The 72089-nt window shown below is 33.2% G+C and overlaps 4 protein-coding genes across 4 annotated transcripts; 1 reads left to right on the top strand and 3 right to left on the bottom strand.

Moving 5' to 3' along the window:
* The first annotated feature begins 15768 nt into the window (after window positions 1-15768).
* Window positions 15769-23586, top strand: LOC139865647 (ribonuclease TUDOR 1-like). The gene is made up of 17 exons (XM_071853726.1): window positions 15769-15947; window positions 16423-16582; window positions 16672-16746; window positions 16859-16972; window positions 17086-17181; window positions 17653-17859; window positions 18368-18583; window positions 18686-18793; window positions 18875-19042; window positions 19155-19352; window positions 19758-20117; window positions 20208-20438; window positions 20830-21018; window positions 21099-21176; window positions 21261-21455; window positions 22146-22520; window positions 23059-23586. Exons 2-17 carry the CDS (start codon window positions 16433-16435, stop codon window positions 23248-23250), a joined length of 2952 nt encoding a protein of 983 aa, XP_071709827.1. The 5' UTR covers window positions 15769-15947; window positions 16423-16432; the 3' UTR covers window positions 23251-23586.
* Window positions 23587-24476: 890 nt separating this feature from the next.
* Window positions 24477-26912, bottom strand: LOC139867922 (calnexin homolog). The gene is made up of 7 exons (XM_071856266.1): window positions 26817-26912; window positions 26653-26722; window positions 25734-26425; window positions 25072-25506; window positions 24909-24980; window positions 24674-24790; window positions 24477-24557 (listed from the first exon to the last, which is right to left on the bottom strand). Exons 1-7 carry the CDS (start codon window positions 26910-26912, stop codon window positions 24477-24479), a joined length of 1563 nt encoding a protein of 520 aa, XP_071712367.1.
* A 2296-nt stretch (window positions 26913-29208) lies between these two features.
* LOC139867923 (probable receptor-like protein kinase At2g23200) lies at window positions 29209-30012 on the bottom strand. Its single transcript, XM_071856267.1, has 2 exons — window positions 29338-30012; window positions 29209-29226 (listed from the first exon to the last, which is right to left on the bottom strand). The coding sequence occupies exons 1-2, from the start codon at window positions 30010-30012 to the stop codon at window positions 29209-29211; spliced, it is 693 nt and encodes a 230-aa protein (XP_071712368.1).
* Window positions 30013-48665: 18653 nt separating this feature from the next.
* Window positions 48666-49749, bottom strand: LOC139867924 (receptor-like protein kinase HERK 1). Its single transcript, XM_071856268.1, has 2 exons — window positions 48941-49749; window positions 48666-48678 (listed from the first exon to the last, which is right to left on the bottom strand). Exons 1-2 carry the CDS (start codon window positions 49747-49749, stop codon window positions 48666-48668), a joined length of 822 nt encoding a protein of 273 aa, XP_071712369.1.
* Window positions 49750-72089: the final 22340 nt, after the last annotated feature.

Genomic DNA, 72089 nt, shown 5'->3' on the forward strand with positions numbered 1-72089 from the left:
ATACATAGAGATAAAAATCATTCATATGGTGAACACCTGGTAACCGACATTAACAAGATGCATATATAAGAATATCCCCATCATTCCGGGACACCCTTCGGATATGATATAAATTTCAAAGTACTAAAGCATCCGGTACTTTGGATGGGGTTTGTTAGGCCCAATAGATCTATCTTTAAGATTCGCGTCAATTAGGGTGTCTGCTCCCTAATTCTTAGATTACCAGACTTAATAAAAATGGGCATATTCGATTTCGATAATTCAACCATAGAATGTAGTTTCACGTACTTGTGTCTATTTTGTAAATCATTTATAAAACCTGCATGTATTCTCATCCCAAAAATATTAGATTTTAAAAGTGGGACTATAACTCACTTTCACAGATTTTTACTTCGTCGGGAAGTAAGACTTGGCCACTGGTTGATTCACGAACCTATAACAATATATACATATATATCAAAGTATGTTCAAAATATATTTACAACACTTTTAATATATTTTGATGTTTTAAGCTTATTAACTCAGCTATCCTCGTTAGTAACCTACAACTAGTTGTCCACAGTTAGATGTACAGAAATAAATCGATAAATATTATCTTGAATCAATCCACGACCCAGTGTATACGTATCTCAGTATTGATCACAACTCAAACTATATATATTTTGGAATCAACCTCAACCCTGTATAGCTAACTCCAACATTCACATATAGAGTGTCTATGGTTGTTCCGAAATATATATAGATGTGTCGACATGATAGGTCGAAACATTGTATACGTGTCTATGGTATCTCAAGATTACATAATATACAATACAAGTTGATTAAGTTATGGTTGGAATAGATTTGTTACCAATTTTCACGTAGCTAAAATGAGAAAAATTATCCAATCTTGTTTTATCCATAACTTCTTCATTTTAAATCCGTTTTGAGTGAATCAAATTGCTATGGTTTCATATTGAACTCTATTTTATGAATCTAAATAGAAAAAGTATAGGTTTATAGTCATAAAAATAAGTTACAAGTCATTTTTGTAAAGGTAGTCATTTCAGTCGAAAGAACGACGTCTAGATGACCATTTTAGAAAACATACTTCCACTTTGAGTTTAACCATAATTTTTGGATATAGTTTCATGTTCATAATAACAATAATTTTCTCAGAATAACAACTTTTAAATCAAAGTTTATCATAGTTTTTAATTAACTAACCCAAAACAGCCCGCGGTGTTACAACGACGGCGTAAATCCGGTTTTACGGTGTTTTTCGTGTTTCCAGGTTTTAAATCATTAAGTTAGCATATCATATAGATATAGAACATGTGTTTAGTTGATTTTAAAAGTCAAGTTAGAAGGATTAACTTTTGTTTGCGAACAAGTTTAGAATTAACTAAACTATGTTCTAGTGATTACAAGTTTAAACCTTCGAATAAGATAGCTTTATATATATGAATCGAATGATGTTATGAACATCATTACTACCTTAAGTTCCTTGGATAAACCTACTGGAAAATAGAAAAATGGATCTAGCTTCAACGGATCCTTGGATGGCTCGAAGTTCTTGAAGCAGAATCATGACACGAAAACAAGTTCAAGTAAGATCATCACTTGAAATAAGATTGTTATAGTTATAGAAATTGAACCAAAGTTTGAATATGATTATTACCTTGTATTAGAATTATAACCTACTGTAAGAAACAAAGATTTCTTGAGGTTGGATGATCACCTTACAAGATTGGAAGTGAGCTAGCAAACTTGAAAGTATTCTTGATTTTATGTAACTAGAACTTGTAGAATATATGAAGAACACTTAGAACTTGAAGATAGAACTTGAGAGAGATCAATTAGATGAAGAAAATTGAAGAATGAAAGTGTTTGTAGGTGTTTTTGGTCGTTGGTGTATGGATTAGATATAAAGGATATGTAATTTTGTTTTCATGTAAATAAGTCATGAATGATTACTCATATTTTTGTAATTTTATGAGATATTTCATGCTAGTTGCCAAATGATGGTTCCCACATGTGTTAGGTGACTCACATGGGCTGCTAAGAGCTGATCATTGGAGTGTATATACCAATAGTACATACATCTAAAAGCTGTGTATTGTACGAGTACGAATACGGGTGCATACGAGTAGAATTGTTGATGAAACTGAACGAGAATGTAATTGTAAGCATTTTTGTTAAGTAGAAGTATTTTGATAAGTGTATTGAAGTCTTTCAAAAGTGTATAAATACATATTAAAACACTACATGTATATACATTTTAACTGAGTCGTTAAGTCATCGTTAGTCGTTACATGTAAGTGTTGTTTTGAAACCTTTAGGTTAACGATCTTGTTAAATGTTGTTAACCCAATGTTTATAATATCAAATGAGATTTTAAATTATTATATTATCATGATATTATCATGTATGAATATCTCTTAATATGATATATATACATTAAATGTCTTTACAACGATAATCGTTACATATATGTCTCGTTTAAAAATCATTAAGTTAGTAGTCTTGTTTTTACATATGTAGTTCATTGTTAATATACTTAATGATATGTTTACTTATCATAGTATCATGTTAACTATATATATATCCATATATATGTCATCATATAGTTTTTACAAGTTTTAACGTTCGTGAATCACCGGTCAACTTGGGTGGTCAATTGTCTATATGAAACATATTTCAATTAATCAAGTCTTAACAAGTTTGATTGCTTAACATGTTGGAAACATTTAATCATGTAAATATCAATCTCAATTAATATATATAAACATGGAAAATTTCGGGTCACTACATGGAGGCGTATGTCAGATTATAATGTTTTTGGGCGGGCAGGAACACACTCCTACTTACATATTCACAGAGCCGAGCTTCATATAATTCATAGATTTCTAGCTAACTCGATTAGACAGAGAGGTCACAACAAGGAGAAAATGACCTTACATGATTTATTCTACCTTAAGTGTATTCGAGACCCAAGAGGCTTTGTTAATATCCCCTACGGTGTTGGTTTTTATTTGTCTAAGATAGTGGAAGGAATACAGGAAGGGGGAATAATAGGAGGAGGTATTTTTGTTACTCTCATTGGAGAGTATTTGGGTGTAGATAGGGATCAGGGGGGTCCACTTATGGTATGTAGGGAACAGGATGATACCTTAGGATTGAAGGTCTATCAGGGTACTAAGGTATTGAAGAGCAGACTCAATCAGGCAGTACCATATGTTGGTCATCATCCACAGGTAGAGAGAGGTTCAGATAAGGAAATGGAGGAAGCGGATGACATTAGGGATGTCATTAGGGAGGCTATGACTGATGTCTACCAGCGTATAGATGAGGTAGAAATGACAAATGAGGATAGATTTAGTCGGTTAGAGCAGTGGCAAGCATTCTAGGCAACGACAGCATGATAGATGGGACTATCATCAGTGTCAGATCATGAGTCGGCTATCACCTCAGGATCACTACGTACCGACCCGACCCGCTTACTATCCTCCACACCAGCCCAAGATGAGACCATCATTTACTCTCTACGACCCTAACCAGGCCTATCAGTACACCTATCACCAACCAGGCCTATCCAGATTGATATAGTTCCCGTTGGTGATTTCTTTGATTTTTATCTTTTTATTATTTCTATTTATTTATGTTTAAACATATAATATTGTGATACTTTTATTGTAATGTTTAATATTTTTATTATGTTATACTAATATTTCATATTTGATTTGAAAGTGGGATGTTAAGTCCCATTTCAAATTACCATGCATGTTTATATTTGTATGTATGTATATTGTCAATTGTATACAACAGGGTAAAACAACGCATTTTCAAAGACTGACATTAAGTTCAGCAAAAGCTACTAATTTTGACGACAAAACGAAAAACAAATGTGATGTAACAACACGACGGAATGAACAAATGATGTGCACTATTTATCATTCAACAAACAAACGCCAATATGTTTGGAAACTTTGGTAAAATTTAATCATTTTTCTACGCTAATCGCCCTCAATAATTTAAATTGTTACTGATTTCTTGCAAATGAGGGCATTGCAAGATCTTAAGTGTGGGAAGGGATTAAATTCTTTCGGATTTTTAAAATTTTAACTTACACACTTGGTTACCATTAAAAATACTAGTAACGCAGTAGTTGTATTAGAATCTAGTGCTCTCTGATAATAAAGAACAGTCCTAGTCTTATATACTGACTACCCAATTCTAGTAAAAATTTTCAAAATTTTCAAATAAATGAATTCAAAATCATGTTTATACATATTTATGAACGGTAAAACTAGGTGTTAACACCGAAATTATTGTTACCTCGGAAAAGACATAAATTGAGAAACAACCAAAAATGTTAGAATTCATTTAAAATGGAATAGAGGACAATAAAAAGGCAAAGAAAGGAAAATAAAAGCCAAGTGTGGAAAAATTTACCAAGTTATTTAAAACATATATCACATATTTTTGTACAAATAACTGGAGATACTTTTGTTTTGGACAAGTTTATCAGTTTTACCCAATTTCTTATAATATATTTAAAAGAAAGATGGATCTACACGATGAATCAATTCCATCATTAAAAGGAAGTAAAGTCTTCCAAAAAAGACACACGCTTCTTGATTTAGGTCAGGAAGTTGTCGTCCGGACCAGTTGTAGAGTCTACGAAAAACCTTGAAAAGTTTTCTCGAAAATCAGCTGGAAATCCACGGACCTCAGCATCAAACAGGGTCGCCAAGTGGTCAGACTTATCCTAACCATGAGAGGATCTGTCTCGTAAAATAGAGAGGGCGCCGTGCAAATTAGCTTGATAAGACTAATGAATCAGACCTCCAGAAAGGATAATCTCCTTAAAGATTAAAAATAAGCTTTTAAGACTGATATTACTCAATCCTTGAGATTGACCTTAAAGATTGATAATTCAAACTCATGGAATTCAATGATATCTAAACTCGAGCTTGAACGAGAAAATATTTTGATCAAATTACAAACCGATTTGTTTTCTGAAAACCCTATTTTCAATGTGTTCATTACCATTGAACATAAAATCCTAGGAATTCACCTGGAATTCATTAGGTCACCTGAACCAAATCGGGTGTCAACCGTAAGAACGGTGGTTGCATAGCATGGTCGAAGACAGGACCTTATGCCAGACCGAAAAATTATAGGGTGAGCTTTACTATTGCTCCTACAAAGGATAGTAATTGCATCCGACACGATATATACCATAATTAAAAGCATGTCACGGGACATTGCCTTAACAGTTGCTTGTTCAACGCTTTCCTTTACAACCGGACGGTAGCTTATCAAAAGGTAATATATGGAGCAAGTATACTGGACGTGTTGCTTTCTCAATACAAGGTTAGCAAGTGGGTGACACAAAACCATAAGTTTTGAGCCAAAATTTTCAAATCTGAAACCCACAAAAACAATTTTGCAAACACCGGTGAAGGGTTATTCCGGAAAACTTATCTAGGGTAAAAGCTAGATTTAATTTTCAAAAGATCAAATGTTTTCATAAAGATCCAATTTCCTAAAGGATCTAAATTTTTATAGTCATGTGGGACTGTAAACCATATCGTTACTACCATTGTTCATACCGCCGTATAGAAATCACTGATGTACAAAGTGTGAAGAATAAAGAAGTGATTCTAGTATTTTTATTTCAAGACTATATTGCTTGAGGACAAGCAACGCTCAAGTGTGGGAATATTTGATAATGCTAAAAATGAACATATATTTCATAGCATTATCCCTCAAGAAAGACAAGCTTTTAGTTGCAATTGTTCTATTTACAAGTGATATTCGTTTGTATAATAAAAAGTGAAGACAAAAGACAGATTCGACCAATTAAAGACGCAAACGACCAAAAAGCTCAAAAGTACAAAGTACAATCAAAGTGGTTCAAATTATTGATGAGAAACGTCTCAAAATTAGAAGAGTACAAGCCGCAAAACGCAAAATACAGGATATTAAATTGTACGAAAGAACGTTCGAAAATCCGGAACCGGGACCAGAGTCAACTCTCAACGCTCGACGCAACAGACTAAAAATTACAAGTCAACTATGCACATGAATATAATATAATATATAATTAATTCTTAAAATTATATATATATATATATATATATTATATATTATATTATTATATAAAACCGTCGGCAAGAAGAAAACAACCAAAGTTGAGCTGTCCCAGGGGGCCATGCGATCGCATGGCCTGGCAGTTATAAACCCATGCGATCGCATGGTGAACAGAATCAAGTGACATCCTATAAATTTCGCAGTTTTTGATCAAATGTTTACATCTTTTTCTTTCTTCATTCTCTCAGGTATATATATATATATATATATATATATATATATATATATATATATATATATATATATATATATATATATATATAATTTTAATTTTAATTTTAATTTTAATTTTAATTTTAATTTTAATTTTAATAATAAGGGTATGTTAGCGAATGTTGTAAGGGTGTAAGTCGAAATTCTGTCCGTGTAACGCTACGCTATTATTAATCATTGTAAGTTATGTTCAACATTTTTAAATTAATGTCTCGTAGCTAAGTTATTATTATGCTTATTTAAGCCGAAGTAATTGTGATGTTGGGCTAAAATATTAAAGATTGTGTAATTGGGTTTTGTACCATAATTGGGGTTTGGACAAAAGAACGACACTTGTGGAAATTAGACTACGAGCTATTAATGGGCTTTATATTTGTTTAATTAAATGATAGTTCGTTAATTTAATATAAAGATTTACAATTGGACGTACCTATAAATAACCATATACACTCGATCGGACACGATGGGCGGGATATTTATAAGTACTAACAATCGTTCATTTAACTGGACACGAGAATGGATTAATAGTCAATGGACTTATTAAAACAGGGGTGAATTATATACAAGGACACTTGGTGTAATTATAGTTTAAGTCCCCAATTAGTTGGAATATTTGACTTCGAATATAAGGATAATTTGACGAGGACACTCGCACTTTATATTTATGACTGATGGACTGTTATGGACAAAAACCAGACGGACATATTGAATAATTCAGGACAAAGGACAATTAACTCATGGGAATAAACTAAAATTAACACGTCAAACATCGTGATTACGGAAGTTTAAATAAGCATAATTCCTTTATTTCATATTTAATTGCACTTTTAATTATCGCACTTTAATTTATTGTCATTTTAATTATCGTATTTTTTTTAATTATCGCAATTTTATTTATCGTCATTTTATTTATCACACTTTAATTATTATTATTTACTTTATGCTTTAAATTAAGTCTTTTATATATTTAAAATTTTACATTAGGTTTTAACTGCGACTTAAGTTTTAAAATCGATAAACCGGTCATTAATCGGTAAAAACCCCCTTTTATAATAACAATACTACTTATATTTATATTTATACAAATATAATTTTAAAAAAATATAGCGTTTAACTTGGCGAGTTCCCTGTGGACGAACCGGACTTACTAAAAACTACACTACTGTACGATTAGGTACACTGCCTATAAGTGTTGTAGCAAGGTTTAGGTATATCCACTCTATAAATAAATAAATAACTTGTGTAAAATTGTATCGTATTTAATAGTATTTTGTAGTAAAAATATAAATATTTCGTATACACCTCGCATAACATCAATAATACAATATAAGTTAGTTAAGTTATGATTTGTATAAATTTGTTACAAATTTCACGTAGCTACAACAAGCAAAATTATCCAATCTTGTTTTACCCATAACTTCTTCGTTTTAAGTCCGTTTTGAGTGATTCAAGTTGCTATGGTTTCATATTGAACTTAAGTTTATAAATCTAAACAGAAAAAGTATAAGTTTATAGTTGGAAATACATGTTACAAGTCATTTTTGTAAAGGTAGTCATTTCAGTCGAAAGAACGACGTGTAGATGACCATTTTGGAAAACATACTTCCACTTTGAGTTTAACCATGATTTTTGGATATAGTTTCATGTTCATAAGAAAAATAATTTTCCCAGAAGAATAACTTTTAAATCAAAGTTTATCATAGTTTTTAATTATCAAACCCAAAACAGCCCGCGGTGTTCCTACAACTGCGTATGTCCAATTTTACAGTGTTTTTCGTGTTTCCAGGTTTTAAATCATTAAGTTAGCATATCATATAGATATAGAACATGTGTTTAGTCGATTTTAAAAGTCAAGTTAGAAGGATTAACTTTATTTGCGAACAAGTTTAGAATTAACTAAACTATGTTCTAGTGATTACATGTTCAAATCTTCGAATAAGATAGTTTTATATATATGAATCGAATGATGTTATGAAAATCATTACTACCTCAAGTTTAGTAGGTAAATCTACTGGAAGTGAAAAAAATTGATCTAGCTTCAAAGGATTCTTGGATGGCTTGAAAGTTCTTGAAGTAGAATCATGACACGAAAACAAGTTCAAGTAAGATTATCACTCGAAATAAGATTGTTATAGTTATAAAAATTGAACCAAAGTTTGAATATAAATATTACCTTGAATAAGAAAGATAACCTACTGTAAGTAACAAAGGTTTCTTGATCTTAGATGATTACTTGGAATGGATTAGAAAGCTTGGAAGTAACTAGTAAACTTGAAAGGATTTTTGAAGTGTTCTTCCTATGATGATTATAGCTTGATTCTTGAAGTAATTTTTGATGAAGATGATGATTAGTTTACTGGAAAAATTCGTTCATAAGTGTGTGTAGGTGTTGAGAGAGAATTAGAAAGAGAATTAGAAGTGAAATGGATTGATTGGTGAGTGGTGAATGATGAGTGGTGAGTGGGGTTAAAAGGAGTTATAGTTAGTTGACTAGTTCATGGTAGAAGTTAAATTTGATTAGTCATGCATGACATAATTAAGAGTGGAATCCCATGCTAGTTCCTATTGGTATATACTCATAGTAAGTACGTCTAGAAGCTGTGTATAATACGGATACGAATACTGAATGACTACGAGTAGAATTGTTGATGAAAATGAATGGAAATGTAATTGTAAGCATTTTTGCTAAGTAGAATTACTTTGATATGTGTCTTGAAGTCTTTCAAAAGTGTATGAATACATATTAAAACACTATATGTATATACATTTTAACTGAGTCGTTAAGTCATCGTTAGTCGTTACATGTAAGTGTTGTTTTGAAACCTTCAAGTTAACGATCTTGTTGAATGTTGTTAACCCATTATTTATTATATCTAATGAGATGTTAAATTATTACATTATAATGATATTATGATGTATGAATATATCTTATTATGATATATATACATTAAAATGTCGTTACAACGATAATCGTTACATATATATCTCGTTTCGAAATCCTTAAGTTAGTAGTCTTGTTTTTACATATGTAGTTCATTGTTAATACACTTAATGATATGTTTACTTATTATTTATCATGTTTAAACATAGTGTATCAATATCTTAATATAATTCATATGTATTTAGTAAGACGTTATTATAACGATAATCGTTATATATATCGTTTCAAGTTTCTTAATTCAATAAACTCATTTTTATGTATATCACTCATTGTTAATATACTTAGTGAGATACTTACTTATCATAATCTCATGTTAACCATATATATGTCTATATATATAACATCATGTAGTTTTTACGAATTTATAACGTTCGTGAATCGCCGGTCAGTTTGGGTGGTCAAATGTCTATATGAAACCTATTTTCAATTAATCAAGTCTTAACAAGTTTGATTGCTTAACATGTTGGAAACACTTAATCATGTAAATATCAATTTTATTTAATATATATAAACATGGAAAAGTTCGGGTCACTACAATATATATATAAAAGAAAAAGTTATTCTTGATTGTGGTTGAAAGTTATTTATGGATGTTTGTATCTATATATCTATATTATCTTATATATTTCTAAACTTCTGTATTATTTTCTAATTATTCACATGGTTCCTATTATTTCTAAACTTCCCTAATATTTTCTAATTCAATAAACTTACAGTGACTTCTTTTTACAACAATGGATGCTCACTTAAATATTCTTATGCAAATTTGTCATTATCATCTATTATTTTATTTTATTAACATTTCTAATTGTAGCAATAATGCAATCATTTTCATTTTAAACACATTTCTTTTATTTATTTATTTATGTGGATGTATCTTAATAATATAATCCGTTACGACTATTGCACAACTTACTAAACAAAATACACCAAAATTTTTGAACGGTTTATTTTTTTGTTCGCCGCGAGTTAGGTTCCACCGCCATCACCATTCAACTCGAAATAATTTTACGAACTAAACGCAATAAATTGTATTCGACATGGAGCTTCGATGCATTACCAACGGAGCATTTCTTTTTAGAATAAATATGGAAGTAATTTGAATTAACAGTTTAAGTTCTTAAAATATTTACGAACATACAAATATAACTATTATAATATTAATTATAAATGACGACTCCCCCGAATACCCTTATATTGCTGAAATGACTAACAACCTTTTTAAAATTAAACTCGCGAGTTATATTTTTATTCAAAAAATAATTGTACATAATAATTGTAAAATATATTACCCAAGTCCAACGCAAGGGCTCTGAAATCAACACTACGGGCTCTTAAACTCATATGAATAATTAAAGCGATATTAATGCTGAGAAAAAAAATTGTAGACGTTAAGTTACTAACATAACTTTTAAAATTTGTCAACAACACGGGCTCTTAAACTTAAAAGAATTTTTAAAAAACACAACAAGCCATTAAATAATTATTATATATTTTTTATTTTTTTAATATCGCTATTTACATACCAATATAAACTGCAAATTACATGTTGTTGCACGGTTTTTTACACACCCGTGCAACGCACGGGCTCAAAAACTTAGTGTATATATATATATATATATATATATATATATATATATATATATATATATATATATATATATATATATATATATATATATATATATATATATATGAGAGATCAAGGAATAAACATTAAATTAGGGATAAGGGCACATCCGCCGTCCCCGGTGTTAAATTTCCATAACGCTGAAAAAACGACCGACTGGTGCTCTAACTTGCAAATAACCAATTTACGACATGCATTGAATATTTGTATAGGCTATCCTTAAGGTTTTATGACATGCATTGAATATTTGTATCATTCTATAATCACTCCGCTAACTTGTAAATAACCAATTTACTAAGTTTCTAGTATAAATTATCATGTACAAATCTTTAAGGCTATCATTTAAAAAACTCCTTAAAAAAGTCACTTCCGACGCATTTTTAGTCTTAATTTTTCTACTTTATAAATTTCATACTCCGTACGATCTAATTTTATTTATCTATGGTAATGGTAATTGAATTGAAGTACACTTCTAAAAATTGTTAATTTTCTATATTATCATCTTACCAATTGAGCGTTTGTTGCTAACACGAACAATCTACCATTTTTTATTATTAAAGTGTTCTTTAATTTTTATATTAAACTATTTTCATTTATAATCATGACTGTTTAAGTTACACACCATGACATATATACTGGCAAAAGAGCTAACATGCAGATAGATAGAACCAACGGACGGACGTTAACACGTTTCATCAGTTGTTGCTGCACTAGCACATACAATCCACGTGTTACGAGATAGAAATATAGTCATGGTAATAATATTTATTTAACGGGCAATTGACCAAAATTCCCAATCTCTCAAATAACTATAAGAATTCGCCCTCAAATTTTTTTCTGTCAAAAGGTCCTCACAAGTCGAAGCCCTCAAATGTTTTATTATTACGATTAAATGATATTGTATAAAATATACATTTTGATTTGTGATTCGTTAACGTTGCCATATTTCTCACAAATTATAATTATAGTACCAAACTACCACTAACATATATGTCTAACATAACCAAAAGATGTCATATCAGTATCATGTTTTAGTTGTAGTTGGGATAATACTTCATGTAAACCGTGCAACTTGATCTCAACATTAGCTAATACACTGTACACGTCCAAAACAAATATGTCTCGTTGAATGAATGTATACAAATTTTGACCCAAATTTTTTGAAGATATTGACGTATTAATCCGAAGATATGGTAAGAAATACGTCTATTTGAATTCATCACTAACGTGTCTGTTGCAAAACAAACGTGGCCCAAAAAACTCGTATAATTTCGGTACTGATACCAAACTCGGTAAATACCGGTACCATACTGCTAAGTACCGCTTTTCGAAAATGAATACATTCAAAATCAAATACCGTACCATATAGCTTTGGTACGGTACAAATACGGAACTGGGAGTTCAGTACTAATGCTCATGCCCAGTTCTAATACAAAACATCCTTATAAAATAATTTAATTAAAAATCAATATGCAAAAAAGTCACATTTATGGCATCCGGGTGACTCGTGGTGACATAGATCACATGGCTCATAGGTTGGGGTGCATTGCGGGGTCCTTACCGTTCACCTACCTAGGAATGCCGATTGGTGAAAAACTACACAAAAAAGATGCTTGGAATCCCGTGAACGATAAGTTTACCAAACGTTTGTCGGATTGGAAAGCAAGAATGATGTCATTCGGTGGTTGATTAACACTCCTCAAAGCGGTACTTAATAGTCTCCCTCTTTACTACTTCTCGTTGTTTCGAGCTCCTTCTTGCATCATCAACCAACTCGAAGGTATGAGACGTAATTTTTTTGGAGCGGGTCGGGGAATAATACCAAACTTTCTTGGGTAAAATGGACACCATTCTTCTACCTTACAATGAGGGCGGGTTGAACATTGGGAGTCTAAAGGCAAAAAATTGGGCACTACTCATCAAATGGTGGTGGCGTTTTTATACCGAATGTGATTCTCTTTGGACTAAAACAATCAAAAGCATTTATGGGCGGGACGGAGGGTTGGGCTCTAATCGTGATAATGGCTATGTAAAACAGAACACAGCTTGGAAGAACATCATCAAAGTGGGAAACGACCTTCTAAAACACGGCATCAACGTGGCTGACCTCTTCGAAAGACAGATTGGAGATGGTGGCGACATCAACTTCTAGACAGAACAGTGGACACCCTTCGACATTTTTAAGGACACCTTCCCGCGTCTGTTTCGTCTTGAAAAGCAACCTGCGGTCAAAGTCAGAAACAGAGTCTCTATAGTCGACAACTCATGGAATTTTAATTGGGAATGGACACGAGATCTCACGGGCAGATTACACGGGGAACTAAATAACATGACATACTCCATCAAAAAGGTTTCGATTTCTGGAAATGGATCATGTAAGTGGAAGTTTTCGGGCGATAAAAGTGGCTCGTTTGTTACAAAATCGATGGCTAAAATAATTGACGATAAATTAATCTTGAGGGAGACTACTACTTCGGTTACCATCAGGAACAACCTTGTCCCGCAAAAAATTGGGATTTTCGTGTGGAGATTATTGAGGAAAAGAATTGCGGTAAAAGAAGAACTCGATCGGAGGGGGATCGATTTAGACTAGTTATTATGTCCCATATGTAATGACGCGGTCGAGTCGGTTGATCACGCCATTTTTTCATGCAAATCCGCTCAAGAAGTTTGGATTGGCATCCTAAAATGGTGGAATCTTCCTCTCCAATCGGGTATCACGATTGATGAAATGATCAAAGGTTCGAATTCAATTGTTTCGGCTCCAAGATTCAAGAAGATATGGCAAGCGGTGGTTTGGACTACATGCTACTTATTATGGAAGAATAGGAATCTTAAAGTATTTCAAAATGACGCTTGGGCTACATCTAAGATCGTTAATGAAGTTCAAGTGAAATCATTTGAGTGGATTAAGAATCGTTCGAGAAAACTCTCTTCATCGTGGCACCAATGGATTAGTAGTCCGTCATCCCCTAACGTGTTGGATGTACTTCTTGACCCGGGTTAAATTTTGCTTCGTTGTATTTTGTTATGGTTTCCAAAAGTCGTGTCGTGTATTTTGTTCTCTCATGTAATTTGCTTTGTAAATTTCGTGTCCGGTGTTGGTAACCAAATCGGCTACTACACCTCTATGTAAATTATTTCATATATATATATATATATATATATATATATATATATATATATATATATATATATATATATATATATTTACTTGCCTTTCAAAAAAAAAAAAAAAATTTTAATTAAAATAGATATACACAATGTAAAGGATATTTTATAAAGAAAAGTAACTCAGCATAGGTGAATGTTTATTGGACATAAGGTCCAACTGGAACTAACAGTCTATTTATTTTTCAATAAATGATTTGTTTCTATATAGCTTTTAATTCAATATGTAAATATGAATATGATGTTTATTTATCACTTAATCTGAAATTTGATATTTTTTTCTGGAAACATAGAATCAAATACCCTCTCCATTAAAAGACAAATAAAAACATGAGTTAATACAAGAAAAAATAAAAAGCCATAAAACATCCTCATAGATCCATCTTGGAAGCCAACTACAATGGTAGTCAGAATCAGTTAGCACAAAATATATATTATTCTCTTATTTTTTACTAAAATTTTTATCATACATGTATAAAATAGAAGTATAATATAACTTTATCTTATTATTCTTAAGTGTTCGTTAAAATCTGATGTATACGTTTAAACAGTGGCGAAGCTAGGATTTTAAACGGTTGGGGTCAGAAAAATTGTAACGAGATACGTCAAGTTATAAAAACTTAGCTGGAAACGATATAAAGTCTAAAAAACTAAATTACCTTCATTTTGTCAATCCTACATACAAATTTTTGTTCATATAATGGACCAAATTTTGTCAAGTCCACTTACATACATGTGTATTAATGAACACACAAAACTAGAATACACGCCGAATTACATTTTCACATACAATACATACTCTGTACATTATTTTACATATATATGCAATGACTTTTTAGTGAAATGAGTGGGGTCAATTGACCCCATCGATTTATATGTGGCTCCGCCACTGCGTGTAAAAGTTATTTTGTAAAGAAAGGTAACTCAACATATATACGTGGTGAATGTTTATTCGACATCAGATCCTGGAACTAAAGCATCCTCATAGATCCATATATGAAAGGCCAACTACAATGGTAGTCGGAATCAGTCAGCGCAAAATAGGTAGTATTCTCTTACTTTCTACCAATATTTTTATTTATCTTACATATATAAAATAGGAGTATAATACAACTTTATCTTATTATTCTTAACTGTTTATTAAAACATGATGTCAATGTGTAAAGTTATTTTGTAAAGAACAATAACTCAGCATATATACGTGGTGAATGTTTATTGGACATCAGAGCCAACTGGAACTAAAGCATCCAACACAAAATATGTACTCGTATCATTATTATTTTTTTCATCAATATCTTTATCTTACATATATAAAATTTATATAGGAGTATAATATATTCTGTAACTTTATAACTTTATCTCATTATCTTGAATCTTGAGATGTTTATTAAAACATGATGCTAATGTGTAAAAGTTATTTTGTAAAGAAAGGTAAGTCACCATAGGTAGTTAATGTTTATTGGACATCATATTCAAATGGAACTAAAGCATCTTCATATATCCATATTTGGGAGGCCAACTACAATACTAGTTAGAATCACTTAGCGCAAAACTTATGGCATTTTAAGTAACTTTCCTAAAATAGAGGGGCACAACTTGTATATCAAATTTATCTCATGTTACTATATATACCGCCGATCTTATTCTGTGTAACAAATTTTCCTCCGCCCGCCGAACCATACATAAATACATACATACATATTCAGTGGTTTCAATCTCAAATTACAGTCGATTTCGATTAAATTCAGCTTAATTATGTGTGGATTTTGGTGATTCTACGCCATAAAGTTTGATACTGACATTAATTTTGGTCGATTTTGATTTGATCTGATTTGATCGATCTACACCTATCAGGTTTTAGCTATTTTACCATTTGGATCTGATTTAATTGTTGTTTTTGATCTAATTGTAATGAATCTGTGTGTTTACATGCGATGGATAACGTTGATTTGATAGATCGGGGTGATTTGATTAATTTTGTTTGATGAATTGTTGCTCTTAGATTGCGATGTATAAATGCACGTGTTTGTGAATTATTAATTTGATTTTACTTGATATGATATTGAATCCGTGAATTTGTTAGATTATTTGATGTCGATCTGAAAATTAGTTTCAATTCATGTGTTATTTGGTAATTAATTAGATTGGTTTAATTTGATGAGTGTATTGTATGTTAAATGTCGATAAAATGAAACAAAAATTTAAAAAATAATCATCTTTAAAGCCTTAAATTGATTGATAGGTGAATAATTGTTATCTCGCAGTTAATTTATAATTGTGTTGTTTTGTAATGTGATTTTATTGATGGTTTATGTTTATGAATATGCAGATTAGTAAAGATGGCACAACCAGCTAATAAATCAGGATGGTTGAGGGGGAAAGTAAAGGCTGTTTCATCTGGTGACACCTTGGTAATTATGGGAGTCACCAAAGCTGAAATTCCACCTGAAAAAACTGTCGTTTTGGCACATCTTTCGGCTCCTAGATTAGTATGTTCGCAACTCTTTAGATTTGTTTCATGATGAATTACATTTGCAGAATTAATTTATGGTGCAGAATTTTGTTACTTTATATGTAGGCGCGTAGAGGTGGTCAGGATGAACCATTTGCATGGGATAGCAGAGAGTATTTAAGGAAGTTGTGCATTGGAAAGGTTTGTAATAATATAGATTACCTAAGTTTCTGTTATTTCATTTTGGTTTATTATGTCGTTTGGTGTGATAAATCTTAATACTTTTAGCTAATTTAATTTATTTGATTTTTAGGATGTCGTGTTTCGAACGGAATATACCATCCCAAATTTCTCTCGAGAGTTTTGCAGTGTTTTTATCGGTTCTACCAATGTTGGGAATGAGGTTGTCACTCATGGTTGGGCGAAGGTAATTCCAAAATATTTTGTAGCACTTTTTGATTGTGCCACAATTTTGAAATGTGAAAAAGTTTTATTTGATTATGGTTTAATTAAATACAAATCATGCATTGGTATTTATAGGTTAAGGAAGGTAAAGGAGAGACAACTCCCGAGCATAACGAGTTGCTACGCCTTGAAGAACAAGCCAAACAACAGGGTGTTGGATTATGGAACAGGGTTAGTTTTTGTTACTCAAACCAATCTTTACTGATTATTTGTTTTTGAGAAATAATAAAATCAAAATAATGCCAACTATTGTATTTAATATCGAACATACCATACTATTGATAGACATGGATATTGATTATAATTATTGGATTTACGTGCTAGTAAACGCCGTGATGAACTTTTCAAGCACATGATTTTATACGTTGGTTGTTGTATTTAATTCTATTCATCTTAAATTTTACAACAAAAATTTACAGTCTTTTACTTTTGGGGATATGCAACTCTGTTTTCTAACAGAGTTTTAAATAGATTTTATTTACACTGCCTTTTTTTTACACCATGCACAACCAAAAATGAAGAGAAGTAAAGATTACTAATGTTTAATAGGCAATTTCAACTCTTTTCTGTTGGTGGTAAGTTTTCTTTATGTAATTTTTAATTTTTTTTTTTTTTTGTGTGTGTGTGTGTGTTTATTTTTAGACTCCGGGTTCTGTTGAGGCAGCTATTAGGGATCTTCCGCCATCTGCTGTTGGTGATCCAAGCAATTTGGATGCTATGAGTCTTTTAGCTGCAAACAAGGGTAAATCGATGCAAGCGATTGTCGAACAAGTTCGTGACGGGAGCTCACTTCGTGTTTATTTGCTTCCTGAGTTTCAGTTTGTCCAAGTATATGTTGCTGGAATCGCGGTTAGCATTCTTACTTTATTATGATTTTTTTGGAGTTTCTACATGTGATACGTTATAGAGGTGTTCGATATTTGGTTTAAAATCGTTTAATATATATAAAAATCCAACCAAATGAAAACTGAAAAAAATTAACCGAATTTTATATTTGGTTTTCGGTTCGGTTTACAAATCTGAATTTGTTTTTTGGTTTTACTATTTTGAATTCGGTTAATCAACTAATAATATATTAGATGATTAACATACATAGACAAACAACCGATTTCAAATCTAATAGTCGAATTAAAAATTAGTTTCTAATGGTTAGTTTTGTTGAAAAAATGTTAATTTTTTTTTTCTTTTCGGTTTGACCCTTTTGTTTGGTTTCGGTTTCTTATTGGTTTTAAATTTTGCTCCCAAAATTTTCGAAACCGAACAAACTGAACCGGTTAAACTGAGGATAGCGAACCGATGAACACCTCTAATACGTTGTTGTTTGGACAAACCAAATAACATTTTTTATTCTAATTAGGCACCTTCGATGGGACGAAGGACCACACAAGAACCTACTCAACCAATCGAAGTACCATCTGACGAAACTAACGGTGAAACTAACGGAGAGTCTCGTGGACAGTTAACAACAGCCCAAAGAGTTTTAGCCTCATCAACAACTTTCAATGAAGTTTCCCCTGATGCATTTGGGAGGGAAGCTAAACATTTTACCGAGATTCGTGTGTTAAACAGAGATGTAAGAACACGTTACTTTTTATATATCTAATAAAACAATATTTTTTTTGTGCTATCTATGTACTCCTGATGTAGAGATAGTAACTAATGAAATAATCTACAGGTCCGTATTGTTCTTGAGGGTGTTGACAAGTATAGCAATTTGATTTGTTCTGTGTATTACTCGGATGGTGAATCTGCCAAAGATCTGGCGATGGAGCTTATTGAAAATGTATGTTACATTCTTTCTTTTTGAACTTTGTTCTTGATAGTTAATGTATTCCAATCAATTACGTCTCTTTTTTCTGTGTAGGGATATGCAAAATACGTTGAGTGGAGTGCAATAATGATGGAAGAGGAAGCCAGGAGGAAGTTGAAGGCTGCAGAACTTGAAGCAAAGAAGACTAAGTTGAGGCTCTGGACAAACTATGTTCCTCCAGCTACCAATTCAAAGGCGATATCAGACAATTTCACTGGAAAGGTCTTTTTTTTTCTTAACCTTTTATACATATTTTCTGTTATGTTTTGTTTTTTTTTTTTAAATCTAGTAAATTTAGTAATTTACCTAAAACTAATTTCAAAATTTTGTTCAGGTTGTTGAAGTTGTTAGTGGGGACTGTGTCATTGTTGCTGATGATTCTCTGCCATTTGGTAGTCCAGCGGCTGAAAGACGAGTCAATTTGTCAAGTATCAGGTGTCCGAAACTGGGAAACCCGAGAAGAGAGGAGAAACCCGCTCCTTATGCCCGTGAAGCTCGGGAATTTTTGAGAACAAGATTAATTGGCCGCCAAGTAAGTAGATTTTGATGTTGGCATTATGTGTGAATGGTTCAAAACAGGCTTCGAATAAAGCATGACATTATTTCTTATGATTAAATTAGGTTGAGTTTAACTTTAACCACTGTTATGTCAATTTTATATTTTCTAATAAATTAAATGTTAAACTAATTTTTCAACAACAATTGTAACACACTAATGATCTAAATCTTTTGATAAAATGGTTTAGGTGGTTCCACCTATCGACCAATTTGATATTTTCTCCTTATATCTTAGTTATTTGATTTGACACTCCTTTTTGACGATAAAAAACCTAACTTGACTAATTTCTACGTACTTGATATGAATTTACCAATTCTATCCAAATCTATAATTTGGAACACAAAGTTGGTTAATTTTTAAATTATTCTTTGAACTTAGGTTCAAGTCTCAATGGAATACTCAAGGAAGGTTCCCGTTGACGGATCTGCTGCTCCAGCTGGACCAACAGACTCAAGGGTAATGGGTTTCGGGTCGGTATTCCTGTTGTCCCAAGTGAAAGAAAACGAAGATGTTTCCGCAACCGTTCCCGTTACAGCTGGCACTCAGCAACCAGGTGTTAACGTTGCTGAGCTCATCATTGCTCGTGGGTTCGGTACCGTCATTAGACATAGAGACTTTGAGGAAAGATCATACTACTACGAGAATCTTCTTGCAGCTGAAGCTCGTGCTACTGCTGGTAGAAAAGGAATTCATTCTGCAAAAGATCCTCCAAGTATGCATGTCACCGATCTATTAGCAGTAAGAACTCTGAATTAAGCTAATGATTTTTGTTTGACCAATATTTTTTAAAGTAATTTGTTGATTTTTTTTTGTTTGTAATATCTTCAGACATCAGCCAAGAATACCAAAGATTTTCTTCCGTTTTTGCAACGTAACAGGAGGATGACAGCTGTTGTTGAATATGTTCTTAGTGGTCATAGGTATAAGCTATTTGTGCCGAAAGAAACGTGTAGTATTGCTTTCTCGGTTTCCGGTGTCAGATGCCCTGGACGTGATGAGCCGTACTCTAATGAAGCAATTTCGTTTATGAGGCGGAAGATAATGCAGAGGGATGTAGAGGTACTTTTTATTTCACCCCTATAAACACTTATCTTTATATTTATTTACACGTTAAAAGGTGGCAACATGGGTAGGTCCCTTGGGTTTGGGCAACATCAAAATTCTTAATTTTTCTGTGTGGGTTGGTTAGCCCGAGACACTTGCTGTGTAGAGTTACAATTTTTTCTCTTAAAATTTTATTATTTCATTGATAATGTAGTATTTTAATAAAATTAGTTATGAGTTCTATACATTAAAAGTGAACTTTGTGTGACTTCCAACTGTTTGGTTCTTTATTTTGTTAGGTCTATTTCATATTATACACCCCGAAAATCCATTTCTATGATTTTTTGTATTTCCGTATCGTATCTTAATTTATTTTTTTGATTATGTTTGTTTTTTTGGCCTTCAGATTGAGGTAGAAACAGTTGATAGAACAGGGACCTTCATTGGATCTTTGTGGGAATCAAAAACTAACGTTGGGGTTACCCTTTTGGAAGCTGGCCATGCAAAGCTTCAAACGGGATTCGGTGCTGACCGTATTCCAGATGCTCATCTTCTCGCTCAGGCCGAGCAATTTGCCAAAAAACAGAAATTAAAGGCAAGTTGCTTGCTTAAAAGATTATATTTTTACTCTAAATCAAATTGTGGAATCAGCTTTGATTGATAGCTTTGTTGCAGATATGGGAGAACTATGTGGAGGGAGAGGAAGTTACTAATGGTGCAGCATCAGATAAAAAACAGAAAGAAGAGTTTAAGGTCCGTAGGATTACTGTTATTTTCGAATTTTAACGAAAATGTAAACTTTTTATTGGATATTAAAGTCTAAATGATTGATTTCAGGCAGTAGTGACCGAAGTCCTAGGTGGCGGCAAGTTCTATGTTCAAGCTGTTGCTGATCAAAAAGTTGCCTCCATTCAGCAACAACTTGCTTCTTTAAACATTAAAGAAGCACCTGTGATTGGTGCATTTAACCCAAAGAAGGGTGATATCGTTCTTGCTCAGTTTAGTCAAGATAATTCTTGGAACCGGGCCATGGTGAGTTTTGTTTACTTTGTCATATGCGATATTAGGTACTTTGAAACCTAATATGAGGGGTGAAAGATGAGCATGATTGGTAAAACATAGGTGCATGTTGAGTGGGTCATTAGTTACTATGTGTCAAAACAAACGAGGTCGGTTAATCTGCAAACACTCATTTGTCCATTTTTGTAAATAATAAATGTGATTGATAATGATTTTATGAAAAGTATAATTAGAATAGTGGGCAAATGGTTTAGAAGGTTATATGTATTGAAGATACAGTCATGGTTATTAATCCCAGTTTAATCGGATCTTGCCAAAAGCTTTCAACACTGGTCAACGCTGGCCAGCACCGGTCAACGGGTCAAAATTGTTGAAAGTCAGATTTATTCGTATTTATTTTGTCAAAGTCGGATTTAGTCTTTCAAGATCGGTCAAACTCAAAGTGGGTCAACATCTGGTTAAATCTGAATTTGGATATTAATCGCTACAAGATCCCAACCGATTAATCCTCGATTAGTGATTTCTATAACTATGAATACAGTTTGAGGGGCTTTTAGCCAAATTCAGCCTGTTTCTTTACTACCTCAAGTATTTCGTTTGACTCTTTTGACCCGTTCAATAATAAACGGGCAATGTTATTTATCTCTAAACTTGATGAATTCCCTTATTATTATGATTTGATTTTTGTTTCATAATGAACAGGTTGTTAATGGTCCACGTGGAGCTGTTCAATCAACTAAAGATCAATTTGAAGTGTTCTACATCGACTATGGAAATCAAGAAACTGTCACGTACATCCAGTTACGTCCGTTAGATCCATCTGTATCATCTGCACCCGGGCTGGCTCAACTTTGCCAACTTGCTTACGTAAAGGTACCCGCATTGGAGGACGATTATGGCCAGGAAGCAGCCGTGCATTTAAGCGAAACCATACTTAGCGAGCCAAAGGAATTTCGGGTTGTGATTGAGGACCGAGATGGTTCTGGTGGAAAAGCTAAAGGCCAAGGAACTGGAAGTATTCTTCTGGTTACTTTAATTGATGACTCTGATATCAGTGTTAACGCTACTATGCTCAAGGTACTACTCTCTTTTGTTTAAATTTTATAACTTTATTTCATAAATAGTTAGTGTACCCTCATTACGAGTACAAGTGATATTAAGTAAATAATAATATTAAAGTTTGATGATTTACATGCATTAGAAAGATGGCATATTTTGGTTTGCTAACAACAACTCTAAGGGCTAGGGCTGTCGTTAACATGCATTAAATCATTGTACATTCTGGTTATCAGTTACTACTTTTTAACTGGCGGTTATCAAGTTGTAGAATAATTTGCAAAATCCATAATTTTTTTCAGATTAAATGCAATCTATAAACATGGTTTAGTGGAAAGCGGTATCTAATCTATCATGTAAAGAAAGGGTTAAAATAGTTTTCTAGAATGTTTTGAGGCTAACTTGCTTATTTGACCTTGTTTCATTTCAACTTTTTACTTTAATTTACCAATATAATATAATGTGAATCCCCGTTACTGGTAACCAGTTTGGTTCAGGGGGACCTCTAGCCTATATAGATTTTATTTTATTTTCTTAAGTTAATTGAAAAATGTTGCAGGGAGGACTGGCAAGGTTAGAGAAAAGAAAGAGATGGGAGCCAAAAGAAAAACAACAAATTCTGGACGAATTAGAAAAGTACCAGTCAGAAGCACGCACCGCACGATGTGGGATGTGGGAGTATGGTGATATACAGTCTGATGACGAGGAGAATCCTATGCCTGGTAAGAAAACTGGTGCTGGAAAGCGTTGAGAAACACTTGAAACTGTTGTTGCAGCTCGATAGTTTACAAAGGCTACTACTATAATCCTTTGTTTATAGGAGAGGAGACAGACAATAAGCAGCTAAAAAATTACTGTAGAATTTTGTTGTTTTTGGAGTTTTTACCTTTGTTTTTATTTATTTTATTAATTTTGTTTAGTAGAGGACAATTTTGTTATGCAACTCTTTTACTTTTTCTGTTGTAGTGGTTTAATTTATTTATACGACTCTTAATAAGGTGAGCTGTAATGTTAGAACAAGAGTTAATGTTAAGGGGACCGGATGTTTGTTTGTGTTATAATAAAGTTTACATTCTGTTTTTGTAGACTTAAATTGCATGTACTTTCATTCCACCTCGCATGTTGTAAGGGTAGTGATGATTCTTATAACATGGGATAATGTCATTACTATTACTATATCGAGGAAACCAAATTGCGAGATACTTCTCTCCGTTCATCCTTGTTCTTTCTTGGCTAGAGATGAACTTGTGGTGTAAAATCTTACTCATGTGTTATCATGTACGCGGTCTAATCATGTATCTCGTATTGTTTTTGGCCATCTCAAAACACGTTGTTACTGATTCTGAGAACTCGTGTGAGGGCATTATGATCCCAATCTATAGGAATCAACATTTGAAATTAAAAACCATACCATCTCTTTTATAACCTTGTGTACACTTCTGCCTGATTTGGGAAAAAAAACATATAACTGAACTGTAATATGAGATGTCAATCATGCCATCTCTTTTATAGAACTTATGCACAATAAGGCATCATCATAACTTGGCGTGCTCTCGTCTTTTTGACCGAAAGAAAAGGAGAGAAGAGGATATAAAACAACTCGGGAGGAGCGAATGTGTCGGGAAGAGTTTTTTGACTCGCAAATTGGTGGCGTCATTAGAAGAAGAAACACACACTATTTTTCTAAACTTAGCTGCAGTATTGTTTAATATAACAACATTCATGTAGAAATTATCGCGTAATCAAGTCAGCAAAGCCTTTTACTGAAACCAACTCAAAATAGTTCTAAAAACAACAGTTACATCCAAGTCTTATTCTGATAACAAAAACTTCCAACTTATGTAAAAGGAATTTGATATGATGATTTTGTTTCTTAAACTGAGATAAAATTGCTCGTGCTAATTAACTTAAATCCTCAGCCCTATCATTAAGCTAATCTTCTTGACATGATCAGGTATCTCGCCTTGTATTCCTCCTTCAAGGACCACCTGCGCCCTCCCCTGCTTCAGTCGTCAATGTCTTACCTCCATCCTTCTTTGGTCCCACATTTGCTTTAGCCTAATAAACAAAAAAAGAAGTAAAAAATACATTACAGTCAGAAAGTTCAGGCCATTCCAATTACATGTTTTTTTTTTTTGTCAGTTTATTCAAGAAAAAGTGTGCATACTACTCACTGGTTTCTTCTTGGTTGCTAAAAAGATCTTCAACAAGGGACTAACAATGATAACAGCAATTGAAACTATGATGCCAACTACAACAGTTGGTTTTTTCTCAGCCTCTTCAATAAGTTCCTGCAATAAATATAACAATAGTAATAAAAAAAAGAATAAATAAATGAATTTAGTTTAAAAAACTTGTGACCATATATTAAGAAAGGCTATTAACAATTCTGAATTTCTGATGACTTACCACAACCTTCATCTTGTGACCACTTAAGATTGGCAGATCAGCAATCTTGTATAAGACATCAAACACAGATTTCTACAATTTCATAACAATAAAAAAGTGTTAAAGTAAGATTTTTCAAGAAAAAAATTCACTAAAAATGGTTCAATTTTTTTAACTTAATTACCTGGATACCCTTGAGACCATCCATACTAGCTGCTTCTTCCTCAATTGTTATATTGTCCTTTTCAATTAAAAACTTGGGTTTCCACGTGGCATCCCTAATAGAAGCCGCAGTCGTCTCCTCATTCGTTATCAATATATTATCAAACAAGATACCTTCTTGCATTGTCCAAATCTCAATACCAATAGCAGCAATAGGCTCAAAGTTAGGCTTCTCAAGTTCATAATACTCCTCATTCGGAATCATACGTGGCTTCCAAATCCCCATATAATTAGGATTATCGATAAGTGGAGCGTACCACTTACCCTTATAATTCGGGTTCATTTTCATCGGTCTCTTCCACTCTCCACAACCCGGTGCTGACTCACATTTCGGGTTGTCAATTTTCGGAGCTTCCCATTCCCCGTCCTCTTCATCGTCCCAATCTTCAGGCTTTACCTGTTAATTAGTTCATCATGATTAATCACATGTAATTACAAGAACATTTAACGAAACTTACTTGGTTGAAGAATCGATTTTCCACTAGGGTTTAATGGATTTGTTATGACAGTTATTTCCATATAATAACTGTCAACTTAGTTAGGGGTACATTATATCGTTTAGGCAAACTTAAGGAGTTAAGGGGACAAATGGTAAGAGTAGAATAGGGATAATTCCAACAATACCGCCTCAGGATCATCAACTTCATCGGGTTCATCGTCTAGCCATCCTTCGGGCTTTTCAGCCTCGTCATCCAATATCTCCATTGGTGCATTCTCGTCCCAATCATCGGGCTTTTTGGCATCCGGGTCAGGAATCTTTTCAGTGTCATCCCAATCTTCGGGTTTTTTATCTTCAGGGTCAGGAATAGTTTCGGGAGGGACTACCGATGGCGTAAAATCTTCATTCGACATAAAATTTGCCTTCTTTTTCACTTCGCCATCGATTAATATCCTGACCTCGTTATCAGGTTTTAATACAGCAGTGTACACATGGCTCATTCTGTCTGGAGGAACTAAAGGAGGGGAATTAAGATGGTGTTCAACATGCTTCCCAGTTTTGAGATTCTTGTGATTTACGATGAAATGGATTTTATTTGTGGGCCCACATTTATCAGGCCCGAACATAATCGAATAAGGAGAGTTGTTGTCAAACTGTTTAGGTTCCCAGCCCGCTTCTTGTGGCCGGAGAAATTTTAAATATGCACCACCACACTCAAGACCACCTTGAAGGCGAGTTTCGAATTGTAAAACAACGGTTTGATCGTTAAGGCCCATGGGCTTGTCGAGTTCTTTCACGATCGCATACTTTCTAGCCTTCTCGGATACAAGAAGCCCGTAATCGTCATGGCCCTGGCTCTTTGAGTGGTTCCATACACCTAAGTATTTACATGAATAAACAACAATATCACATAAACATTGCATTTATGTACATAATAATGTTTAAAAACTAAAAAATATATAATATATATTTTAAAACGTGGAACTTTAACATATAAATGCTCTGAAAAATTATGTCGTCTACGTATGGAACTTTCGTAACTCGTGTCGTTTGTATTCAATTTCGAAACCGGAATGAACTGATTAGATCTAAACAGTTCTTTACCTAAATAGTCTTCATTCTCAGAAACAATCCACCTCCCTTCAAATGATTGATCAAATGAATCATAAAATATCTGAATAAATAATTAAGAAACACAACCGTTAATACACTCAGAGACTAATAATCTCATAAATAATCCCTAAAAAACAAAATTAATTCTCACTTACAGTGCCAGAAGAAGCGTAAATACCGAAAGCAAAACAACCTATTAAAACCAAACAAGAAAACTGCAAACAAAACATGTTGTGTTTGCGTTCTGCCATCACCTCAGATCAAATTCCAGTCGCAAATGTTATTAATTATGAGATTTAGGTGTAGCTTGTTTTGTTTATAGCTTCTTTGAGTGATCAGTGTAAACATACGTAAATATGGATCTTTGAGTAGTTACGTTGAGTTGGTTTAACAAATAAGATAACGCCACGTAACTGTTTCAATGAATGGCTCGCGTCTTCTGCAGTAATGTCCGAGATGAACGGTTAATATTCGTAGAATGCGCATTGTGGACCTCCACGAACTTAACGGGTATGGTAATTTATGTAATTGTATATATTTATATATTATTTATTTATTTAATATTATTATAAGTATTACTCCTTATTTTATTTTTTTTCGAAAAGCAACATAATATATATTAAACTCGAAAAGGGGAGAAGGGATGCCCAACCCATTACACGAGAGGGGCACAAAACAGGGGATCCCAACCCGTCACGAAAACTAAACAAACAGGCCTAAACGAACCCATCACGAAAAATTAGTAGTATTTTTCTAATGTCGTTAATACGTTTTAAATTATCGTACAACGTAATAATTAACCGTTAGTTTAAAATAAATCAAAAATTGCTATGCATAACAATTTAATTGATCATTCTAAAATAGTATTAAGTATCTACTATACATGACGATTTTATTGGAGCTAATCGATTCATTGTGTCTCATATCGGAAAGTGAAAGAAACAAATGTGCATATATAAGCTTATGAGAACCTCCCTCCATCACCAATTGGTTTTAGAGAAATGTGGAACTCATGAGCTTATATGTTGTACATGGTGGTGGACCTAAAATCGATCCTACAAATGGTATCAAAGTAGCGGAGGTTCAAACCGAGATGACTGTGGACGTGGTCGGGGAAATGGTCGGGGGTTCAGGTGAGCCGAGATGGTATTGAACGTAAGTGAAAGAAACAAATGTGCATATATAAGCTTATGAGAACCTCCCTCCATCACCAATTGATTTTAGAGAAATGTGGAACTCGTGAGCTTATATGTTGTACATTGTGGTGGACCTAAAATCGACAGATTTATTGCGTCACAACGCGACTCTTAGAACTTATATTTATGAACTCTTGTATACTTTTGTATTTTTAACAATCAATACTATTTTCAAAATATATATCATTAGCGGCACATACTTTTAAGGACAATGCTAACCATTACTAGAAATCTGGAATTAACTACCGCTTTTTGACGACCACTATTTCCATCCCTAAATATCGACATTCCAGATGACTTTCCAACGAACATTCAAAAAATTAATTTAACACATATTTGCGACAATTTAACGATGATTAACTACAGATACAACAGTTTTTTTTAACCATAGCCTAAATGCAATGGTTAAACACTAACTAAAGTGTTAATTTTTCATATTATAACATACTTTCCGTACTCAATTTGGGGAGGTATTCATGGAGATATTAATTTTATATTGAAAATATTTTGCACTTAGGAGACTTATATAATGCACTAAGAGCTACGTTTAGTATTTTTCTATTTTTAATTGTATACAACGAGTCTATTTATTACCCACAGACAGAATCAGAAGAAGATAGAGAGTAATAATTCCATCGCCAGTACGATTGGTTGCGATGATGCCGGAGTTTCACGTTCTCAACGATAGTTGCAGATTAATTTCTTCGTTGAAGCTTCGTAGTGTTGTTGCTTCATTTCTTGACCTCTAGAATGTGCTTTTTTCTTGCGGGCATCTCTTCTTTTTGTTGTCGGTGTTTTGGTTGCTGGCTTTAGGTTGGAGTTGGGTGTTAGGCTATTTGTTAGCTGAGGGAAAGAAAAAAAGGATTATTACGTTTTGGTGGAGTAACGGATGATCTAATTTATCTTTTTTGCATAATTATGCGTCTCATAAATCGTAATTAATTAATTTTATGTTTAACTTATAAAACATAATTTTTAAATTTTTACAAATGAAAATCTAATAACAAAAAAATCAAATTCTAAACACAAATCTAAACACCCAAAACAAAAGATGAAATTAATATAATTCTGAATCTAATAATATTCGTACAAAGAATCACAAAATAAAGTACTCCGTAATTCTGAATCTAATTAATATAATTTCTATGCTTTCTAGTTTGGTAGAAAAGTGTAAAAGTGTTTCGGATGATTCACTAAAAATCATCCCCCATATACTCTTCGTTTTTTGATGATATAAAATTCTCCGGGTACCGTCCCCTTTTTACAAAAAAAAAAAAAAAATAAAGTACTCCGTAATAAGTTCATGAATTTGGAGAGGATTTTTGTCTTTTTCTGGACTCACTTTTTGGCTCTACATCTTGTTCTCATTCTGTGTATATGTAAATATAAACAATTAAAGAGTTTAATGATTCCTGAATCTATTTCTTTTATGAAATACCATATAATTATGAACCTAGTACGTAAATACATGATAACTTACTTGAAACTCAAATGCCTTCTTAAGTTGTGATAACACTTGTTTTGATGTCGGTCGTTTTTCTCTATCGACAGCTAAGCAACCTTGGACTATATCCAGAAATGCAGTTAATAATTCCGGTTTGATTTCTTTCTTTATAGCTTCAAACACAATCTCATCTTGTTTTCCTTGTTCAGATTTGCGTTTGATGTAATTGAGCAGAGACTTACTCTCAGATTTCACGAGTTTATAGATTTCTCTCCCACACAATATCTCTAACAAAAGCACTCCGAACGAATATACATCAGATTCAATGGTTAGGATCCCTGTACTTAAGTACACCGGGTCGACATAGGACTCTGTTCCACAAGGATGGTCGATAATAAAGTTTGTCTCCTTATCAATTGTACTTATCAATGAAAGCCCAAAATCACCAAGTTTTGCTGTCCAATCATCGAAGAGTAGAATGTTAGCACTCTTGATGTCTCTGTGTATCACCGCACCTTCTCCTTGAATACCTCCATGAATAAAATCTAACCCGGTTGCAACATCAATACATATTTTAAGTCGGTTCCTCCACTTAAGGCTTGCATCACTCAAATGCTTGTCAAGGCTTCCCTTAGAAGCGTGTTCGTAGACAATGAGTTTTACATCGGTTTCGTTGCTATAGCCACGAAGACGAATGATATTTTCATGCATATACTCATAAAGAATATGTAGCTCATTATAAAAGTGCTTATCTCCTTGACTTTTACTTTTATCCCACTTTACAACAATACTATTAGATCCATTATCATCTTTGTGTGCAAGTTCTCCTTTAAACACCTCCCCAAACCCTCCGCCTCCGATTTTATTACTAAAGTCATCAGTGGCTGATTTAATGTCTTCAAATGACATTTTGAAGGAGTCCTTGTGATTTTCCTGTGATTAATTCTATGTAATAGTTAGATGGAAACGATAAAGTTTGTTGGAAAATTTGGTTAATGTAAAGTGTGTTTTAACCAACTTACAAATTAATATTAATATAATAATAATAATAATAATAATTTAATATTTAATAAAGGAAAAAAAGAAAAGAAAAACTCGTAACATTTTCATGGAGTTTATGGTTTGAAGAAGAAAGAGATGGCCACTTATATTTCTTTTCAGAGAAAGTTTCTTTTCTTTTTACTGGCCCACTGGTAGTACACTAGTACTCAGCGTTCTAAAAAATGAGATTTAAATCAAATTCCTCGCCGATTAATTCCCAATTAATCTTTTATAAGAGTAATTCGTTCTGATTTTTCAAAATCCGTTTAATTAATCGGTAAACATCAATTGATGGGTCAAAATAGAATTTGGTAATCAAAGTCCGTCAAAGTCAAAATTGGTCAGCATTTCAACATGAATTTAAACTAGAAATTTATAATTTTTGAACAAAATGAACAAATTTAAACAATTATGTTAAAATTTATGTTTATGTTTATGATTTTCTTCTACATTTACACATACAATTCTTGAAATTTAATTTTTAAATGCATAAATTACAATCCGATTAATCCCCGAATTTAGGGATGAGCAAAATTACCGAAATACCGAAACCGAACCGGTGCCGGTACCGAAAACGGCACCGATCGGTATTCGGTATCGGTTTTGGTTCCTTGAATTTAGCATTTTCGGTTTCGGTACGGTACGATACCGGTAATTTTTTCAGGAAATCAGTATTGGTACCGATTTTATAGATTTGTAGGTAATAGCTTATATGGGTACCAAATTTATTGATTTGTACCTAGTAGGTGCAATACCGAATAGTGAAAACTACATCTTATTATCGTTTTAACATATATTTGATAATACTAAAGTACCGAATAGTGAAGAATATATAAAAAAATACCGAATACCGAATAGCATATAATACGAAAAGTGAAAATTATATAAAAAATCAATTTTTCGGTACCATAAGGTACAATACCGAAAATACCGGTACCGATACCGGTACCGATTTCGGTATTCGATACGGTATTCGGTTCTCGATTTTTCTTATTTTCGGTATCGGTACGGTACCTGTACCAATCTTATCCCTACTCGAATTTCCGATTAATCTTTCAAAAGTCCTAACCGATTAATCTCCGAATAACTAAATTTGCAACCTTGCTAGTACTTATGTAATTATGTTAAATTGAACATTCAGAAACTGTTAATTTAGTCCTCATTTTATTTATTACGGAGTATTACAATTACAATATTATACCCTTTTAATTCATATATACTTAACTACATATAATACCCTTAGTTATACTTAAAATTAATAATATAAATTTAACTCCCCAGAAGTATAATTGTAATTTTATGAGATAAAAGTGTACATGTATCAAAAGTAGTGTGTGAGAATCACATTCCTTACAATATTTTTTTTAAACAACGATTGTGATCACTTGAGGGAGACTAAACCACCCGTTGCGATCATCTCCCGTTTCGACTATGCCGATGCAGCGATAATAACCCCGCCCTCATCGCTGCCCGAGAGGAAACCTTGAAACCGATCCAAGGGCACGGCCAAGTAAAACTCCCATCCCCTTTACCCCCCAAACGATATGAGAAATGTGCCATGGGTGGATACTTCATGACAGGGATGAAATTGTGTTTTTAATATGTAGCCAACGGGGGTCGAACTCCTGATCCCCCTAAAGGAGGCAAGCCACCAACCGCTGGACCAAATCACAACTTCCGTCCCTTACAATATTAGTACTGAAAATTTTGTACTAACATATTTTTATTGTTTTCATTGTCTTTTATATTAAAATGAATAATAATAATAATAATAATAATAATAATAATAATAATAATAATAATAATGCTTTTCTGGCTTCTCGATTACAGTCTGCTGGATTGCAGACCAAGCTACTACGTCATGCGAGTATTGTTGGTCTTGGTCGTGCTTTTGAAGATGCATTGGGTCTGTTTAATAAAACAGTTGGGTTTGATATTTTAGGTAATCCGAGTGAGGTCGCTGCCCCAATACTCATGAAGAAATTGGCAGATGTTTATTTCACAAAGGTTACCGCTTCTGCAGAATCCACTTTTTCGTTATCTCCCCGACAATCGGCCTTATGGAAATCGCAGCAGGGTGATCACACCTCTGCTTGGCTAAGGGCAGTCCCTATTTTGGGGTTGGGTCAGACGATGAACGCAAAGACTTACCGATGTGTGTTGTGCTGTCATAACCCGTCCTTAACCATAAGAACGCGTTAGATAACGTATGATTTCATTGCGAGGTATTGACCTCTATATGAGACATTTTTGAAAGAAAACTGCATATATTATACATTACAAACCATAACCATTATTTTTGTTACAAGCTTAAGACAATAAAAAGAAGATTAACGTTTAGCGATAATCTTCGACTTACAAACTTTACAAATGATGACAACAACACGGTTTCTAGCATATTTTACAATGCAACATCTCGGATATGCAGTTTTATTTTTGACACAAACATGCGTACGCAAGATCCTGGTTAGATCCAACATGATACAGCGGAAGCTTTAGAAATCACCTGAGAATAGACATGTTTTAAAAAGGTCAACATAAAGTTGGTGAGATATAGGTTTAATGCCGGCAGCAATATATATATATAGACCACAAGATTTCGTATATAAACAGTTTAATAAAAGTATTCTAAGTGGTTGAGCACTCGGTAACCATACTTAACATTTTCACGTCGCATATTCCCTTTAATATGAAATCTTACTACACCGTACCAAATGTAGTCACAAAACGAAGTACTGTGCAACCGTTGAATACTGGTCGTCCAGTCCGGTTGGGGTTGTCAGGCCCGATAGATCTATCAACAGGATTCGCGTTTACAATACCGCTGTAAATATTAGTTACCAAGCTACAGGGAAGTATGCCAGTGGTACAACTCAACGTAGAATATATTTTTCAGTTACTTGTGTCCATAGCGTAAAACATAAAGTACATGTATTCTCATCCCGAAATATTTAGAGTTTAAAAGTGGGACTATATACTCACTTTTGTCTTGATGATATAAATAATTTGACTCGGTCTTCCGGTTGATATCACGAACCTATCCATATATAATATATCAATATGTTTTCATTTTAAACAAACGTTATATATATATACTTGTTATACTTTTAATACTTTGAATATTTCCTTAGTCCGAAGTTAGCAGTCCGAGGTTAGCAATTCAATTTTTAATGGTTCATTTTTAGATGTTTAATATACCCGCAATGAATAAATACAACCCCCAACGAAATAAATAAAACTCCCGTAAAACCCCATCATAAATGTATTGGTCGAGATTAATCTTGACCCATGGTACCGGTGTTGTCAAATGACGTGTTGCGTACAATCATGGGATCTTATGATTAATCTTCTCGTGTTGCTTACGGGTGATCCTGAACCATATGAAATTGAATTATGAGTACATATATATAAAATATCATGTTATCTTAGAAGTATGTGATTTTATGTAAATTTTTCCAATGAATCCCGAAGTCATTTAAGCCTTGGATAACCAATTTTGTTTCGGTCATAGTTTCTTCGTTACAAGTCCGTTTTCGTTGATTCAACTTGCCATCTCCTTGGATCGAGTCCCTCTTTAAGACTATGAACTGTAAATACCTTAGTTTGTATTCAAAATCACACGGCATAGGTCAAACTTTAGTGAAACTTATGAAGTTAATCATTTTCGTTACAACAAAATCATTTAATGACCATTTTTCTAAAAATACCTATACTTTGAAAAACCAAGTTTTACCTTGTTAAATTAGCATATACATAAGTTATATTACAGGTCTTGAAGTATTTTAAAAGTTAAGTTAGAAGGATCTATTTAGTTTGCAAACAAGTTTGAAAACATTCAAACTATGTTCTTGTTGTTAAACTTGTATACCACAAAATATGATAGCTATATATATATGAATCGAATAAGGTTATGAACATATATTCTACCTCAAGTTCCTTGGATGAAGTTGCTGTAAAAGAGAAGTAAGAAGCTAGAATCAAAAGGGTGATAGAAGTGGATGAAAGATTGGAAGTAAGTTGGTGTTCTTGGAGGGTTTTCTTGAAGTGTTTTTGTATGGTTTTCTTATGGTGTTTTAGTATGGTTTTTGAAGCTAGATCTTCAAGGTTATGAGCTGAGGTGGTTAAGGTGTTTTAGGGTTCATAAGTATGTGTGTGTTTTGGCTAGATACTTGGAGTAAAATGAATCAAAAATGGGTTACTCCTAACCCTTTAAAAAACGTGAATGGGGGAGTATGGAGACAAAATTTCAAGTGATAATTTTATGTATCTAGTCCTAATTGCTTCCAAGTTCAATTACCTAGCCCTCATGGCATGAATAATGGCTGGTTAGGTGGTGATTTTGATGTGTATTTACTATTAGTAAATACGTATAGAAGCTTGGTATGATACGAGTACAAATACTCTAGGTATACGTATAGAAATTTTGTGAAAAATGGAATGAGGATTCAAATATAGCTATCTTTTGTGAATACACTTATATGATTTTATGTATTTAAGTTCTTAAAAGTGATTAAATACATTACTTATACGATATATGTATAAACATTATAAGTCTTAAGTATTTATGTCAAATAACGTTACGTATAGTTATCGTTTTGAAAACTTAAGTTAGTAGTTTCAAAATACACATATAACTTGTTGTTATTAATACAAAATGAGATATTAAAACATTTATTAATCATGTTAAATATGTATATATACATTTATATATACAAACGTACAATTATCATATATTGTATAGTTCGTGATATCATCGGTCAAACTAGACGGTCAAACGTTGTGTAAAACTCTTTTCGGAAATATAAATCTCGACAATTTGGATTGCTTATCATGTTGGCAAGGTTTAATTTATGTAAATATTAATCTTATAAGTATAGAATGATCGAAAAAGTGCGGGTCGTTACATTACCTCCCCGTTAAATAAATTTCGTCCCGAAATTTTAAAATTGTACCTATTTTGCGTCATCGAGAAACAAGTGTGGATACTTTTGCTTCATCTGATCCTCTCGTTCCCAAGTAAACTCGGGACCTCTTCTAGCATTCCAACGAACCTTAACAATCGGTATATTGCTCTGTTTGAGCTGTTTAACTTCACGGTCCATGATTTCGATTGGTTCTTCGACGAATTGTAGTTTCTCGTCGACATGGATTTCCTCAAGAGGAATGGTGAGGTCTTCCTTTGCAAGACACTTCTTAAGGTTTGAGACGTGAAAGGTATTATGTACTCCGGCGAGTTGTTGTGGTAACTCGAGTCGATAAGCTACCGGTCCAATGCGTTCGATGATCTTAAACGGGCCTACGTATCTTGGGTTCAGTTTACCCCTTTTGCCGAAACGTATTACACCTTTCCAAGGTGACACCTTTAGCATAACCATGTCCCCGACCTGAAACTTTAATGGTTTCCTTCGGACATCGGCGTAGCTCTTTTGGCGACTGCGGGCTGTTTTTAATCTCTCCTTGATTTGCACTATCTTCTCAGTCGTTTCATGTATGATCTCGGGACCAGTTAATTGTCGATCTCCTACTTCATTCCAACAGATAGGAGATCTACACTTCCTTCCATACAATGCTTCGAATGGCGCAGCTCCAATGCTCGCATGATAACTATTATTATACGAGAATTCTGCTAACGGTAGATATTTATCCCAACCGTTTCCAAAATCGATCACACATGCCCTGAGCATGTCTTCAAGAGTCTGAATTGTTCTTTCACTCTGCCCGTCGGTCTGCGGATGATATGCGGTACTCATATCCAAACGAGTTCCTAATGCCTCCTGTAGTGATTGCCAAAACTTTGAGGTAAATCTACTATCACGATCGGATATAATGGAAATAGGTATCCCATGCCTTGAAACAACTTCCTTTATATACAATCGTAATAGTTTCTCCATTCTATCCGTTTCCTTTATAGGCAAGAAATGTGCAGACTTGGTGAGACGATCAACAATCACCCAAATGGTGTCGTATCCCCAGGCAGTCTTTGGTAACTTCGTGATGAAATCCATGGTAATACCATCCCATTTCCATTCTGGGATTTCTGGTTGTTGAAGTAACCCTGACGGCTTCTGGTGTTCTGCTTTGACCTTAGAACAAGTTAAACACTCCCCAACATATGTTGCAACGTCTATCTTCAAATTAGGCCACCAATAATGCGTCTTAAGATCTTGGTACATCTTTCCAACTCCAGGATGTATCGAATATCTTGTCTTATGTGCCTCGTTCAATATCAACTTCCTTAATCCACCCAACTTCGGTACCCAAATACGATTTGCAAAATATCGAATTCCATCTTCCCGCATAACGAGTTGCTTCTCATACTTCTTCATTATTTCATTTCCTATATTTTCTTTAGTAAGTGCTTCTCGTTGAACTTCTTTGATTTGTGAGTTGAGATTCATGCGAATTTTTATGTTCATCGCTCGTACTCGGATTGGTTCTCGTTCCTTTCTGCTTAGAGCATCGGCCACCACGTTCGCCTTCCCGGGATGATAACGAATTTCACAATCATAGTCGTTTATCAGCTCGACCCACCTACGTTGCCTCATGTTCAGCTGTTTCTGATCAAAAATATGTTGAAGGCTTTTATGATCAGTAAACACAGTGAATTTAACCCCATACAAGTAGTGTCTCCACATCTTCAATGCAAACACGACTGCTCCCAATTCTAGATCATGCGTCGTATAATTCCGCTCGTGAATCTTCAATTGTCGAGATGCAAATGCAATTACTTTCTTTCGTTGCATAAGAACACAACCAAAACCTTGTCGCGAAGCGTCACAATATATTTCAAAATCATCGTTCCCTTCAGGTAACGATAAAATAGGCGCCGTAGTTAACTTCTTCTTCAGTAATTGAAATGCGTTCTCCTGCTCCGAGGTCCATTCGTATTTCTTCCCTTTTTGCGTTAATGTTGTCAGCGGCTTAGCTATTCGGGAAAAATCTTGAATAAACCTTCTATAATAACCGGCTAAACCCAAAAATTGACGTATCTGCGTTGGTGTCTTAGGAGTCTCCCATTTTTCAATAGCTTCAGTTTTTGCTGGATCAACCTGAATTCCTTCGCTATTAACAACGTGACCAAGAAATTGCACTTCTTTCAACCAGAAAGCACACTTAGAAAATTTAGCATAAAGTTGTTCTTTTCTCAACAACTCCAGTATCAACCTTAAATGCTCTTCATGCTCTTGCTCATTCTTGGAATAGATAAGAATATCATCAATGAAAACGATAACAAACTTATCTAAATACGGACTACAAACTCGATTCATGAGGTCCATGAATACAGCTGGCGCATTCGTCAATCCAAACGGCATAACCAAAAATTCGTAATGACCATAACGTGTCCGAAAAGCAGTTTTCGGAATATCCTCTTCTTTGACGCGTAGTTGATGATAGCCCGATCTTAAGTCGATTTTTGAATAAACACATGATCCTTGCAATTGATCAAATAAGTCATCAATTCTCGGTAGTGGATACCGATTCTTGATAGTTAACTTATTTAATTCACGATAGTCTATACACATCCTAAAAGATCCATCTTTCTTCTTAACAAATAAAATTGGAGCTCCCCACGGTGAAGTACTCGGTCGTATGAATCCACGGTCCAGTAATTCTTTTAACTGACTTTGAAGTTCTTTTAACTCGGACGGTGCAAGTCTATATGGAGCACGAGCCACTGGTGCAGCTCCTGGTACTAAATCTATTTGAAATTCTACCGATCTAAATGGAGGTAATCCCGGCAACTTTTCCGGAAAAACTTCAGGAAAATCTCTTGCCACAGGCACGTCGTTGATGCACTTTTCTTTCTTTTCGACTTTATTAACATGTGCTAAAATAGCGTAACATCCCTTTTCTAAACACTTTTTGGCTTTCAAACAGCTAATGAGTTTTAGCTTTGACTTACCCTTCTCTCCATAAATCATCACCGGTATTTTATCCTTACCAGGAATACGAATTGCCTTCTTGGCACAAACAATTTCCGCTCCTATTTTGGACATCCAGTCCATGCCGACTATTACATCAAAACCTCCTAATTCCACGGGTATTAAGTCGATTTTAAACGTTTCTCCGGCTAGATTTATTTCACAATCACGACAAATTTTATCGGCTTTAATTAGCTTACCATTAGCTAACTCAATCAAGTACTTAGCATCTAGAGGTAATGATGAACAATTCAATTTAGTGTAAAAATTTATACACACGTAACTTCTATCGGCGCCAGTATCAAATAAAATAGATGCTGATAAGTTATTAATGGTAAACGTACCCGTAACAAGTTCCGGGTCTTCTCGTGCCTCTCTAGCATTAATAACAAACGCTCTTCCACGTGCAGGTCCGCCATTCTGATTCGGGCACTGGCTCTTATAGTGACCTTGTTTTCCACACCCAAAACAAGTAATGTTAGCCAAAGCAGTTCTATTTGCGTTGGTGGCAGGAGTCTTGTTACCATTTGCATTTGTAACGAGAGCCTTACAATCTTCAGCAAGATGTCCCTGTCTATTGCATTTAGTGCACAACACACTACAGTAACCAAAATGATGTTTGTGACAACGGTTGCATAAAGGACTTTGTCCTTTGTAACCAAAGCCTGAACCGCTACCCGCACCTTTCGTGGTTTCTTGTTTCTTATAAGGTTGTTGTTGGTTACCTCGATCATAACCTCCATTCCACTTTTTCTTGTTCCCCAATACCTTCACCTCAGTATTGAATGCTTTCTTGTCCAAAATGACCTGATCCATTAGCTCGTTTGCCATGGTTATAGCTTCATGAATTGTCTTAGGTTTCGATGCTGTAACGTTTGCCTTGACCTTTTTGGGCAAACCACCTTTGTACATTTCAATCTTCCGTGCTTCGGTTGGAACCAATTCAGGACATAGTAAAACCAATTCCATGAATCGCTGATTGTAGTTGGTGATTTCAGTACCAACCACCTTCAAACTTCGTAACTCATCTTCTAACTTAATAACCTCATTCCTTGGACAATACTCGGTGATTATCATTGCTTTGAATTCTTCCCATGGAGTATCATAAGCTGCATCTCCTCCTACCGCCTTCACATAATTCTTCCACCATGTGAGTGCACTATCTTGTAAAGTGCACGATGCATACTTGGTCATGTCTTTTTCATCACAACCGCTGATTTTGAACACCGTCTCCATCTTTTCTATCCATCGGGTTAAACCGATAGGTCCTTCCGTTCCACTGAATGATGAAGGTTTGCAAGCTTGAAACGTCTTGTAGGAGCATCCTACGCGAGGATTTGGATTAACTGCAGTAGCTCTTGCAGCTTCGACCCATAGCATTCTATCGTTGACTCGCTGGTTGATGAAGTTCTCGACTTCTTGTTCCGTCATTCGGTTCAATCGCGCCATTTCCTAATGAAAGAAAATAATTATTCACATGGATTATTATAGATGTAGTGTGTATTTATAGTACATTTATAGCTTGTTAATAATATGAACCAGGTATTATTATAAAAGCCTTTTCTTCTTATTAGCGTTTTATAATTATATCTTGGGTAGTACCTACCCGTTAATGTTCATACTTAATAGCTTAGTACAGAATCAATTACTACAATCTAAATAATACTTAACCATGGAAAATTATTGCATTTCATACTTCGCTATTTTACATATGCTTATCTTACATCAAACTTTAAGCAAACCACACTAATAATATTATACAAAACATTATATGATTCCATGGCTTAATACGGCAGTGCATCGTTCGGTCTATTTTCTAGGGCGTTTAGTTCCAATGAATGGCCTAACGCTTATCCTAGCTGTCTGCCTACGTTTTGGCTGAGGAGCCGAAGAACTAGATGCGGGGATTGCACTAATAGGAATAGCGGGAATAGGGGTGGTAGTGTTGAGTGGAATTGGTGCTACGTCATTCTTACTAAGTTCGGGATTTGAATTTTCTAATTCATTCGCTTTTCGTTTCTTTCCTTGATCGAATTTTTCTTTCGTAATTTCTAGTATTTCTTCCTCGGGTTCACTTTCCTCTTCGGGTTCACTTTCCTCCTCGGGTTCACTTTCCTCTTCGGGTTCACTTTCCTCCTCGGGTTCACTTTCCGATATTTCTATAGTTGGTTCATCTGGAAATTGTGAGTCTTCCCCAAAAATACCATTTTCGTCATCGGATATGTTAATGACTGAAACACAATCTGAAGATTCTGGTTCGGAATCGCTGAATGTGATAACAAGTTTTGAGCCCGACATCTATCATATAACAACTAACCCATTAGTACTACATAATATTTACATATAAATTTTAACCAACAATGATAAGCAATGGTTTTTAAATCAAACCCGGTCAAAGTCCAGACTTACTAATGTATCCTAACGACTTATCGGTTAGACACACTAATGCAAACCTGGTTCGCTAAGACCAACGCTCTGATACCACATGTCATAACCCGTCCTTAACCATAAGAACGCGTTAGATAACGTATGATTTCATTGCGAGGTATTGACCTCTATATGAGACATTTTTGAAAGAAAACTGCATATATTATACATTACAAACCATAACCATTATTTTTGTTACAAGCTTAAGACAATAAAAAGAAGATTAACGTTTAGCGATAATCTTCGACTTACAAACTTTACAAATGATGACAACAACACGGTTTCTAGCATATTTTACAATGCAACATCTCGGATATGCAGTTTTATTTTTGACACAAACATGCGTACGCAAGATCCTGGTTAGATCCAACATGATACAGCGGAAGCTTTAGAAATCACCTGAGAATAGACATGTTTTAAAAAGGTCAACATAAAGTTGGTGAGATATAGGTTTAATGCCGGCAGCAATATATATATATAGACCACAAGATTTCGTATATAAACAGTTTAATAAAAGTATTCTAAGTGGTTGAGCACTCGGTAACCATACTTAACATTTTCACGTCGCATATTCCCTTTAATATGAAATCTTACTACACCGTACCAAATGTAGTCACAAAACGAAGTACTGTGCAACCGTTGAATACTGGTCGTCCAGTCCGGTTGGGGTTGTCAGGCCCGATAGATCTATCAACAGGATTCGCGTTTACAATACCGCTGTAAATATTAGTTACCAAGCTACAGGGAAGTATGCCAGTGGTACAACTCAACGTAGAATATATTTTTCAGTTACTTGTGTCCATAGCGTAAAACATAAAGTACATGTATTCTCATCCCGAAATATTTAGAGTTTAAAAGTGGGACTATATACTCACTTTTGTCTTGATGATATAAATAATTTGACTCGGTCTTCCGGTTGATATCACGAACCTATCCATATATAATATATCAATATGTTTTCATTTTAAACAAACGTTATATATATATACTTGTTATACTTTTAATACTTTGAATATTTCCTTAGTCCGAAGTTAGCAGTCCGAGGTTAGCAATTCAATTTTTAATGGTTCATTTTTAGATGTTTAATATACCCGCAATGAATAAATACAACCCCCAACGAAATAAATAAAACTCCCGTAAAACCCCATCATAAATGTATTGGTCGAGATTAATCTTGACCCATGGTACCGGTGTTGTCAAATGACGTGTTGCGTACAATCATGGGATCTTATGATTAATCTTCTCGTGTTGCTTACGGGTGATCCTGAACCATATGAAATTGAATTATGAGTACATATATATAAAATATCATGTTATCTTAGAAGTATGTGATTTTATGTAAATTTTTCCAATGAATCCCGAAGTCATTTAAGCCTTGGATAACCAATTTTGTTTCGGTCATAGTTTCTTCGTTACAAGTCCGTTTTCGTTGATTCAACTTGCCATCTCCTTGGATCGAGTCCCTCTTTAAGACTATGAACTGTAAATACCTTAGTTTGTATTCAAAATCACACGGCATAGGTCAAACTTTAGTGAAACTTATGAAGTTAATCATTTTCGTTACAACAAAATCATTTAATGACCATTTTTCTAAAAATACCTATACTTTGAAAAACCAAGTTTTACCTTGTTAAATTAGCATATACATAAGTTATATTACAGGTCTTGAAGTATTTTAAAAGTTAAGTTAGAAGGATCTATTTAGTTTGCAAACAAGTTTGAAAACATTCAAACTATGTTCTTGTTGTTAAACTTGTATACCACAAAATATGATAGCTATATATATATGAATCGAATAAGGTTATGAACATATATTCTACCTCAAGTTCCTTGGATGAAGTTGCTGTAAAAGAGAAGTAAGAAGCTAGAATCAAAAGGGTGATAGAAGTGGATGAAAGATTGGAAGTAAGTTGGTGTTCTTGGAGGGTTTTCTTGAAGTGTTTTTGTATGGTTTTCTTATGGTGTTTTAGTATGGTTTTTGAAGCTAGATCTTCAAGGTTATGAGCTGAGGTGGTTAAGGTGTTTTAGGGTTCATAAGTATGTGTGTGTTTTGGCTAGATACTTGGAGTAAAATGAATCAAAAATGGGTTACTCCTAACCCTTTAAAAAACGTGAATGGGGGAGTATGGAGACAAAATTTCAAGTGATAATTTTATGTATCTAGTCCTAATTGCTTCCAAGTTCAATTACCTAGCCCTCATGGCATGAATAATGGCTGGTTAGGTGGTGATTTTGATGTGTATTTACTATTAGTAAATACGTATAGAAGCTTGGTATGATACGAGTACAAATACTCTAGGTATACGTATAGAAATTTTGTGAAAAATGGAATGAGGATTCAAATATAGCTATCTTTTGTGAATACACTTATATGATTTTATGTATTTAAGTTCTTAAAAGTGATTAAATACATTACTTATACGATATATGTATAAACATTATAAGTCTTAAGTATTTATGTCAAATAACGTTACGTATAGTTATCGTTTTGAAAACTTAAGTTAGTAGTTTCAAAATACACATATAACTTGTTGTTATTAATACAAAATGAGATATTAAAACATTTATTAATCATGTTAAATATGTATATATACATTTATATATACAAACGTACAATTATCATATATTGTATAGTTCGTGATATCATCGGTCAAACTAGACGGTCAAACGTTGTGTAAAACTCTTTTCGGAAATATAAATCTCGACAATTTGGATTGCTTATCATGTTGGCAAGGTTTAATTTATGTAAATATTAATCTTATAAGTATAGAATGATCGAAAAAGTGCGGGTCGTTACATGTGCTACCGGTTGGGTGTTCCATTGTTCTCTATCTCGACGGCATGCTCTGCCTGTTCAAGGGTTTTTACTGGGGATATTTTCGGGGATCACGCGGTGTCTTGTGCTGGTATGGTGGGTATTAAGCATCGACATAATGTTGTTCGGGATTCCCTTGTTGATGTTTGTTATCGATCTGGGATTTCAGCGAGAAAGGAGGTTGACATTGGGTTGTCTGGAGGGAACGACAGGGCCCTCAGACCTGCAGATGTGTTACTTTATTCCTGGGATTGTGGTCGCGATGTTTGTGTTGACTTGACAGGGTCTTCTCCTTTGACACAGTCTGGGCTTTCTGACTTTGTCCCTGGACGTGCTGTGGTTGATGCGGCTCGTCGGAAGCGGGTCAAGTACGAATCTAGCTGTCAGACGATTGGTTATGGTTTCATTCCTTTCTCATTTTCTTCCATTGGGGAATTAGAAAAGGATGCTGTTTCTTTGCTAAAGCGGGTTCAGAAGAGTTCGATGACGCAAGATATTGGTGCCGGTGCTGCTGCTCATATTTTTACTAGGATAGGTTTTGCTATTGCTAGAGGTGTGGGGGCCCAGATTGTCTCTAGGCTCCCCACTAATTTTTTGTAAGTTTTAATACTTTTAAGTTATTATTATTATAATAATAATAATAATAATAATAATAATAATATAATAATAATAATAATAATAATAATAATAAAAGTAACTTCTTAGTCACCACATTAATTTTTAATAACTTTCAAAGATTTTTCTAACAAATACCCGACAGTTTTAAGGGCTATCATGAATAAACATAAAAGACTTGTAGGTAATGATCAGATATTTGAATTAAAGTGAGAGTTATAAAATTTTATTAGAATTTTTTTATTACTAATACAAATTATTATCATTAATTATTTTCTGATACCACTGACTATAACTTTTAGATCGGTCACCGATCATTCTCATTATAACTAGCTATTTTACTGAGAAAAAAAGAGTAATGATATACTCTGTATCCTCATATTTTATTTCTACCATTGATCCTACTCAATTAATTATTGACACATGAAAAAAATAAGAATTATGATTTTGAGAGAGAATTTATACTTTAGACATTTGTCACAAAATTAGCATGATAGAAGGATCTTTAGGAGGAAATGGTAGGAGGATTAATCATTTAAAAAAAAAAAAAGAAAAAGGAAAAGGACTAAGGGGTAAAGATGTTACAGTATAATAGATAAACTAGGAAGTATAAAGAATTGGGCTTACTTGAAACATTAATGCTTTTTCCAACTCTTTAACAATTTCATCCATTTGTGGAAGCTGATTCTCCGTTTTTGCAAAACACATATTTAAAATTTTCAGGAAAGTATCCAATGAATCCTTGTTGGGTCCTTTAGGTAGAAAATTTTTGTTTTCATAATTTTCTTCTCTAAATTTAGATGCTAAACGCTTTCTTAGTGTTCTTCCCTCCTCAAAGCACCTATGTACCACTTGCATCGACTCTTTATTCTCCTCAAAGCTCCGCCTCAAAGCTGATTTCTTCTTTGTCCTCCTCAAATAAACTCTGCCTTCCTCATTATCATCTAAAATAAAATCTGTGATGCAACTCCCACAAAAGATTTCAAACATGATGACTCTGAAACTATATATATTTGATTCCTTATCAACTTGATGATCGGTATTTAGAAATCGAGACTCTGTAAAGTTAACAAGTGTCGCCTCCCCGTTAATATTGGCCATAACGTTACAAATAGTTATGTTACGTAGTATTATCGCCTTTCTGTACTGCGTCTCTGTTTGAAGATAATTCAAGCCGCGTGCAACATTAACACATATTCTCAAACATATCTCCCATGTCCAATCACGTTTTTTTATATGCCTTTGAAAGTGATCTTGATTTGGTAACTCATAAACAAGTATCAAAACATCATCTTCGTCACAAAATCCAACAAGAGACTGAATGTTGGGATGTTTACAACTCCCAAGAATTTCAAGTTGATTATTGAAATATACAGTTCTATCGCGGTAGCGTATTATATATACCTTGTAGCGTCTCTTTGGTAACTCATGATGCATATGCTTTCCTTCCATGGAAAACATATATTCCCTATCAACACACTCTAGTTCTACGTTGTAAGCAATCATGTGGCGACCTTTATAGTCAGTGTTATTCATTGGTCGAGTGGAGAAATTATTGGTGGCCAACTCTATGTCTTTAAGTGGAATCCTTAAGTGTTCCAAGATCTGAGCCTGTATCAACATTATAAACTATCACATTGAAATTCGAATAACTTTATTTAAAATAATTATAATAAAAGTAAGTAGTTAATTTAACTACTTGGTTAGAATTGGGTATTGTTGTTGTTATGTACTAGTATTAAAATTTCATATATTATGTTTGTTTTTGGTATTTGACGCAATTTACTCGGTATCAGGTCTCCCGCTCAGATGCCTTGATTACCCGAGGTTTACACTTTATGAGAGAGTCAATGTACTCGTTCATAGGGGGTTTCCTCGTTAATCCAAAAGTGTGAAGAAGATTAAACAAAGGAAAGAAAATCGACATATGGAGCGGGATTGCGTTTATTGATCATGGCTCGCCATTCTCAAGCTCAAGAGGTTTTCTTAGGAGTCAAGAAGGATTGAAAACTAGTGGAGGTTCAAGAAAAATTAATTACACTAGAGTCTTCGGTACTTCAGGTAGATCATCTTCAATGGCTTATTTGTTTCGACTGACCGGGGAAGATAAAGAAGAGGTTTTCTTAGGAGTCACTATTAATAACACATCCGTCCAGTGGGAGTTGGCTCGGGAATGGAAGATCGGGTTCGTCCAAATTCGTGCGCACATATGAGGTCGATGTTCCAACGGTGAAACTGAGAGCGATAAGGTGGAAGATCAAGGGTGTGATTGTGTTCCCACATGGCTGCCTTGACAGAGTTGTCTACGTGTTTGTTCTACCGGGTAGATGGTTTAATATGCAGATGGATTGCTTAGGCAATGTTGGTTTGGACTTCGACCTGTTAGCTTTTGAACTACGGAGATATGTGTTGTATCCAAAGAGAGATTCTTGGTCCTAAGCGAGTAGCGTAGATCGGATTATTTCTCAGCGGTATTTTTGATGTCGAAAGACTCCCTTCCTTCGTAGTATAGCGATGTGAAAGTACGGCGTGATTAGGGCCGGTGTCTCATCCGGAAGTATCAAAAGTAGTCGTAATGAGTGGGTTAAAGGTTGTTGTAGGAGATATGATCGGAAGTAAGGTTAGAAGCTGAGTTTTGTCCAAAATCTTAAGTGGAATATTATTGAGTGAAGATATGTTGGACAAAAGGAGGAAGAAACATAGTATAGGGGTAACCTCGTGGATCGCGAGGGTGACCTCCCTGTTCGCGAGCCATGCTTTCAAGACGCGAGAATATTAGTCGAGAGTTTGATGATCTTTGAACCAAGACCCTCGCGGATCGCGGGGGTAGGCCCGCGGATTGCGATTATCTACATGGACTGCAAGTCGCCTGATTTTGTTTCTTATTTTGTACACTTCTATAAATTGAAACCCCAGCCTCATTATAACTGAACACCTATGAAAATAATAAGAATTTTTTTTTTGTTGGTCGTGGATTAAACCAATAGCAATATTGGATATAACCACGTCAAATTCCGTGTATTTTTTACGTTTCTTACATTATTTTTCTCGTTTACTTTGTTATTATCTGCTTGTTGTTAGCGAGTTGATAACTTGAGGTTATTAAGATCTTGTTAGGGCTCTCTAAATTCGTAACAAAAGTGAGCAGGAGCCAGTAGAACTTGTTTGATCTGGATCTACAAGGTCATCCCACATAAATAACCATACCAATAACACGCAAGCCATTCACATCCTGAACCGCCTCAGTTGCAGCCGAATAAGAATAAAAAATAATGATGAAAGCGTAAACACGATCAACCTAACATTTGATTTCAACGACCGAATCCCGTCACTTAAGCCTTAGAATAATTTTAGTGGATCTCATACATAACTAATAATAATTGTAGTTATTGATTAATAACTGATTGTTAATATGAATTCCTCTAGGCTGTTTTATTTCGTTCTCTTTACGTCGTAGCGTGCTTGCTTAAGGATTGAGCAGAACTTGGGCTTTGAACTTTACCGCCGATACAATCTTCTTCAATGCTGATTATATATATATATATATATATATATATATATATATATATATATATATATATATATATATATATATATATATATATATATATATATATATATATATTCCTCTATTTTCGGGGTTTGGAACCTAGTCAAGCTAGGCGGCTCAGTCCCATGCCGATTAGAGATGTAGGAGTCAAACGATTTGGGCCATAAATTTTTGCCAGTGTAGTTTCCGTCATGCAGATATCATAGGTTTAAACTTTTAAAGGGAAAATGCTTCGTACAAATTGAAACTATGAGGCATAAGAGAAAGAAAAGAAAAGAAATTAAATTGATTAGGAAACAAAATAAAATAATAATAACAAAATCACGTGAATTGAATAGGAGAGGTATCCGGAGAAAACTTAGTAGGCAAATTAAATGATTTGTTTTTTCTTCTTTAAACAATAACTCATCTTGAATAAAATAAGAAGAAGAAAAATTTCGGGATTGCTAAATTTGCGTTTGTCCAGCATAACAAAAAAGAAAGAAAGAGAAATCGTGATGAATTGTAGTTGCATTAGACTTTCGGTGGAGTTTTTGTTGTTGTTGCAACGTTTTGACAACTGCGGCAAAAAAATACAAAACAAAAAATAATAACTAGATAGAAGCTGATAAAACTGGATCCCTCAGGATCACCGACAAGTAGTCGATGACCGGATGATAACAAACTTGAAGCGAAAACGGTTAGTCAGAGGGTGTAGAGAACCCGCTCTGATATCATGTTAGACATTGTAAACTCGTTTCTTATTATTGATCATAGAATCGGTATTTATAGAGGTCATAGTAACCCTAATGACTAACGAAATCCTAATGGACGCAAGCTCTGGCCAATCTATATAATTCATGTAACAGTTAGGTGTTACATACTTAATTTTCGTAAGTATATCTTAATATTAAGTTAGTTACCTTTTCGGAATTTGATGGCCCACTTTGAACTACTACATTTCTTAAGTGTGTTTCATCCTCTGAATTATCCTTGTTTATTGTTTTCATTTGAACTATCCCAGCTTTCTACATCAGAGCAAGAAATAAAATGTTAACAAACATAATGATTTGAATGCAAGGATGATCATATAATAAAAAAAAAACACAAATAAAAATCAAATTTAAATAAATTACAGAAAGAAACAAAAAAACGAAAGGATCTATCCGTCTTACATTATCTTGCAACTTTTGAGTTACAACATCAAGTTCATCAATAATATCTTTTGCATCCTTGCGACTAAATCGATCCATTTGTAAGCATGATTCCACTGTACGTATGAAGTAGTACCTTGAGGTCCCATATTCTGAAGTATCCAATGGCAAATAGTTTAAATCAAATATCTCTTGTTTACCGATTATTTCCCCTAGTGACATTTTCCTATTATTCAAAAATGACAATGGAGTATCGTCTTGTACACTTGTCCCACACAATATTTCACATAAAACGACGCCCAAAGAGTAGATGTCGGACTTATGTGTCACACCCCCACTCTTGTAAGTTTCCTGGTCTATATACCCCTTTGTGCCGATTGTTTGAGTATGGAAAACTTGGTTCCTCCTATCTACTTGATGCTTTATTGAAAATTCAAATCCAGATAATTTAGGTATCCAATTTTCATCTAATAAAACCGTGAAGCTACTAATGTTACGATGAATAACATAGTAATTTTCTCCCAATTTATGATGGATATATTCTATTGCGCGGGCAATACCAAGAGCTATATCCACTCTTTGAATCCACGTGGGAGTCGGTTTACTTAAATGTGCAGAGAGACTTCCCATTTTATAAGATTTGTTTACGATGATTTTTTCACCATTTTCGTCACAAAATCCAATCATAGAGACTATATTTTCATGTTTTAGAGTAGAAAGCATAGAAATCTCAGTCATAAACTCTACGTCTCCTTGCCCATATCTACGATCTAACCTCCGAGCTGAAAATTTTAGCCACTTCCCAGATCGCTTCAAGTTTCCTCGGTAAACATTGCCAAATCCACCTCTGCCGACGATGTTTTTTTCAGAAAAGTTGTTGGTGGCGTTTATTATTTCTTCAAGTGGGATTCGAAAGTGAGCCAATTCTGTGATTGTAGATGCCATTTTTTGTTAGTGAATTGATAATTTAGAAGGGAAATATTATACAATATTGGTTTTAATATGAAGAAGAAGACTACAGCAAGCTAAACTTACGACTTACATAAGTTGTCACAACTACTACCCGGCCGTTTGTAAATAAACCTAGTACTCATTAAGGTTTAAAAAATTAAAACCATTTATTAATTAATACTCCGTAGCTGGCAATCTGACATGTTTACACATGTGACAACGATCTTACACCATTTTTAAGTAATTTATACTCCAGCTGACTTTAAAAATTCGGAATTGTATAGCTGGCCATCTACCACTATATATATATATATATATATATATATATATATATATATATATATATATATATATATATATATATATATATATATATGGGCATGATCAATGCAGAAGTAACAAATCGGGGGGAAGCGGGGGAAGCAATTTTTTTTTTCCAGTATCAAGATCACACGAAAATATGAACATTTAGAAGAGACACTTTGTGATGAATGTTATTATTTAGACGGGAAAACGATCGACAAAAATAACATTCAAGATAATATTGTTCGTGAAGAATATGAACGATTTTTTTTTCATGTTTTGTAAAGTAAAATTTAGCCCGATTTAGAGTTTAGGGTTTAGGGTTTAGGGTTTAGGGTTTGGTGTTTTGGGTTAATTCCATTAACCCAAAACACCAAACCCTAAACCCTAAACCCTAAACCCTAAACTCTAAAACGTTCGTGTTAAAAACTCAATCTAAATCCTAAATCTAAACCCTAAATCTAAACCCTAAACCCTAAATTTCTAAACCCTAATATCTAAACCCTAATATCTAAACCCTAATATCTAAACCCAATAGCTAAAACCTCAACATATGCTCGAAAAACACGATAATTGTTATATATTACTTCTTCGAGCGTTTTCCCGCCAAAATAAAAACATTTATCACGAAGTGTCTCTACTAAATGTTCATATTTTCATCCCATCTATAATGTTCGTTAAAAAAGTTTTTTCAAAAAATGAAAAAAAAAAAGTTTTTGCTTCCCCCCGATTGGTTACTTTCCTCTTGATCCTACCAATATATATATATATATATATATATATATATATATATATATATATATATATATATATATATATATATATATATATATATATTGGTAGGATCAAGAGGGAAGTAACCAATCGGGGGGAAGCGGGGGGAAGCAATTTTTTTTTTTTTCGTTTTTTGAAAAAACTTTGTTCACGAACATTATAGATTGGATGAAAATAAGAACATTTAGAAAAGACACTTCGTGATAAATGTTATTATTTTGGCGGGAAAACGCTCGAAGAAGTAATATATAACAATTATCGTGTTTTTCGAGCGTATGTTGAGGTTTTAGATATTAGGGTTTATAGGGTTTAGATATTAGGGTTTAGGGTTTAGATTTAGGGTTTAGATTTAAGATTTAGATCAAATTTTTAACACGAACGGTTTAGAGTTTAGGGTTTAGGGTTTGGTGTTTTGGGTTTATGGAATAAACCCAAAACACCAAACCCTAAACCCTAAACTCTAAATCGGGCTAAATTTTACTTCACAAAACATGAAAAAAAAAAACATTAACATTCTTCACGAACAATATTATCTTGAATGTTATTTTTGTCGATCGTTTTCCCGCCAAAATAATAACATTCATCACGAAGTGTCTTTTCTAAATGTTCTTATTTTCATCCAATTTATAATGTTCGTGAACAAAGTTTTTTCAAAAATCAAAAAAAAAAAAATTGCTTCCCCCCGCTTCCCCCCGATTGGTTACTTCCCCATTGATCATGCCCCTATATATATATATATATATATATATAGGGGCAGGATCAATGAGGAAGTAACCAATCGGGGGGAAGCAAATTTTTTTCTTTCGTTTTTTTTGGAATTTTTTTTTTCGGCATCAAGATCACACGAAAATATGAACATTTAGAAGAGACACTTCGTGATGAATGTTATTATTTAGGCGGAAAAACGATCGACAAAAATAACATTCAAGATAATATTGTTCGTGAATAATATGAACGTTTTTTTTCTCCATATTTTGTGAAGTAAAATTTAGCCCGATTTAGAGTTTAGGGTTTAGGGTTTAGTGTTTTGGGTTTATTCCATAAACTCAAAACACCAAACCATAAACCCTAAACCCTAAACCCTAAACTCTAAACCGTTCGTGTTAAATACCCAATCTGAATCCTAAATCTAAACCCAAAATCTAAACCCTAAACCCTAAATTTCTAAACCCTAATATCTAAACCCTATAAAACCTAATATCTAAACCCTAATATCTAAACCCCAATAGCTAAAACCTCAACATACGCTCGAAAAACACGATAATTGTTATATATTACTTCTTCGAGCGTTTTCCCGCCAAACTAAAAACATTTATCACAAAGTGTCTATACTAAATGTTCATATTTTCATCCAATCTATAATGTTCGTGAACAAAGTTTTTTCAAAAAATGAAAAAAAAGTTTTTGCTTCCCCCCGCTTCCCCCCGATTGGTTACTTTCCTCTTGATCCTACCGCTATATATATATAGGGGCAGGATCAATGGGGAAGTAACCAATCGGGGGGAAGAGGGGGGAAGCAAATTTTTTTTCTTCGTTTTTTTGGAATTTTTTTTTCCGGCATCAAGATCACACGAAAATATGAACATTTAGAAGAGACACTTCATGATGAATGTTATTATTTAGGCGGGAAAACGATCGACAAAAATAACATTCAAGATAATATTGTTCGTGAAGAATATGAACGTTTTTTCTTCTTCATGTTTTGTGAAGTAAAATTTAGCCCGATTTAGAGTTTAGGGTTTAGGTTTGGTGTTTTGGGTTTATTCCATAAACCCAAAACACCAAACCCTAAACCCTAAACCCTAAACTCTAAACCATTCGTGTTAAAAACTCAATCTAAATCCTAAATCTAAACCCTAAACCCTAAATTTCTAAACCCTAATATCTAAACCCTATAAACCCTAATATCTAAACCCTAATAGCTAAAACCTCAACAAACGCTCGAAAAACACGATAATTGTTATATATTACTTCTTCGAGCGTTTTTCTGCCAAACTAAAAACATTTATCACAAAGTGTCTCTACTAAATGTTCATATTTTCATTCAATCTATAATGTTCGTGAACAAAGTTTTTTTCAAAAAACAAAAAATTTTTTTTTTTGCTTCCCCCCGATTCCCCTATATATATATATATATATATATATATATATATATATATATATATATATATATATATATATATATATAGTGGTAGGATCAAGAGGGAAGTAACCAATCGGGGGGAAGCAATTTTTTTTTTCGTTTTTTGAAAAATCTTTGTTCACGAACATTATAGATTGGATGATAATAAGAACATTTAGAAAAGACACTTCGTGATGAATGTTATTATTTTGGCAGGAAAACGCTCGAAGAAGTAATATATAACAATTATCGTGTTTTTCGAGCGTATGTTGAGGTTTTAGACATTAGGGTTTAGATATTAGGGTTTAGATAGTAGGGTTTATAGGGTTTATATATTAAGGTTTAGAAATTTAGGGTTTAGGGTTTAGATTTAGGGTTTAGATTTAGGATTTAGATTGAATTTTTAACACGAACGGTTTAGAGTTTAGGGTTTAGGGTTTGGTGTTTTTGGTTTATGGAATAAACCCAAAACACCAAACCCTAAACCCTAAACCCTAAACTCTAAATCGGGCTAAATTTTACTTCACAAAAACATGAAAAAAAAACGTTAACATTCTTCACGAACAATATTATCTTGAATGTTATTTTTGTCGAGCGTTTTCTCGCCAAAATAATAACATTCATCACGAAGTGTGTTTTCTAAATGTTCTTATTTTCATCCAATCTATAATGTTCGTGAACAAAGTTTTTTCAAAAAACGAAAAAAAAATTGCTTCCCCCCGCTTCCTCCCGATTGGTTACTTCCCCATTGATCATGGCCATATATATATATATATATATATATATATATATATATATATATATATATATATATATATATATATATATATGCATCTACATCTACATCTACATCTACATCTACATCTACATATATATATATATATATATATATATATATATATATATATATATATATATATATATATATATATATATATATATATATATATATATATGCATCTACATCTACATCTACTTCTACATCTACACTATACATTATAAGAAAAGTTTAATTGAGATATCCTAAAAATTTTTCTTTAGTTTTAACCATTAGATCAACTAAAAGACAAACACTACCCCCATCATCTAACCATTCATTTTAATTATTGATCAATAATTAATTTTTACATATTAAAACACCCTAAATACCCTTCCCCTTAAATTAGAATACGGGGGAAAAAACACAAATAAGGGGTCACCCTCATCTCTTTCATTCGCGTTATTCATTCATCCATAAAATGCTCCCACAACGAACCCTAAATTGAAATCCCGATTCATTCGAACCCTAAAACATGTTGAACAATTGATTAACATAACCCTAGAACAGGTTGAACAATCGATTAACACTGCAACTTTCGATTCGATACTACCTAAAGATTATGGTAACCTAGATTACCATTCCAATGAATCAGGCCTGCGGGCACAAGTAATATCGAAGGAATCAAAGTCTGCCTGAGCAAAGGTTATTGTGGTGTTTTTTTTTTCTTTTTTGTTCCAAGGATGTTTTTCTAGGCAAATGACTGTATAATATTTACAATGGTTAAATATATATACCATGTAAATATTTAGCACATTGAATTTATATAAATTGACTATTTGTACATGTTAAGTTCATGCTCTATAAATATAAATTGTGTATGCATCGTATGTGGTATTCAATGGTCTAGATTTGCATTCTAATTTGTATCTTGTGTTATGTTGTAGAATGAAGGTGTATTCGTATTTGATTATGCGCAGACAATATCAACCGATGTTAAGCAACAACATTTTGGGTTAGATGACGAGTCTCACTTGGTATTGTACTTTTCTTTTCATTTCTAGATTTGAATATTAATAAAAAATATATGATTATGCATCGTGATTAATATTTTGATAGATCTAATACATAGTTTTAAATATCCTCGTACATAAATTAGGTTATTGATGATGGTGCGTGACAATACATCTCTTACCCTCTAAATTTATACATGATTCAAACACTACAAATAAGCACACACAACTAACGAGCACTTAGAACCCGGTCATTATAGTACTTTAATGTAAGTATTCGTTTGAAGTTCGTCCCAAGAGCGCGGTGTAAGTCGGATAATTGAAACTATTAATTGTCCTAGGGTTTGTTTGATTGGGGGGTTTTGATTGATATCAACTAACAACTAAAAATTGCACAATTAAACAAACCTAAATTTATCAATTAAACTAGTGACAAGAAACAAGTAGGGAGGTATTAAGACTTAAAACAATTAACTAAGACGTGTTCACTTATCTAATCCTCTCTATGCTTTGGCTTGCCCCGTTTTGCCTATATTGCTATCTCATTAGTTGTTGAACTATTAAATGTTTAGCATCACTACTAAACCTCAAATCAAATGATACTCCACGAATTCACATAAGCTTTATATCTTAAGATTGAGTTAAGCATGATTTGGTCATTGAGATTGAACTTAGGTTAAAATCACTTAAAACCTCCAACTATCGAAATAATTTAAGATAATCGGCATTACTATGTTGACTAGAGGCCAATTGAAAACCAACCTAGATCAAGAACACAATCACTTGCAATTCCTAAACTAGTTGTCTAGATCACCTAAGGTGTTGAAGCACATATTGATTCACTTCTCAAATCACTAGGAGAGCTACACAACATATGTAATAAAAGTCAAGCCTAAAACAAACTCATAGTAATGGATCTTTAGCCAACTCAACAAAACATGATCATGTAATTCATTCAAACAACAATAATCAATTGATTTGGGGCAAACACTAGCATTAGAGATTCATAAATAAGCAAACACAAATGATTTAGCCAAACATAGCAAAGATTACACTAGCAATAATCATAAAAACATCAATAAACATCATCTTCAGTGATTACAAGTAATTAATTCAAAGCTAGATGAAGAAAAACAAAGATTGCAACTAATTAGTGCAAAATGAGTAAAGTAAAGTGGGAGTCTGGACTCCGATGTTACAAAGATTACAAAGATTACAACTAATTCTCAAAGAGGAGAATATATCTCATGAACATTTGAACATACTTGTCTCTCGATTCGAGGTTAGGGAGTCAGGACTTCGATGTTATGCTGGAAGAATTTGGGTACCACTTTATGGAGATCTACGGAACCTTATACTTGATGAAGCACACAAATCGAGATATTCGATTCATCCTGGAGCGGGCAAAATGTACCACGACCTTAAAGAATAGTATTGGTGGCCGAATCTTAAGAAAGACGTTGCAACCTATGTTGGTAAATGTTTAACCTGCTCGAAAGTTAAAGCCGAACATCAGAGACCTTCTGGTTTACTTCAACAACCAGAAATCCCACAATGGAAGTGGGAAAGGATCACGATGGATTTCATTACTAAGCTGCTGAATACGGTGGGCGGATACGATACTATTTGGGTTATTGTTGACCGCCTTACCAAATCTGCACACTTTCTAGCGATGAAGAAAACAGATACAATGGAGAGACTTGCTCAATTATACATCAAAGAGGTTGTATCTCGTCATGGTGTACCTTTATCGATCATCTCGGATCGCGATCCCCGTTTTGCTTCTAGATTTTGGCGTTCTTTGCAAGAAGCCATGGGAACCCGTCTCGACATGAGTACTGCTTATCATCCACAGACCGATGGGCAAAGTGAAAGAACGATTCAGACCTTGGAGGACATGCTGCATGCATGTGTTATCGATTTTGGAAAGGCTTGGGAAAGGCATTTGCCACTCGCCGAATTCTCGTACAACAACAGTTATCACTCGAGCATTAATGCTGCACCTTTTGAAGCGTTGTATGGCCGTAAGTGCCGATCTCCTATTTGTTGGGCCGAAGTAGGCGAAAAGCAAATCACTGGACCCGAGGTAGTCCATGAAACAACGGAGAAGATTGCTCAGATTCAAGCTAGACTTAAGACTACCCGCGATCGTCAAAAGAGTTATGCCGATCTCAAACGTAAAGACTTTGAATTCAACGTGGGTGACCATGTAATGTTGAAGGTTGCACCTTGGAAGGGTGTGATTCGCTTTGGAAAACGTGGAAAGTTAAACCCACGATACATTGGTCCTTTTGAAATTTTGGAACGTGTTGGACCTGTTGCTTACCGTTTGGATCTACCAGTACAATTGAGCTCAGTTCATCCTACCTTCCACGTGTCAAACTTGAAGAAGTGTCTTGCTGCACCCGAACTTATCATACCGCTGGAAGAACTTACTATTGACGACAAACTCCACTTTGTGGAAGAGCCTGTTGAAATTATGGATCGTGAGATCAAAACTTTGAAACGCAACAAGATTCCAATCATCCAAGTACGATGGAATGCCAAACGAGGACCTGAGTTTACTTGGGAGTGAGAGGATCAAATGATGCAGAAGTATCCTCACCTTTTCCCGACTCCTCCATCTACCTCAGCTTAAAATTTTGGGACGAAATTTTCTTTAACAGGTGGGTAATGTAACGACCCTGGATTTTTCCAACGTTTATTTATTAATAATTATTATTATTAATACTTGTGATTAAACGAATGTATGTTATTACATTTACATGTTGCCATGATTGCCCATACTTGACTTTAATTGCCCAAAACGTCTTTGTGACACACGAAACTTGCTCGAATAATATTTTCAAGTATTATTTACATTCATGATTAATTTTTATTAATCATTTTAATTAACTAAAGTTGTTAGTTAATTACTTGGGCTTTAATTGGATTTATTTGTTAATTACATACAACTTGGGCTTTTAATTAAACATGGGCTTATAAAGCGCACCCTACTTCTTTCATGGACTCTTTAGCCCATCACCACATGTGTAAGTATCCATTTAATTATAACTAGTTAGTTTAAGAGCATTGGAATCTAGTTCCACCATGATCCCCATGTACACACCCTTATTAACCAACTTTTGTGACCTTTGCATGCATGAGACTAGTAGGCAACTCCCTCCTCCTCTTTTGCTTGTTGACCGTCGGCCAAGGAGGGCAAATAGAGGAGTTTTGTTTCTTTTTTTTTTCACTACTTCATTCATACTTCTCTCATTCAAAACACACACTTCAACTTGCTTTCATTTTTCTCTCTTTTATCTCAAGCATTTCTCTACATTCTTGTAAGCAACTTGATCTTTTCTTTCCTCTTTTCTTGGCTTAAAAACCTTAGCCTTTTGCTACAATATCATCATCATCTTTGTTCTTTGATGTTGTATAATTACTTGATACTTGTTAGTTGTTGTTGTTACTTAGTTACATGAACTTTGTTGTTATTATTTTCTTACTAGTTTCAAGAATCAACTCTTTAGTTTCATTCTTCATTTATCTTGTTCATAATAAGAACACACAAGAACTAACTTACTAGTTATGTTCTACAATTATTGTTTTAAAAAGATTGTAAGTTCATGGTTGTAAATCATACTTGAAGTTCATGAAGTAAACTTTAAAGTTTACTTTCTAAAGATCACGACTTAGGCTTGAATCTTTAAAGTATGAACAACCTTGAACTAGTTACTAGTTTACTTAGTTTATTTCTTTATATTATGTACTTTCAATTTATTTTTGTTGGTTAATATTGGTCAAATGTTACTAGTTAACTTTGATCTCATTTATCTTGAACAAAAGTTAACTTTAAAAGTTCAAGAACATGTAAGTAAGCTTCCTTTAATTATAACTTTGTACACTTATGTTAGATCTAGACTTTTGAGTCTTGGATCTTCAAGATCAAACTAAGAACTATGTTCTACAACTCAAGATCTTGATTTCATAAGTTTACTTTCAAGTTTGTAACTTATTATTAGTTTTAAAGTTCATGTATGTGTTAGATCTAAGACTTTGATGTAGCTTTGGTTCATCAAACTTCATACAACTCTTAAGTGAGTTGTGCTTCATGTCTTAGACCTACACTTGTGTCATAATAGTCAAAACTTGGTTAATATTACTTTTACATTTTATGTATGTGTTAGATCTAAGACTTTGATGTAACTTTGGTTCATCAAAACACTTGCAACACTTAGGTGAGTTGCGCTTCATGTCTTAGACTTACACTTGGGTTATGATGGTAAAACCTTGGTGAAAATGATGCAAACACATCAAAGAATTGTACACTTAAAGCTATATGCATCAAGGATGAGAACCATGATAAGCATCAAGCACCAAGAACCACCGGAACCTACTGACCCTACAGTTCTACTATTTCTGTATCTGACCTGTATGACCTGGGCTACTGTAATTATGATTTTCAGATATCTCTGTTCGAGTAGATAACTTTTCATATAGGACTCATCTTAATCCAAGTTACGGTTTAGGATTTATGGCCCTCCGATCGTCACTATGTCCATTTAACGTTGTGCTGAAAATTCTGACCTACTCGCACTTAGACCGTCGCCACGGTCAAACGAAGACGAGTTTGCTTCTGTAATTTTTACCACAACTAAAGGACTCATATACGGAGCCATGGCCACTGGTATCACCTTATTTCAGTAGGTATAGAGGCCGTGGTGACTGACCGAACTCAGCCTTTGTTTTAAACTACTTTCATAAACGAAACTTACTTTACGTCTTTTGTTGATGATGAATGATGATGACCTTTAAGACCTTATTTACATACTTTTAAACCTATTTGGACGATTTACTAACTTAGTACTATTTGACTTAGGTTGAGGACCCGTTTGGACAACCTTCATTACTTGCTTACTTTCCGAGTCATACTTTACTGCTACTTTATCATTGTGAGTTATAGCATTCCCTTTTTACTTTAACTTATTTTGGGAACTGAGAATACATGCGGATTTTATGTTTTACATACTAGGCACGAGTACTTAAACTTATATATGTGTGGGTTATACAACGACATAAACATTCCCTTTAGCTCGGTAACGTTTAATCATTGGTTTTTGAACCGTGAACGCGAATCTTAGATATGGATCCATAGGGTTTGACATCCCCACTCGGGCTAGTCGCGCTAGCATTTAACGAGTGTTTAATACTTCGTAAACATACGCACTTGCCAAGTGTACTTTCAGGGGGTATAAACTTTAAGTTAGTTACCAAGTGCCCACGGTTAACATATACTTTATCATACTGTTTTGAAACGCTCTTTGTAGCACTGAAATCTCGTGGCCTACCTTACATACTGTTATACTTAAACTATAGCTCACCAACCTTTGTGTTGACGTTTTAAAGCATGTTTTTCTCAGGTGCTTAAGGTTATTTGCTTCCGCTGTCGTGCTATTCTTGCCGTAGACACCCGCTGCTCTAGTGTTATCACCGCATGAACTGTTTATCTTGCATTCAAACTTTAATACATTTGAAACTATGTTTTGTAACGACCTAAGGGTCACATACATTTATTCATGCTTGCTATTCGTAGAAGCATACTGTTGGTGTAAAACAATTGACGTCGGTTATGACGTCATCTTTTTATCGTGAATGCAACTTCTTTTATTACAGCATATATTACTTAACCTTGTAATGATCCTGTTGTTGATGATTCGTACACGATGGTTTTGTACGGGGCATCACATAAGCATTGCTTGTCCTCAAGCAATATAGGATTAAGCACTTTAAACATAACCATCAATACCCAAACTATTAGTCTCAAGCTCAAATGCAATAAAGATCAAACCAAACTTTCATTTCAAATAAATATGACCAAAATACAAAGTATGACCTCAAAGCACTTGCCATTCTTCAAATCATCACTTGAACTTGAGAATTGGGAAAACTCTTCAATCAACAATAAAAAATGATCTTCAATCTCCTCAAACTCAAACTTTCAAGCAATAACATTATCAACTTCAAACAATCTCTTCAACTAGCACATCTTTAAGTCTTCAATCCACAAATACCAACACAAACATAATTCAAGCCTAAGTCTACCCGAACCAATCATACCCCCGGTCAAAGTCAACTTCATCTACGAGAAGGTCATCAAACACCAATCAATAAATATCAAATCTTTACAAACTCGAACTTGGCCTCCTTGACCTTGACCAAATATGTAGTATTCACGGGATAACCATAAACTCATCAAACTAGTCAATAGTATGTAACGACCCTACTTTTTCCGTTATCTTTTACCGTTAATTATTTAACGACCGTTATTTGTTATTCGTGCCACGTCATTTCTATGACCTATATTATTATTTTAGTAATAATATATTAATTATTATGTGTTATATGAATATTTGTATTTGTATTCGTATTTAAATTTGTACGTTTCTACGTGTCATGGATTTCTATCCGGCGAATCTTTTCGGTTTTCAAATCAACGGTCAGACTTTTGAGATTTTTGAATACCAATTATTTTAAATATGATATTTTTATGTCATATAAAAATATATAGTGTTTATATATTTTATTTGTCGTGTATATGTTATCTCTCCGAATATTTAATCGCGTAACGGTATTTTCGCGTTTCGAGCTTCGTTCGGGCGTTCGGGCCACAAGCAAATACTCATTTAAAAAAATTGGGCCAATGGGGCCTACCCCCATACAATTTTTGGCCGAACCCTTTCAAGGGGCGGGGGAGTGTTTAATTTTATTTTCTTTAAGCTTTAATCACTTTTCCATTTTAATTACTACTTCATTTCTCCTAAACCTAAACACCTTTCTTTTTGCTCTCTTCTCCCTTTTCTTTTTTTGAGCCGTCACCTACACCACACCAATCATCATCATCTTCAATCAAATATTGCTTGGATCATTAAATTGTTTGCATAATCGGATTCATCTCTTCGATCTCTACGCGTTCATGCTAATCAATTCTTGATTAGGGTATAAACCCTAACCCTAGCTTTTCAATTTTCTTATATTTTTCTGTTTTTACATGTTATATTAGTAGTATGATGATTATATGTTATTGTATTGTTGATTGTATGCGTAGAAATGCTCGTTAATTCATGTTTTCGGTTTGATTGTTTTGGGACAGCGGTTTGATTGTTGTTTTCTGGAAATATAACTGATATAAAAGTGAAATTAAAGTATTTATATGAGTTCCTCTCATCAAGACATTAATTTTAGACTTCGGATTCATGTTATTTCGATTCCCGGAGCTCTAGATATGATTAAAATGGTGTTTAATTGAAATTAAAATGTAAGAACGAATTGGTACAGGTGTGGTCCGAATTTGTGACCACTTTTGGAGTCTTTAGGGTATACTAGTGTGTTAGGATTGATGATTGGATGAACTTTCATGTTCGGGTCATCGAAATCCGAGCACAGATCACCCGGTATGACTAAAACATGTTTTTGAACAGAATAAAGCTCCAAGTTGATTAATGGCTGTAGGTCACGACTTGGTGGATGTTCTTGGGGTGTTCTTTAGCACACTAATGTGTCGGGTGGGTTGGTTAGGCAAAGATATATATAAGACTCGCCGAAAACTGATTCCTGGGGCTCATGTTATGACCCGATGAACTTTTAATTAAAACTTATGGTTATTAATTATGACTTATGATATAAATAATGAATTTCATTATTAATAAATTACTTATGATATAAAAAGTAATTAATTTAATTTAAGACTTATGATATATATATTTATTATATCATTTATTAATTACTTATGATTTAATTAAACATTTAATTAAACTTATGATTAATAATACTTTTATTATTAATGAAAAATACTTATGTTAAGTATTAAACTTATATTATGAGATTATTATAATAAGACTTATAATAAGGATTAATTAATTATTTAATTATTATAAGGCTTAGTTATTATTTAATTATAATTTAATTATTAAATACTTATGATTTAATAATTATAATTAGAAACTTATGATATGATTAATAATTCATTATTAATTAATAATACTTATGATATGATTTAAAATCTATTATTAATTAATAATACTTATATTATGACTAATATTTAATTAATTAATTAAATACTTATGTTATATTAATTATATCATTTAAACTTATGTTAACTTTAATAATTCAATTTAATTTAATTAAACTTATGTTATGACATACTTATACATATATGAATTTAATTAACGTTATAACCTATATTATTATTATAACTTATACTTTTAAAATTACCGTTGACTATGTTTGACCAAGGTTGACTTTTAAGTTGACTTTTAGTTGACTTTGACTTTCAGTTGACTTTTGTTGACTTTCTAATTAAGGAAACTTTTCTAACTTATAAACTTTCCAAAAATAGCAACTTTCTAAATATGGAAACTTTCTAAATTTAGAAACTTTCCAAAAATAGAAACTTTCCAAAAATAGAAACTTTCCTAAAATAGAAACTTTTCTAAAATAGAAACTTTCCTAAAATAGAAACTGTGATGACCCGGAAATTTCTGACCAAATTTAAACTTAATCTTTGTATGATTAACATTTTCGACACAATAAGCAAAGTCTGTAAAACTGAATCTCAAAATTTTTGAACTACTTTTATATATTTAAATACCCTTCGGTTATTTTCGACGATTCGAGAACAATTATATGTAAATAGATACATATATACTATAACATGAAAAGGTAACAATGTATTAATTGTTTGATACCGTACATTAAACTTATTGGTTTAAATATCTATTTGAATGTATATGATAAGTTGAAATATTTATTATTAAAATTTATTTATAAATAACTTCCAATGTGTATTTAAAAACTGATTTATGTATATTAAAAAGATATATACATATATATAATAAACGATAGTAACATTCGTTTATTGATTCAATTGATATTTAGATAAGTTAACTAAAGCGTTTAAGATGAACCAGTTAAACACTAATTTGTTACAGTGTTTTCAAATTGCCACATTACTCAAAATGCTACAGTGTTTTCGAAAATCACTATTTGCTACAGTGAATTGCTACAGTAAAATTTGACTTTGCTACAGTAACTTTGCTACAGTAAAACGCTATTATAAAAATGTATTTTAACAAATAGCGAGACGATGATTTATAGAAGTAAATGACCAAAACACTCGAAAGTTTAAGATACACTTTGAGTGATATAATTAAGGGATAATTTAAGGCTATTGATAAGGCTAAAAAGGAACATATATTTCATAGCATTATCCCCCAAGAAAGACAGGATTTTAGTTGTAATTGTTCCATATTCAAGTAATATTCGTTTATATTTAATAAGTGCGAAGACAAAAGGCGAAAACGAAGAATTGAAAACGGAAAGGTCCAAAATGCTCAAATGTACAATATACAATTAAAAAGGTTCAAATTATTGATGAAGAACGTCTAAAAAAATGACAAGAGTACAAGTTGCGGAACGCAAAGTACACGATATAAAATAGTACGCAAGGACGTCTGAAAATCCGGAACCGGGACCCGAGTCAAGAAGAAACGCCCGACGCAACGGACCAAAAATATCTAGTCTACTATGCACAAGAATAAAATATAATATATAAATAATTATATTAATTATTTATATATTTATATTTATTTTATATTATGTCGACAAGCTAGGAGCCAAAACAATGTGAGCTGTCCCTGGTCCTCATGCGAGTCGCATGGCCAGAAGGCCATTTCCATGCGAGTCGCATGACTCCAGATTTCAGGCCACATCTATAAATTTCAGTGTTTTCGCTCGATTTAAATCACACACATACACAAATATATATATACTCCGTAATATTATTTATTATTTATTATTATTATTATTATTATTATTATTATTATTATTATTATTATTATTAATAAGATTATTATTAATCTTATTATTTTTTATTATTATTAGTGTTATTATTTTTGCGATACAAAAATAATAATGTACAAAAAATATTACGACGGAGTGCTGTCCAAGTAATTTTCAAAATGAGTTTTCGAGCAAGCTAGAGCTAAGGAAATTATGGGTTATTGCCAAGGAGGTTATGGGTAATGTTCGGGGGTATTTTTTTGTGAATCAAACCTCGTGTTTATCATCTCCGATGCGTCTACGTGCTTTCCTACAATATTGTATATCAATATTTAACTGTGAGTTTCATAAGATCCCTTTTACTCTCTACATTTTTGGGCTGAGAATACATGCAAATGTTTTATTAACCGATATACAATATTTATATGTGTGAGTTTCATATGCTTCTTTTTTAATTGCTTTTGCAATCTATATTTTTGGGCTGAGAATACATGCACTTTATTTTAAACGCAATGGATACAAGTACATACTAAATTCTACACCGAGTTTGAACCGAAAATCCCTTAGCTTTGGTAACTAGTAACTGCCGGTTATAAGAACTGGTGGGCGCGAGTAGTATTATATGGATCCATAGGGCTTGATATCCCCGTCCGAGCTAGAGCGCTAGCCTTTTAACGGACGTATGCTATTTGAGAAGCGTACACGTTGGTTTGCGTGTATTATTAAGATGATTATACAAAGGGTACAAATAATATAAGCATTAAAGTTTAGTTACCAGGGTGCTCAATTTTGTAGAACCGATTGATAAACGTTTCGGATGAAACAACTGAAATCTTGTGATCCACCTTTTATGTAAAACCTATTGATAACGTTTTAAATAAAACAACTGAACTTTTGTAATCCACATTGATATACGGATTATGTGTAATATTAAAACTATAAACTCACCAACCTTTGTGTTGACACTTGAAGCATGTTTATTCTCAGGATTCTAGAAGTCTTCCGCTGTTTGCTTATACGTGATACAAGATATGTGCTTGGAGTCATACATGCTATATACAAGAAACTTGCATTCACCAAACCATTACCATGTATCTTATTTTGACTGTATTGTCAACAGATGTATTATTGTAAACCATTAAATGGTGATTGTCTATACGTAGAAATCATCAGATGTTAAAAACCTGGAATTTATATATTCATTTATGAAATACCTTTTCAAACGAATACAATGTTACAAAATGTATCACATAGAGGTCAAATACCTCGCAATGAAATCAATGAATGACGTGTTCGTCCATATGGATTTGGAGCGATCGTCACAGAAACTTTCCAAAAATGGAAACCTGCTAAAAATAAAAACTTTCTAAAAATAGAAAGGGTGTGTCCGTACGCTGTTTCGATCAAACCGATGCATGTTGAGTGTTGTTCTATGTCTACTTGCAACATGTACAATAGCTATCATACTAAGACTTGACCTAAGTTAGTTATTTATATCGACCTGCTTTATTTATAGGTCGTCGTTGTGATCATTCCTGATCACTTTACTTCGTTTGCTGTTCGTATATTTGTGTGGTTACCTCGTTTGCTATTAAGGTGAGTTATAGTCCCATTTTTCTATTTTATATCTTTTGGGATGAGAATACATGCATTTTATTTTTCATATTGGACACAAGTGGAAATTGGTTTAAATTATTCAATGTGAATCGAACAAAAATATTCCCTAATCTGGTAATTGTAATCACTGATTTCTACTGGTGAACGCGAATCCTATGGATAGATCTGTAGTGACCCGAACTTTTCCATGTTTATATATATATTAAATGAAATTGATATTTACATGATTAAGTGTTTCCAACATGTTAAGCAATCAAACTTGTTAAGACTTGATTAATTGAAATAGGTTTCATATAGACAATTGACCTCCCAAGTTGACCGGTGATTCACGAACGTTAAAACTTGTAAAAACTATATGATGTCATATATATGGTTATATATATAGTTAACATAATATTATGATAAGTAAACATATCATTAAGTATATTAATAATGAACTACATATGTAAAAACAAGACTACTAACTTAATGATTTTGAAACGAGACATATATGTAACGATTATCGTTCTAACGACATTTAATGTATATATATCATATTAAGAGATATTCGTACATCATAATATCATGATAATATAATAATTTAAAATCTCATTTGATATTATAAACATTGGGTTAACAACATTTAACAAGATCGTTAACCTAAAGGTTTCAAAACAACACTTACATATAACGACTAACGATGACTTAACAACTCAGTTAAAATGTATATACATGTAGTGTTTTAATATGTATTCATACACTTTTTAAAGACTTCAAGACACTTATCAAAATACTTTTACTTAACAAAAATGCTTACAATTACATCCTCGTTCAGTTTCATCAACAATTCTACTCGTATGCACCCGTATTCGTACTCGTACAATACACAGATTTTAGATGTATGTACTATTGGTATATACACTCCAATGATCAGCTCTTAGCAGCCCATGTGAGTCACCTAACACATGTAGAACCATCATTTGGCAACTAGCATGAAATATCTCATAAAATTACAAAAATATGAGTAATCATTCATGACTTATTTACATGAAAACAAAATTACATATCCTTTATATCTAATCCATACACCAACGACCAAAAACACCTACAAACACTTTCATTCTTCAATTTTCTTCATCTAATTGATCTCTCTCAAGTTCTATCTTCAAGTTCTAAGTGTTCTTCATAAATTCTACAAGTTCTAGTTGCATAAAATCAAGAATACTTCCAAGTTTGCTAGCTTACTTCCAATCTTGTAGAGTGATCATCCAACCTCAAGAAATCTTTCTTATTTACAGTAAGATATCTTTCTAATACAAGGTAATAATTATATTCAAAATTTGATTCAATTTCTATAACTATAATAATCTTATTTCGAGTGAAAATCTTACTTGAACTGTTTTCGTGTCATGATTCTGCTTCAAGAATTTCCAAGCCATCCAAGGATCCTTTGAAGCTAGATCCATTTTTCTCATTTCCAGTAGATTTATCCAGAATACTTGAGGTAGTAATGATGTTCATAACAACATTCGATTCATACATATAAAGCTATCTTATTCGAAGGTTTAAACTTGTAATCACTAGAACATAGTTTAGTTAATTCTAAACTTGTTCGCAAACAAAAGTTAATCCTTCTAACTTATAGTGACCCGAACTTTTCCATGTTTATATATATATTAAATGAAATTGTTATTTACATGATTAAGTGTTTCCAACATGTTAAGCAATCAAACTTGTTAAGACTTGATTAATTGAAATAGGTTTCATATAGACAATTAACCACCCAAGTTGACCGGTGATTCACGAACGTTAAAACTTGTAAAAACTATACGATGACATATATATGGTTATATATATAGTTAACATAATTTTATTATAAGTATGTATCTCATTAGGTATTTTAACAATGAGTTATATACATAAAAATGAGACTATTAATTTAAGAAACTCGAAAACGATATATATAACGATTATCGTTATAACAATGTCTTACTAGGTTCATATGAATCATATTAAGATATTGATACACTTAGTTAATTATGTTAAATGATAAGTAAATATATTATTAAGTGTATTAACAATGAAATACATATGTAAAAATAAGACTACTAACTTAATGATTTCGAAACGAGACATATATGTAACGATTATCGTTGTAACGAAATTTAACTGTATATATATCATACTAAGATATATTATATATCATAATATCATGATAATATAACAATTTAACATCTCATTTGTTATAATAAACAATGGGTTAACAACATTCAACAAGATCGTTAACCTAAAGGTTTCAAAACAACATTTACATGTAACGACTAACGATGACTTAACGACTCAGTTAAAATGTATATACATGTAGTGTTTTAATATGTATTCATACACTTTTGAAAGACTTCAAGACACTTATCAAAATACTTCTACTTAACAAAAATGCTTACAATTACATCCTCGTTCAGTTTCATCAACAATTCTACTCGTATGCACCCGTATTCGTACTCGTACAATACACAGCTTTTAGATGTATGTACTATTGGTATATACACTCCAATGATCAGCTCTTAGCAGCCCATTTGAGTCACCTAACACATGTAGGAACCATCATTTGGAAACTAGCATGAAATATCTCATAAAATTACAAAAATATGAGTAATCATTCATGACTTATTTACATGAAAACAAAATTACATATCCTTTATATCTAATCCATACACCAACGACCAAAAACACCTACAAACACTTTCATTCTTCAATTTTCTTCATCTAATTGATCTCTCTCAAGTTCTATCTTCAAGTTCTAAGTCTTCTTCATAAATTCCAAAAGTTCTAGTTTCATAAAATCAAGAATACTTCCAAGATTGCAAGTTTACTTCCAAGTTTTCTAAATCCATTCCAAGTAATCATCCAAGATCAAGAAACCTTTGTTACTTACAGTAGGTTATCTTTCTAATACAAGGTAATAATCATATTCAAACTTTAATTCAATTTCTATAACTATAACAATCTTATTTCGAGTGGAAATCTTACTTGAAATTGTTTTCGTGTCATGATTCTGCTTCAAGAACTTTCAAGCCATCCAAGGATCCTTTGAAGCTAGATCTATTTTTCTCATTTTCAGTAGGTTTATCCAAGGAACTTGAGGTAGTAATGATGTTCATAACATCATTCGATTCATACATATAAAGCTATCTTATTCGAAGGTTTAAACTTGTAATCACTAGAACATAGTTTAGTTAATTCTAAACTTGTTCGCAAATAAAAGTTAATCCTTCTAACTTGACTTTTAAAATTAAATAAACACATGTTATATATCTATATTATATGCTAACTTAATGATTTAAAACCTGGAAACACGAAAAACACCGTAAAACCGGATTTACGCCGTCGTAGTAACACCTCGGGCTGTTTTGGGTTAGTTAATTAAAAACTATGATAAACTTTGATTTAAAAGTTTTTATTCTGGGAAAATGATTTTTATTATGAACATGAAACTATATCCAAAAATTATGGTTAAACTCAAAGTGGAAGTATGTTTTCTAAAATGGTCATCTAGACGTCGTTCTTTCGACTGAAATGACTACCTTTAAAAAAATGACTTGTAACTTATTTTTCTGACTATAAACCTATACTTTTTCTGTTTATATTCATAAAATAGAGTTCAATATGAAACCACGGCAATTTTATTCACTCAAAACGGATTTAAAATGAAGAAGTTATGGGTAAAACAAGATTGGATAATTTTTCTCATTTTAGCTACGTGAAAATTGGTAACAAATCTATTCCAACCATAACTTAATCAACTTGTATTGTATATTATGTAATCTTGAGATACCATAGACACGTATACAATGTTTCGACCTATCATGTCGACACATCTATATATATTTCGGAACAACCATAGACACTCTATATGTGAATGTTGGAGTTAGCTATACAGGGTTGAGGTTGATTCCAAAATATATATAGTTTAAGTTGTGATCAATACTGAGATACGTATACACTGGGTCGTGGATTGATTCAAGATAATATTTATCGATTTATTTCTGTACATCTAACTGTGGACAACTAGTTGTAGGTTACTAACGAGGACAGCTGACTTAATAAACTTAAAACATCAAAATATATTAAAAGTGTTGTAAATATATTTTGAACATACTTTGATATATATGTATATATTGTTATAGGTTCGTGAATCAACCAGTGGCCAAGTCTTACTTCCCGATGAAGTAAAAATATGTGAAAGTGAGTTATAGTCCCACTTTTAAAATCTAATATTTTTGGGATGAGAATATATACAGGTTTTATAAATGATTTACAAAATAGACACAAGTACGTGAAACTACATTATATGGTTGAATTATCGAAATCGAATATGCCCCTTTTTATTAAGTCTGGTAATCTAAGAATTAGGGAACAGACACCCTAATTGACGCGAATCCTAAAGATAGATCTATTGGGCCTAACAAACCCCATCCAAAGTTCCGGATGCTTTAGTACTTCGAAATTTATATCATATCCGAAGGGTGTCCCGGAATGATGGGGGATATTCTTATATATGCATCTTGTTAATGTCGGTTACCAGGTGTTCACCATATGAATGATTTTTATCTCTATGTATGGGATGTGTATTGAAATATGAAATCTTATGGTCTATTGTTACGATTTGATATATATAGGTTAAACCTATAACTCACCAACATTTTTGTTGACGTTTAAAGCATGTTTATTCTCAGGTGAATACTAAGAGCTTCCGCTATTGCATACTAAAATAAGGACAAGATTTGGAGTCCATGTTTGTTTGATATTGTGTAAAAACTGCATTCAAGAAACTGATTTCGATGTAACAAATTTGTATTGTAAACCATTATGTAATGGTCGTGTGTAAACAGGATATTTTAGATTATCATTATTTGATAATCTACGTAAAGCTTTTTAAACTTTTATTTATGAAATAAAGGTTATGGTTTGTTTTAAAAATGAATGCAGTCTTTGAAAAAACGTCTCATATAGAGGTCAAAACCTCGCAACCAAATCAATTAATATGGAACGTTTTTAATCAATAAGAACGGGAAATTTCAGTTGGTATCCGAGCGTTGGTCTTAGAGAACCAGAAAATTTGCATTAGTGTGTCTTATCGAGTTTGTTAGGATGCATTAGTGAGTCTGGACTTCGACCGTGTTTTCTTTAAAAATGATTGCTTAACATTTTTGTTGGAAACTATATATTATTAACATGTATATATTATGTGATATATTAATCTCTTAACATATTTGATATTGTGTGATAGATGTCTACCTCTAGCACAAATCCCATTGACTCACCTAATAATAACGAAGAGTCGAATATATATTGGACTGATTCACAAGTTCCCGAAGAAGAACCGGAAGAAGAATCAGAACCGGAAGAGGAGGAACCGGAGGAGGAAATAGAACCGGTGGGGGAAATAATAAAACGGTTAAGTAAACGAAAATCCTCAACCAACCGACCAAGGTTAATTATGGTCAATGGTGTTTCCGCCAAGGAAGCAAAATATTGAGAGGATTACCAATTCTCCGATGAATCGGATTCCGACGAGAATTCCGATGATGTTATAGAAATTACCCCAACTGAATTTAAAAAGGCAAAAGAAAATAATAAGGGAAAGGGCATAAAAATAGAGAAATCTAATTCCAACCCCGATGAACTTTATATGTATCGTCAACCCCCGAAGCCCTTAAGTTGTAACAATGACCTGGGAACCTCTAAACCACCAGGTTTTTCTAAACCGTTGTGGAAAACGACAGCTCGTATTAGGGGAACGTCATATATCCCTAGAAACTTGGCAAAACAAACCAAAACCGAAGAAGAAGAAACGAGTGAGTCAGAATAAGATAGTTGTATTCGTGTGGTGTAATATATGTAATATAGTGTGCTTATGCTTTATGATATATGTAAAAAATTGCTT

This window comes from Rutidosis leptorrhynchoides, chromosome 9, assembly GCF_046630445.1.
Source record: "Rutidosis leptorrhynchoides isolate AG116_Rl617_1_P2 chromosome 9, CSIRO_AGI_Rlap_v1, whole genome shotgun sequence".
NCBI classification, from domain to species: Eukaryota; Viridiplantae; Streptophyta; class Magnoliopsida; order Asterales; family Asteraceae; genus Rutidosis; species Rutidosis leptorrhynchoides.

Bases quoted from the DNA above. Each gene is read 5' to 3' on its own strand.
- LOC139867924 (XM_071856268.1), bottom strand. From the start codon at position 49,749: ATGGCATCTACAATCACAGAATTGGCTCACTTTCGAATCCCACTTGAA.
- LOC139867922 (XM_071856266.1), bottom strand. From the start codon at position 26,912: ATGGCAGAACGCAAACACAACATGTTTTGTTTGCAGTTTTCTTGTTTG. The intron at 24,791-24,908 runs GTAAGTCATCAG...TATTTATTGCAG, and splicing joins GTCACAAGATGAAGGTTGTG to GAACTTATTGAAGAGGCTGA. The intron at 24,558-24,673 runs GTGAGTAGTATG...TTTGTTTATTAG, and splicing joins TAGCAACCAAGAAGAAACCA to GCTAAAGCAAATGTGGGACC.
- LOC139867923 (XM_071856267.1), bottom strand. From the start codon at position 30,012: ATGCATGAAAATATCATTCGTCTTCGTGGCTATAGCAACGAAACCGAT.
- LOC139865647 (XM_071853726.1), top strand. From the start codon at position 16,433: ATGGCACAACCAGCTAATAAATCAGGATGGTTGAGGGGGAAAGTAAAG. The intron at 18,584-18,685 runs GTAAGAACACGT...AATAATCTACAG, and splicing joins TTCGTGTGTTAAACAGAGAT to GTCCGTATTGTTCTTGAGGG. The intron at 20,118-20,207 runs GTAAGAACTCTG...TAATATCTTCAG, and splicing joins ATGTCACCGATCTATTAGCA to ACATCAGCCAAGAATACCAA.